The sequence below is a fragment of the Euprymna scolopes genome, chromosome 8 (genome assembly GCF_053919585.1).
Source record: "Euprymna scolopes isolate OS-2025 chromosome 8, ASM5391958v1, whole genome shotgun sequence".
NCBI lineage: Eukaryota > Metazoa > Mollusca > Cephalopoda > Sepiida > Sepiolidae > Euprymna > Euprymna scolopes.
Genome location: NC_136489.1, coordinates 57,604,880 through 57,669,874, shown reverse-complemented (window position 1 = coordinate 57,669,874; position 64,995 = coordinate 57,604,880). Strand labels below are relative to the sequence as shown.

At 32.8% G+C, this 64,995-nt stretch overlaps 1 protein-coding gene across 2 annotated transcripts; it reads right to left on the bottom strand.

Moving 5' to 3' along the window:
* Window positions 1-43,496: 43,496 nt before the first annotated feature.
* Window positions 43,497-62,771, bottom strand: LOC145283591 (uncharacterized). 2 transcript variants are annotated; one of them, XR_013868641.1, is made up of 3 exons: window positions 62,632-62,770; window positions 62,086-62,151; window positions 44,925-46,967 (listed from the first exon to the last, which is right to left on the bottom strand). XR_013868641.1 is itself a non-coding variant. In XM_080132518.1 (2 exons), the coding sequence occupies exon 2, from the start codon at window positions 46,500-46,502 to the stop codon at window positions 45,390-45,392; it is 1,113 nt and encodes a 370-aa protein (XP_079988644.1). In that variant the 5' UTR covers window positions 46,503-46,967; window positions 62,632-62,771; the 3' UTR covers window positions 43,497-45,389. The 2 variants fall into 2 exon arrangements, 1 of the variants encoding a protein (XP_079988644.1); XM_080132518.1 differs by lacking the exon at window positions 62,086-62,151 and having other exon boundaries at window positions 43,497-46,967; window positions 62,632-62,771.
* Between the last annotated feature and the right edge of the window lie 2,224 nt (window positions 62,772-64,995).

Below are 64,995 nucleotides of genomic sequence, written 5' to 3'. Positions count from 1 at the left end.
ATATTTTCTTGAAGTTATACATTTGGATTTTACCGTCACTGGATTATTTATATTCCACTAGACCAGTGGTTCTCAACCTTTTTCACTCCATTCCCCCCTTCATGAATTCTCAACATTCGTGTGGCTCCCCTTCATTTTTCTCCTAAATCCCACCCTGCCAAAAAAGGCGCAGAAAAAAAAGAATAAATAAAATGTTGATGAAGAGAACACCCTTGCTTTATTACAAAGTTTACAGTCATAATTATCTTATATTGATAGATTTCTGTGATATGCTTAACTTACATCACTAGACTACAAAAGACTAGCAGACAATAGCAAATTTGATTTGGATGGGAGAAAGTTCAATTAACCTCTGCATACTTTATCACACATCAGTGGGAAGGCTGATATTGTTTCTTTTCAGTCAGTTGACGAATCCGAGGTTGTGTCACTGACAATGCACATCTCATGTCGGGGTCCACATCCAATCGGTTGCGGCTCTTATTCTTGATTTGTAGAAGGGTGGAGAAACCAGACTCACATAAATAGGTAGTTGAAAAAGGCAAGAGTAGTCGAAGTGCAATCTCACTGACTTTTGGATATGACTGATGCATCGAACACCAGAATACATTCAGAGATTTTTCTTCATAGAGATCTTTGGCAGCAGAATCATGTTTGAGATCAAGGAACTCGTCCTGAACATCACTGGGAATGGTAGTAATATCAAGAGTGCCAGAGAATGGATTCCTTACCAACTTCCCTTCTTCCTCCTCGAATTCTGGGAAGTACATATTAAGTTCACTTTCCAAGGATCTCAGATGCTGGGTGATTTCAGTTTTAAGTAATGGGTCAAGCAGACTATCTTCTTCATTCTCGTCAAGGACAGCTGAAAGGTTTTCAAACATGGCAACATTCCCGGCACCGACTTTCCTTTGCCAATTCTGGAGCTTGGCAAGAAATCCACGAAGACAGTCCATCAGGTGAAACACATTTCTTTCCTTGCCCTGTAGTTTCAGATTCAACCTATTTAGCTGCTCAAATATATCTGCTAAATATGCAAGACGTGGCTCCCACAAAACCTCATTGAAGTGACTCAACAGATCATCTTTCCCTTGCATTTCCAGGAACAATTTTAGCTCCCCCCGAAGTTCAAACACTCGATTCACAACATTGCCCTTGGAAAGCCAGCGCACTTTGGAGTAAAAGAGGAGAGCTTCATGCTCCGAATCCATGTCTCTACAGAGGTTCTGGAAAAGGCGAGAGTTCAGAGCTCCAGCTTTTACAAAGTTGACGCATTTGACCACTGCCTCCAGGATCTTGCAAAGTTCATCAGGGAGGGTTTTCGACGCCAGTGCAAAACGATGGATCATACAATGAACCCCCTTGGCATTCGGAGCTACTTCCTTGACACGCTTCTGGAACCCTGATTTTGATCCCAGCATCGCTGGAGCCCCGTCTGTACAGACTCCACAACAATTTTCCCATGGGATCCTGTTAGCTTTGAAGAAAGAAGATAGCTTTTCCATCACATCTTCAGCTGTTGTGGTGGTCTCAAGCTGTGTACATAACAGATATTCTTCCTTGATATCACACAAGAAAATATACCTAACAAACACGAGTAGCTGTGCACACGAACTCACATCCGTTGACTCATCCAGTTGTATTGCAAACATACCAGCTGGAGACGATTTGATCTCCTGTATCACTTTTTCCTTTATGTCATCTGACATTTCATTAATTCTCCGCTTCACTGTGTCGTTTGACAAGGAAATTTGTTGAATTTTACGTTCATTTGCATCTCCAAGAACACGCTTGACCATCTTTAAAGTACATGGCTTAATTAAGGTTTCACCAATTGTGTGGGGCTTCTTTTGCTTCGCTATTTCAAGGGCAACCTCGTATGATGCCTCAATTACACTTGAGGTCTGTTGTTGGAAAGCACCAGTTGCATCCAGTTTCTGTTTTCCGAAACTACTTTCATGGCGCCTGAAGAAATCGGGGTCTTTTTCAGCATACTGTGGATGGATGGTCTGCAAATGATGCTTCAACTTACTAGGCCTCATAGAATCGTTCCCCAACACTTTGAAGCACAGTACACACTGAGGTTTCTCGATGCCATCAGCGAGAATTGATGTAAATCCGTAGCTAATGTACTCTTCACTGTACTTCCGCTTCTTAGTAACACTAGTAGCCATCGCAAATCTAGGGAAAATAAAGAAGACAGACCATCAGAACAAACATTAAGTGATAAGACAAAAGAATGATAATGAAGGACAGATAAATAGGACAAGTGATAAAATGACAAACACACAAATATCCACATACATAATACATCCATGGACTCACACATTAAGCACACACACAGTCATACACAAACATACACAGAAAGAGTAAAGATGATAAACATTCACACTCAACCTAGCAAGCTGAAATGTACTTTCTACAGCAAGAACACACCTCCTTTGACAAGCACTGCCCCAATTGAAATTATGAGAAGAATAGCGAATCACATCAATATTAGCACTAAAAAAAAAAAAAAAGCAGGAATACCTGAGTAGGGAATGAGCATGAATACAATGATACCAAAAAATAAGAAAATAATAAAGGAAGTGCACAAATATTTCACACACGAAAACAGCGACCGCATTTATAATTGTCGAACAAAATAAGTAAAACAGTATACAGTATGGTTCAGAATCAATTATACCCACATGTTTACGTGCTGATATCCAAGGCCACACTGAGATAATTCGATCACCTCTCTCCCACATACATACACACATACATACATACACACGTACACACACATTCGTAACAATATTATGTAGGTAACAAAATTTTATTGTCAACTTAATCAATTAAAAAAGAAAATTCCACCATGGCCCCCCTAAATTATTGCCATGGCCCCCTTGGGGGCCATGGCCCCCAGGTTGAGAGTCTATGCACTAGACTATCCATTCATGTGTAATCACCTTTTCTTTACCATATTCCCTCTGCTTCACTTTTTTTGTTTTCAAGTAAGATCTTTGACTTTTTGTTTCATCAAATACTTTTGCATGCAAAATCCGATCCCACATTTTGCTAATTCCTACCCTCTGATGAGAAGGCAAGTATTTCTTCAAAACTCCGCAGATTAAGGACTATCCACTTATCTAGTGTTTCCTTTTCAGATTAAATATGTTTTTAACTCATTTCAAAGTGTTTTTTAACGTTTTATTAACTGTTTGCTCGTATTATAAGCTCTATTTCCTATTTGGTTTTATCGAGCTTTTACATCTGGCTGAGATAACGTTATAAATATTGATTCTTTAATATTTATAATATACTTTAATTTTACCATCTTGGATCATTTTGGTAAATTTAATTGTAATTTTTATTTTATATATATATATATATATATATATATATATATATATATATATATATATATATATATATGCCATTTTTGCATTCTTTAGATGGTGCTATCATGGTGAGCGAATGCATACTATAATTAACCTTAAAGGAGGAGGTATGAGTGCGAGGATATATCATGCCCAATGATCAATTACTACACTGCTTGCCCTCTTCCAAAAAGGAGAAGTTAATGCCTGGGGGGATGATATACCGGCAGAACAGGTATTATATTGCCTCTCCTTAAAAAAAGAAAAGATAATCTTGAATGTTATTCTGAAAAAAGAATTTATACTGTCCCCAAAATAAGAATCTATCACAATCAATAAAAATATACTAGACTACCCCCATAGGAGGCGGTATAAAGCCTCGGAATATTCATCCACTCCCTCCTAAACAGCAATCTATGTTAATATCATGATGAATGAACAGACATACTCTACATTTCCCCATCAAAGGTGGGGGTGATGCCTAGTAGAATAGAATGTTATCATAAAAGAATAGATAGTACAATACTTCTGCCACAAAAAAAGGAGAGAAAATCCCTGGGAATATGGTCTCATGAGAACAGAAGAGATAAAACATAGATTTCAATAAATGATCTCAGAATATTATTTGAAAAAAAATTATGAAGATTAGAAAGAAGGTTTGATAAAGTAGTTGAAAGGATTCTCCCTAGCCCTTTACAAAGGAGAAGGTAATTTCTGGGAGGACGGTTTTATAACAACAAAACAAAAACTATATTAGCCACCTTCAATAAAAGATGATACAATGAAATAGAATGTAATGTGTACGAAAGTTCCCGCAGCCCCATTAAAAACCGGATGAGGTAATTTCTGAAAGTATTATAACAATGGAAGCAATACGATACTATGCACCCGTATTAAAAGATATTCCAATTATTTGATGGTTTTTTTTTTTTCATTCGTTTAAAGCTGCCTAGTCACAAAAATAATTTCTCTTTGCCTTTTGGTTAAGATCAAAATGTGATACCAATAAAATAATTGTATTCATTTTTAATAAATTTTTGAACGATTTGCAAAATTTTAGGTAGGATGGCTCCTGGAGTAAATGTGGTATTATGGTGATTGATCATACTAGTTAAGTGTAGGACAGACATTTTTAATCATCGTGACCAAGGATTACCAAAGATTTCCATTTCCCCACACGTTTGAATGGCCTTGTGCCTAATTTGTTCATCTAACGTTTTAAAAAGGGTGTTCCTTTTATGTTTCCTGTTTATTTATTCCACCCCAATAAATCAGAGTAGACTGCAAATTGCATTGTTATTATGACTGAATTGATGCATTCATCACCTGAAAGCTTAATCTCTCTGTTGCAGATACTGACAGTGTGAAACTTTACAAAAGCAACTTCTATCATAGATGCGCGTCAGAAGCAGAGATACATCATTGGATTTTTGGCAAAAAGTGCATCGAGAATGATAGTAACTATGTAGAAAAATAAATTCTGGAGCACAAAAGGTCGCTCATTTGAATGGTACCAGTCCAGACTTCGTAGCTCTTCAACTTTTTCGAGTTAAAAAAATAGGAGGCGTTACTTTTAAACTACCCTAGTACTAATGACATACGTTTTAACCAAAAGTTTTCATGTAAATTATCTCCCTTGGAAATGAAATTCTAAGAAACTTATCAAAAGGCTTGTACATCGTTTTATTATTAGTTTTATTGATAGTACTATCAACAAAACTAATGATAATACTAATAGTAATACTTTTTCCTAATGTTTAACACCAATACTCTTTTCTCTAGGTTAATGTGTATTGGTTTCGTCCTATTCTTCAAGAGTATTACACATTCCTAATTGTTAAATAGAATTAAGCTCTTGCTAATCTTACGAAGTAATATCGTTTCCCTATGTTAAAGATGTAATATCCTCTTCCAAATTTTAAAGATTAGTACGTTTATTTTTTATGCAAAAAAGGAATGCTTTATTTCTTATGTTATCGTAATACATTCTCTTTAAGGCTATCATATATAGAATAATCACGTTGAAACACCAGTTCCTGTCAGATCAAGTTAAGCAATGTTGAGCTTGGTCAGTACTAAAATGGGTGACCATTTCGGAATTCCAGGTGTTGTATGTGCTCTCTGCTTATCTTGGCATTGTTTCCAATCAATCTTGGACCTTTCCTTGTCACTGGCTCCAAGCAGTACCGAGTCAGGAGAGGTATGGTTGGTGATTGCGCAACCCTTGCCTCACAATTACATGTGTAGCTATCCTTGCAGGGGTATCCACTGTCACTTGAGACTGAACGGAGGAATTGGTATAGAATCCATTGCCTAAATTTCAGAAAAATTAGTTGTGTTGTTTTGTAATTATAATTTGTTTGACATATGATATATTATTTTTGTATCGATAAGATTGATGTAAGTATAAATACTACTTTTAATAGTTAAATGCATCATAATTATACACGAATAAAATAATAGTGACGACAATATTATTCATAGAAATACTTGTTAATATGAATAAACGTAATAGATTTATCAGGAAATGTCTGAATAATCCGTTCTGCTCATATGTGAAGACATGGACCAAGGGAGAGAACTCCGATCACATGAGAGCGGAGATGTATTTGATTTTTAATGGGCATAAAAAAAAAAAAAAGCGAATTTAATAGAAATATCTGCAGTAATCATTCTCACAGAGGATTCCCTTTTTATTAGATCACGGGAGTAATATGTGCACTCCATCAACTTCGAAAATAGAAAATCGATAAGCGTTATTAATGTTGTTGTAGTCAATTAGGATGAAATAACAAAAACGAGAATGCATACACAATCACTAACCTACTACATACACACATTGGATACATGCATGCACAGGTGCAGGTGCACTCTTATATACAACAATACATACGTACATACATATATACATATATACATGCATATACATGTGTGTGTGTGTGTGTGTGTGTGTGTGTGTGTGCGTACACATGTGCATTTTTTTTTTACATGGGGGGTCACCACTTATCAAGGCCCGGAGGCCACTCAGGGATAAGGATTATTGCGTGTACAGTAATCAATGAGATAGTATTGTAGTAATCATTAGTATTGGAGATTTGATAGAGTGTCTTACTTAAGGGAGAGATTGTCAGAAATTTGTTTATGTTGGACTTGAAGACATCCAAGTTGTAGTCAGATGGGAAACAGGCAAACGGAAGAGAGTTCCACAATCGTGCACTTTTGAGAAAGAATCTCTGCTCATGGAATCTACGTTTGGATTTAGGCACAGATAAAGAATGGGGAAAATTATTGACAGTAGTTGCAGCCAGACGGGTGTTTCTCGTGAAAGATTGGCGAGGGGGGACGAGAGATTGGAGCTCAGACGAGCACTTGCCATGGAAATAACGATAAAACAAAGACAGGCTCGCAACATCTCTTCTGTGGGAGAGAGGCTGCAGGGAAGAGAAAAGGGCACCCCCCCACTAAACCACAAAGTCTATTTTGTACTCTGTCAAGGCAGGATAGGCTGTTTTTAGCAGCTCCTGCCCAGATGTGGCAGCAGTACTCCATCCTTGGACGTACTTTGCTTTCATACAGATAGAGAATTGCATCAGTTGCATCTCCCCAGAATGTGCTGCTGCTATCGCACACAGAAATCACTTTTTCCATAACTACCAACGTAATAGATGCACTGAGACTAAAGCTGCTTTCAGGACTGCCAGCAACCACTGTAAAAGAGTAATAAAAAATGCAAGAGAGCTATATGCCCAGTCTGTTAAATCCAAGGTAGCTGATCAGCGGCTTGGTTCCCACCAGTTTTGGCAAATAACAAATAGGATCCTGAACAGAAGTGTGCGTTCTATCCCAACCATTATCAATGGACCAGAGGTTATCTCGTCAGTGTCAGACAAGGCCAAACTATTTGCAAAGAACTTTGCAGCTAATTCTACCCTATGCGACGAAGGCCATCAACTCCCCATATTTCCTCCTATAACACAGAACAAGCTAGGTAGCATACAAATATCCGTGCATGAGGTCGCCAAGCTAATCAAGAACCTAGATTCCAGTAAAGCAACTGGCCCTGATGGCATCCCAATTATAGTGTTAAAAAAGCTTCAACCAGAACTTGCTCCCATACTTACGAAACTATTTAAGCGCTGCCTTAAGGAGAAGTGCTTTCCGACCTCCTGGAAGACCTCATCAGTTTGCCCTGTATTTAAGAATTCAGGTGATAAGTCATCTCCCTCTCAATACAGACCAATAAGTCTTCTCTGTGTTATGAGTAAGTTACTGGAATCAATATTAAATAGAGAAAATAGTCAACCACCTCAGCAGGAATAACCTTCTTAGTGACACACAATATGATTTCCGCTCTGCAAGATCTACCGCAGATGTGCTGACGGTTATATCCCACAGGATTAGTGAATCTCTTGACAAAGGCTTCCTTTCTAGGGCAATTGCTCTTGACATATCAAAGGCCTTTGACAAAGTATGGCATAAGGGTCTACTTCACAAGATTTCCAGCTACAGTATAACTGGAAATGTTTTCTCAATCATTAAATCATTTCTCTCCGATAGGCTTATAAGAGTAGTGGTAGATGGACAAAAATCGGAGGCCTGCAATATAAATGCTGGAGTCCCTCAGGGGTCAATCCTCGGCCCAACTCTCTTCCTGATCTACATCAATGACCTCCCTAAACACATATTTAAATCATTCGTTGACATCTATGCTGATGACACGACCATCTACGGCAACACATCAAAGGCTGTAAATGACGAAGTTCTCTCGGATTCTCTCTCCTCTGATCTCGAGCGCGTGGTTCAGTGGGGGAAGATGTGGCTAGTTACCTTTAATGCATCCAAAACCAAACTCCTATCCTTACATCATCAACGCTCTGATCCCCAGCTGGCATCAATTGTGATGGATGGCTCTCGTCTGGGTGAGGCTCCGTGTTTTGACAAGCTTCTGGGTTTGACCTTTACTCCTGATCTGAAATGGAACACGTACATCAAGTCTGTTGCCAAGGTCGCAGGAAAGATGGTGGGATCCTTCTACTGCTCCAGAAGATATCTCACTACTGATGCAATTCTATATCTATATAAAAGCCAAGTACGGCCAAGGATGGAATACTGTTGCCATATCTGGGCAGGAGCTGCCAAAAACAGCCTATCATGCCTTGACAGAGTACAAAATAGACTTCGTGGCTTAGTGGGGGATGCCCTTTTCTCTACCCTGCAACCCCTCTCCCACAGAAGAGACGTTGCGAGCCTATCCTTGTTTTATCGTCATTTTCATGGCAGGTGCTCGTCTGAACTCCAATCCCTGGTCCCCCCTCGCCAATCTTTCACGAAAAACACCCGTCTAGCTGAATCCAATGTGAAAAATTTCCCCCACTCTATATCTGTGCCTAAATCAAAACGCGGATTTCATGAGCAAAGCTTCTTTCTTAGAACTGCACACCTGTGGAACTCTGTTCCGTCTGCCTGCTTCCCTCCGGACTACAACTTGGATGTCTTCAAGTCTAATGTTAACAAATTCCTAATGAACCGCCCCCCCTAATTAAACACTTCATAAAATCTCCTCACTAACGTGATTTACTTGCAATAACCCTTATCCCTGAGTGGCTTCCGGGCCTTGATAAGTGGTGATCACTGTGTAAAAAAAAAAAAAAAAAAAAAAAAAAAAAGATATCTTCTGGAGCGGTAGAAGGATCACACCATTTTCCCAGCGTCCTTGGCAACAGACCTAATGTACTTGTTCCATTTCAGATCAGGAGTAAAGGTCAAACCCAGAAGCTTGTCAAAACATGGAGCCTTCCCAAGATGAGAGCCATCCATTTCAATTGATGCCAGATGGGGATCAGAGCGTTGATGATGTAAAGATAGAAGCTTGGTTTTGGATGCATTAAAAGTAACTAGCCACCTCTTCTCCCACTGTGCCATGCACTCAAGATTAGAGGAGAGAGAATCAGAGAGAACTTTGTCATTTATGGCCTTTGATGTGTTGCCATAGATAGTCGTGTCATCAGCATAGATGTCAACGAATGATTTAAGTATGTGTTTTGGGAGATCATTGATGTAGATCAGGAAGAGAGTTGGGCCCAGGATGGACCCCTGAGGGACTCCAGCATTAATACTGTGGGCCTCTGATTTCTGCCCATCAACTACTACTCTTATGAACCTATCGGAAAGAAATGATTTAATGATTGAGTAAACATTTCCAGTGATACTGTAGCTGGAAATCTTGTGAAGTAGGCCCTTATGCCATACCTTAGCGAAGGCCTTCGATATGTCAAGAGCAATTGCCCTGGAAAGGAAGCCTTTGTCAAGAGATTCACTAATCCTATGAGATATAATCGTTAGCACATCTGCTGTAGATCTTGCAGAGCGGAAACCATATTGCATGTCACTAAGAAGGTTGTTTCTGTTGTGACTTCAGTTGAAGTTCTCAGAAGTCAAGGACTCTTTCCTAGGGGCTAACACTTGATCTCCGTAATAAGAAATATAGATAATAGAATATTCCCAATAAAGTTCTCCTTTACGTCTCAAACACTGAGGTAGTAAACAAACAGGCGACATAATTTTTCTCTACACAATTTAAAGATGTTATAGTATATATTTTACTTGTGGTCTCTTCGTCTCACTAGATTCCACGATAAGAATCCCTTATGTCTGGTGGAGTATTCAGCCAAGTGATGTTACTTAAGGTAACATTACTTGGAGAAGGTGCACTATTCCTTGTAAAAGCCAGTGTGAGTTAGCCATACTAAGGAGATCTTATTTGGGCCGCGAATACAAAATGTAATTATGAATATTTAATCAGAATTTACTTGTAATGAAAAGTAACCTCATGCCATTTTTTCCTGACAAACCTGTGTACAGAGATGCTTTAGACACTTGAGTATCTTGTCTAGAAAGCATTAAAGTTGTGTGTGTATGCGTATGTTTACATGTGTATATACACACACTTATGCATAAATTTATATATGCATGCACATACAAATATATAAATTTAAATATCTATGCACATGTGCGTATGTATTATATTTTTAATGTATTTGTGTATGTGTGTGTGTGTGTGCATTAGTGAATTAAATAACTTTCATAACTTTTTATAATGCTTTACTTTTCAAACTAATTTTATATATATATTTTAGTGATGGGATGATTCCAATATTTTTTCCCAATTCCAATACAATTACGCCCTGGTTCTGATTATTTTTAAATCTCTAAATATTTAACTATAAAGTTGTTATTTTCCCCGATTAACATAAAAAAAAAACATATGTTAATTGTACAGATATTTTAATAAATCTAAAACTACACTTGTATAGATGATTTATGAATTTTAGCTTTACTGGTAGTTTAAAATCAATAAATATTTATTTTATTATTACTACCAGCAGTGCAAGATTTTGCTTTAAGCAAAATTAAATATAAACAGATTATTAAAGGAATCGTTTTAAGCATCGGAAAATATGCACACATTTTTTTATTCTGATACTGATTCCAATACCCCAAAAAGTCCTGATTTTTCCGATTTCTGATTCTGATTAATCGTCTCAACACTAATATATATACATAAATTTATATATATACATACATAGATATAATTTTAAATATGCATGTAAATATATGAATATACGCATATTCATACATTTATATATATACAATATATATTTACATATATAATGCATATATATACATATATATGTGGATTCAGAGAGAGGTTACCAGGCACGACTAATGCATTTACACATAAAAGTCAGGTGCTAGAACGTTTGGTTCACTCACCTGTGAAGTATATATATTTGTTGTTGCTGTGTATATAATTAAGTAGTGAAAACATTCTTTCTTACAAAAGAAAATGAATAAAGTTAATCAGGAGACAATAGAAAGTTATGTTAAGTTTGGCTAAGAGATTCATTATCGTATTTTTAACAATTCTGGATGCTAAAAACCAATGCAAACGATATTGAGTTTGCTTAAACTTGTTTTTAATAGTAAAACATAATGCATACATGTACATATATGCATTATACGTTTTGTGTATTTGTGTATTTGTGTACACGCATCATTGAATCAAATAACTATCATAAATTCTATAAACTATTTACCAATTTACTATTTGGATTCTTGAAAGAACTCAGGAATGTTCTCAGATCTGCGATTGCTCAGTTACTTCCAAAGCCACCACAAATCATTTTCACTACAACGTGTATGGATCAAGTAATTATAATGATTAATTTTTTTAATGTCATTAAATGTTGGATAAGGTTTGAATTCTTTTTGTCTTTGTTGATATTTCTGAAAATAAAAATTTTTCTTCAAGATTTTACGCATCTCCACAAATGTTGGAAACAGCCAGAATTAATTTAACTGACATGTAGACTTCACTATTAGTGTTTGCAAAATGTTGATGATTATAAAAAAATATAAGCAGGAAGCTGCAGCGTTGTCCAGGATAAAATGAGTCCTTTTGTGCCCATCTTATATCATCTTATTACTTTATTTGTTCTTCTTTTTTTGCATTTTATAATGTTCAATTTTTGTGGATATGCTCACGGGTGTACTCAATATTTATAGGGTTGGAGTTAGTGTCAATGAAGTGTTATTAATTGGAATGAATTTCCATAAAAATATGGATGTATATTTAACATAAATATATATTTAACATACTCGAGGCACATCTGGCGTTTCTCAAAAAATCAATTAGGAAACTTGTGTACTCCTTCCTGGAGCTTAACAAATGAAAGTTTAAAAAATGTTTTAAGCGAAAATGTGTTAAGAATTTTTACTAAAATAAGATCACAATATAAGATAACAGCCGGAAAGACAATGGGACAATTATTGAATGTCTTGATAATGACTGACTTGGATCTTTTATAGAGTCTGGCACAAAGGGTGACTTTACAAAATTGCTAGCTATAAAATATTTGATAATGTCTTTTCAACTATAAAATCCCTTCTCACTAATAGGTCTATAAAAATAGTTGCTGAACATGTGAGTATCATTCATTGATTTTAAATGAATCAGATGATTATTGTTGGCATTCGTTTCCCCAATATCTTTCTAGTTAGAATTATTTCTAGGAAAACATTGGTTATTTATGGGAGGAATCACATGAAGGTTGCAAACAGCTCTAAGTGAAAGTGTTTCTGGGGTACATACTGGATTTGAACTTTTCACACCCAAGTTGTCAGTCTATGTTGTTGACCGTCACCTCCCAGTAGATGTTGATTTTTAGAAGTCCGGAGAATATAGTATCCACGCCATAATCTCTTCTCGATCCAATCTTCTTTCTGATCTTCATTAGTGTTCTTTCAAATCATATTCTGAAATCATTTATTGGAATTCATGCAGATGACACAACTAGGATATTGTTTTCGATTTTGATGACATTGTGCAATGGGGAAAATTGGATTGCTACTTTTATTGCCTTTAAAATTTTCTTTTTTCATCACTAACGCTCAGATTCTTGTTTTGCACCATTGAATTAGACGGTTGTCTATTTGAGGAAGCCACTTGCTTTGATATTCTCTTAGATTGGTTTTAGCCCAGATATAAAATTGAAAACCTGTATCAAATCTGTTGCTAAGGTTGCTATAAAAATTGTTGGCTCATTCCATTACTCCTGATGTAGTCCTCTACCTTTATGAGCCATATACGCCGTAAGATGAAATGCTGCTGCCACATCTGTGGAAATGCTGTTGACAGCATTTTTTTCCTTTTCATGGCAAAGTTTGAAATTGATTTCACAATCTAGTGAAGGTGGGATCTTTTGTTCTTTATAATTCATAGCATCAAACTGCCATCTGTGAAACACATTACCCACAATATTGCTTCACTGTAGACATGGTCGTTTTCAAATCCAATATTGCTTCACTGTAGACATGGTCGTTTTCAAATCACAATATTGCTTCACTGTAGACATGGTCGTTTTCAAATCCAGTTTTAACAAATATTTGTCATAAACCATTCGCAAGTAATCAATTTTTTTTTTCATACCATTCATCATTATATTCTTAATCATTCAACTGACAATCCACCCATTTCCCTTCTCCATATTATCGAGTGGCTTTTAACCTTATTAAGAAGTGAACCAATAGAATATAAAAACGAAAAAATGTTTATAGAACAAGTTATAAATTTCATTAAGAATACAAAAAATATATAAATTAAAAGAATATGTAAAATGAAATTCATTTAGGGTAGGAATTTTGGTTTGAATCAGGTGAAAATATCTGAAAATAATCGAATTTGATGACTAAAAAATATAGGAAAGAAATATTTCTGAAGTACAACGATGGTCTAGGACGAGGTAGATTCAGAGAGAGGGTACCAGGCACGACTAATGCATTTACATATAAAAGTCAAGTGCTGGAACATTTGGTTCACTCACCTATGAAGTATATATATTTGTTGTTGCTGTGTATATAATTAAGTAGTGAAAACATTCTTTCTTGCAAAAGAAAATGAATAAAGTTAATCAGGAGACAATAGAAAGTTATGTTAAGTTTGACTAAGAGATTCATTATCATATTTTTAACAATTCTGGATGCTGAAAACCAATGCAAGACGATATTGAGTTTGCTTAAACTTGTTTTTAATAGGAAAACAAAAAAACAAAAAATGTGACAAAGGCTCCAAAAGAAATATAACTTTTATTAAAAATACTGCAAATACTATTTTTACATGCAGAAAGTTTATAGCATATTAATATTTATTAACAACTTTTTAATTTGTATACAATTTTTAATGCTTTCTTATAAATAAATTAGGAAAACTTTTTTAATCTGATATATAAAACTCACTATGTCTGTATGGGTGTGTGTGTCTCTCTGTCACTATTTTTAAAAACTGTATCTCCTTCCAGGTGCAAGGTCACAGAGCGGTATGAGGCAGGTTAAATAACTGCATTTTTTGTAGTCCATTCTTTTATGGGTCTTTAGCCGTAAGAATAACTGCTAAGAGATCAAAATGGAAAAAATTTCGAACTTGGCAGGAGTAAGTCGACTTAAAGTGTTATTTGCAACTATCGTCACATTTCCTTGTTTTATGTTAAAGATCTTCACATTTTTATTAATATAGGTGCTTGTGTAGCTGGATCAGTTAAACCAACGTATTTCAGATGAAAACATTATTATGTACTTACGTGTCATGTCGAAATTCGTATACATTCCAAAATTTGCAACAAAAATGAGCCAGTAGAAAAATAATTACAAGTAAAAATAGAATTTATTAGGCTATAAAGTTTTATCATACTTTAATGTAGAAGAGTTGTGTGACCAATTTAGTATGGCAAACTGACTTATCTCCCTTGATCTAAATTAACTTGAATTAAGAGTCTGTCATTTTTAAACACAAAATCTCGTAACATAATTGTGGATGATATTTTGTTAAAAATACACTTAGCACATTTTCTGTTGAATCATTTTTATCGTAATCTTTGGAATTTATACGAGTTTTACTGACACGTAAATAAGTAATAATTCAACATCGTTTTATAAGTTTTCAGTGTCGCAAATTCTTTTTTAAAAGACAAATTTCTTAGCTAAATTAGTGATTTGCATTACATTGGTTACATTTTCTACAAAAGCGACGATGTGTGTTTTTGCTTCGATATATTAGTCTTGCATATTCTATGACAATTAACGACTAACCAGAGATTAATGATACATCAACAAAACAAAACACCCGAGAAATCCACACCAACGGTCAACACAGATTTCGTTCAAGTCTTTTACGTTATAAAGAGCAACGGGTGCAACAGAATAACAACAAACAATGAAGAACGATTGACACAGGACAATAGTTACCTTCAACGTGAGACATATATTTAAATCGTCACCTCTATGTGTAACACAGCACATATATACGGCACAATCACGCTGATACACCGCTAGATCACTGAAGTTAAGCAATGATGAGCCTGGCCAATACCAGATGGGTGGCCAGTTGGGAAGGCTAGGCGCTGTACCGCGCCAAGTCATAGAAATTTCCAGGTTGGTATCTGAGGGCGTGTTTAACTAACTGAGGGAGATGCAGCCCCCAGAATCAAGACGGAAAGCAATGGGAAACTACCGTCTTTACTTGTCTTCTCGATATTACCATGACTCAAGAATTTGCAGAGCCATGATCATGACCATGATCGTGGTCCTACTGTTAAAACAGCAGAGCCGCCGATGATGATGTGTAACGCAATGAAACTACTAAATTATTAGGTGGGTGCAAAAATAATGTAGTTTTTACATATGTATCTGATAAAAACGACATTATTTTTGCACCAACCTAATATAATATTATCATAACTTTTGTGCCATTTAAAAGAAGAAGCTGCAAATAAATTAATAATATTTTTATTTTTTTTTTCAGCGTACAAAAATAATGAAAATGAGAGACCAAAATCGTGCTTACATTATCGACGCTTTAAGTGTGTTGATTATTTGAAGACATAAACACAACTGTGTTTTAAAAATCCAGCAAAAATCGACTAATGGTCAGATTTTCATGAAATTGTTCGCTACGCATTCAATTTTAAATTGACTTATATTTTAAAAGCAGTTTTCGTTAAATATGTGAAGGAAAATATGTTTTTATGTGTTCTAATCCCTCCGCCATATTTTATGTTACGAAACGTAAACAAAATAAATATAGGTTCATAAAAATTGCCAGATTTTATGTTACGAAACGTAAACAAAATAAATATAGGTTCATAAAAATTGCCAGATTTTATGTTACGAAACGTAAACAAAATAAATATAGGTTCATAAAAATTGCCAGATTTTATGTTACGAAACGTAAACAAAATAAATATAGGTTCATAAAAATTGCCAGATTTTATGTTACGAAAAGTAAACAAAATAAATATAGGTTCATAAAAATTGCCAGATTTTATGTTACGAAACGTAAACAAAATAAATATAGGTTCATAAAAATTGCCATATTTTATGTTACGAAAAGTAGACAAAATAAATATAGGTTCATAAAAATTGCCAGATTTTATGTTACGAAAAGTAAACAAAATAAATATAGGTTCATAAAAATTGCCAGATTTTATGTTACGAAAAGTAAACAAAATAAATATAGGTTCATAAAAATTGCCAGATTTTATGTTACGAAACGTAAACAAAATAAATATAGGTTCATAAAAATTGCCAGATTTTATGTTACGAAACGTAAACAAAATAAATATAGGTTCATAAAAATTGCCAGATTTTATGTTACAAAACGTAAACAAAATAAATATAGGTTCATAAAAATTGTCAGATTTTATGTTACGAAAAGTAAACAAAATAAATATAGGTTCATAAAAATTGCCAGATTTTATGTTACGAAACGTAAACAAAATAAATATAGGTTCATAAAAATTGCCAGATTTTATGTTACGAAAAGTAAACAAAATAAATATAGGTTCATAAAAATTGCCAGATTTTATGTTACGAAAAGTAAACAAAATAAATATAGGTTCATAAAAATTGCCAGATTTTATGTTACGAAACGTAAACAAAATAAATATAGGTTCATAAAAATTGCCAGATTTTATGTTACGAAACGTAAACAAAATAAATATAGGTTCATAAAAATTGCCAGATTTTATGTTACAAAACGTAAACAAAATAAATATAGGTTCATAAAAATTGTCAGATTTTATGTTACGAAAAGTAAACAAAATAAATATAGGTTCATAAAAATTGCCAGATTTTATGTTACGAAACGTAAACAAAATAAATATAGGTTCATAAAAATTGCCAGATTTTATGTTACGAAAAGTAAACAAAATAAATATAGGTTCATAAAAATTGCCAGATTTTATGTTACGAAACGTAAACAAAATAAATATAGGTTCATAAAAATTGCCATATTTTATGTTACGAAAAGTAGACAAAATAAATATAGGTTCATAAAAATTGCCAGATTTTATGTTACGAAAAGTAAACAAAATAAATATAGGTTCATAAAAATTGCCAGATTTTATGTTACGAAAAGTAAACAAAATAAATATAGGTTCATAAAAATTGCCAGATTTTATGTTACGAAACGTAAACAAAATAAATATAGGTTCATAAAAATTGCCAGATTTTATGTTACGAAACGTAAACAAAATAAATATAGGTTCATAAAAATTGCCAGATTTTATGTTACGAAAAGTAAACAAAATAAATATAGGTTCATAAAAATTGCCAGATTTTATGAAGCTGAAAGGTTTAAATAATTAAAACTTATTTATATATTACTTATTTACTTACCTTGAAGTTGTAAATAAAAAATGGTCATAAAATCAATATTATTATGTTTTTAAAAAAAATCAACGTTTTTTTTTTAATAATATATAGTATAATTAGTTAACTTACAACAAAAAGGCAGTATTCTAAAAAAATAATTTATTTTGAAAAGATTTAAATAGAATAAGCTTCTAATATTCCTCAATATGAAGTTTTAAACATAGATTTCTTATGTTTTCCAATTATTAAAAATGTTTTTATATAATATAACAAAAAAATGATTATTGGCAATTATAAAATAGCAAATTTAACTACAACTTAAAATTATTTTAATTGTTAAAAGATGTTTATTTTAGGGGGGGTCATTTTATCGGAGAGCTCTGATTAATTAAATTAATATAAACAATAGCAAAAAAAAACGCTGCTTTCCTGCATCCGTAAAAAATATGCACAATTATAAAATAGACACAAAATGGTGACGTGGCTGATAATCCGTAAAATGCTGGTTATTTTACACAACATTTTGGATATCCCTATTGAACAGTGTTAAAAAAAAAGTGCAGCAGAACCAAGGGAGACGACTGGTACCTGGTCGTCGTATCAAGATTATTTCCCTTGCCCCAAATTCTCGATCCGACGAATACTACTTGTACTTTTTGTCAAACATCTAGCAACATTGAATCGATTACAGAAATCGTCGGATAAACGGTGGGAAAAAAATAAATAAATAAAATATTTTTTTTTTTTTAATAGCAGAAAGACAACAAGATTTGCAATATTATTAAAAACTATAATTTCAGGCATAAAACAAAAGATTTTGGTCATCTAAAAAATATTTTATTGATTTATTATTTATTTATTTTATTTGTTCATTTTTTTTCTTTTCGCTGCTGTTTAATTTTTTTATACTTTAATCTCACCCTTCTCCCTCAACACTGCATATTGCTAATGAGACGTAAATGATTACTGTGAAGTAAAAGGCATACATACAAGCGAATTCCAAGTGAGAAGTTAGTTGTGCTTGTGCAGCAAGATATTTTCTTTACATTACATTTAAATGTCTGTGAAACAGGGACCAGGAAGGGAGTTCCGAAATCTAGCTGTTTGGTGAAAATGGTTATTAGAATCGAAAGTCTTTCGGTATCTGATGTCCTCTGTAGTGAAAGGGTGGGATTTTGCTACTTGACATGGGGGTCGGAGATATTTAATTCAAGCAGGAGGCACTAGTGAAGCAAGTTCATCAGAGAGCACATGTATTTGTAAAATAAGCACAGGGATGCAACATTGCGAGGATGGGACAGGGGCTGGAGCTTGCTAGATAGTGTGGAACTTATTAGGTTGTTGTTGTTGTTGTTGTTGTTGCTGTTGCTGTTGCTGTTGTTGTTGTTGTTGCTGTTGCTGTTGCTGTTGCTGTTGTTGTTGTTGTTGTTGTTGTTTGTTTGTTTGTTTGTTTGTTTGTTTGTTTCTTTTGTTTTGTTTATTTTTTACTCTAATATACTTGTTCCTCGCCAGTGACTTAATTTTGATTATTATTCCAATATTGTTTGCATGGATTGTGTAGATGATTGCTTTTTGTTTCTACGGGCTGTATCATGTTTCTTTGCCAAAGATTTCCTAAAGAAAGAGGAACGTTGCTGTGAATAAAAATAAACCTTGATATTTCAACAAGGAAATGCTTTCATCCGTGATGCAAGGTTGATAATATATGTTGAGGAAAAGTTAATGGTGGTTGTGAAATGACTAACGAATCGCCCACAACCACAATCTTGTATAAAACTAGACAAATACCTGTCCCAGGAGGGATAAAATCAATTCCCCGAACACTTTTGCACCATTTGTATGTTTTACGAAGATTAAAACCAACACTTATTTCACTATGTCTAGAATACTTGTTTCAATTGCGATCAAAATTGATTACACGATTTTAATTCTAGAAAATGTCATTCTATAAAGAAAACTGAATCATCACTGGAATTACCAGCAAAAGACCATCGTTTCCTTAATCGACTTTGTCACTGCATCTGATCGTTGTCTGTGGATCCCTTTGGAAGGTCATGCATGCTGATAGCATGACCCCAACCAAAACGGCTTGAGCTAATCAAAACCTACTATCTCTCAACCCATGTTAAAATTCACATGTATTGCCACGAGTCATGCTTCTTTGACAGTTGTTTTGCCATCTGACAAGGATGCATTCTCTTCAATTACGCCATCGACTGGATCACATAGAATGTCCTCGTCAAATTTCATGATGTAACAGTAAATCATGGTCTACAACTATTTGCTCTCAACTATACTAATGACATTGCCATATTGGGTGAAAGTTTCGCAAGACAAAGTTACTGACGACAGGTCTTCTTCCAAATGAAAAACAACTGGTTGTCCTCAACATGGAAACCCTTAAAGTAGCCGATCGGTTCAAATATCTTAGTTCCATCATCACCACAACAAGCCAAGGGGAAGAGGAAATCCTCACTTGCATCAGTAATGCTTGCACTGCCTTTTATCAATTTTGATAGCGGCGTTGGTCTCAAAAAGAAATAAGTTACAATCTACCAGGCCTTTACTTTTATGGCAGGACTTGACCTATACAGGAAAGTGACCTATTCAAACTGAAGGGGTTCAACCATCACTGCTTACACCTCATTCTCTGTATCCACTGGCAACAGTTTATCCCCAACAGTATAATTCACACTCGCTGTAGGATCCACTCCCTCTAAAAATCTTTCCTTGCCAGACGCCTTCATTGGTTCAGCCATGCTCTTCGACAACATCCAGATGACTTCATCTGTGAAGTTATTGACCCAGCAGCACTACTGGGCTGGAAGAAACGTTGTGGTCGCCAAGTAAAAACCTAACATAGAACAGTGAAGCAGGATGATGGACTGATTCTGGGCCCTCACCTTTACAGGTTCTATCGCTGGAACCGCGAATGGCTTGCACTCATAACAGAAGCAAACTTGGATGGCCGTGTATAGTCAGCTAGTGTTTGGCTAGTGGTGAACTTGTTGAAAAGAGTTTACTCAACCGATCCAGGGTGAATGTCACAACCATGACCATAACATTAAGCTAAAGGTGTTTTAAAAAGAAATTGTAATTCAGGAAATATTGTTTAATTGATATCGCATGTCTAATGATCAAATCTGAAGTATTTGAATTTTTAAATGGGAGCTTGTGACCATATTAAGGTCCTTAAACTGAAATTTTATGAATATTAATTTATTGATATCCAATAATTCTTGTTAAAATTTCACAAAAATTGAGGTATCTGAATTTACGTGAATGGTTGCACCTCCTCTTTAACTCCTTTGCATAAAATTAAATTGAACTAAATATAGTCTACATTATAAACGCTTATATCTAACAGATATGCTTCAAAATTTACAATAATCAGTTAATTTGTTAAGGAAAGAATTCCATACACAGAAAACCATAAACATATATCCATATTTACATTGATATAAATACATTTTGGCTTTGCCTTTCATTTTATATAAAAATTTAAAAAAAAAAAAAAATCGAAAATAATAATCTGCAAGAAACTGTATTTTCTGCTTTAACAAAATATTTAACAAGTTTCTAAAGACGTTAGTTTAAAAAATAAAAACAAAACTGTTCAGTAAAATTGCCTCAATCTAGGAGCATTTCTTCTTCACTGGCCGAGGACAGAAAAGGTTAGGTGTTGTATCAGAACAGATACTACACTTTACACATAGCCAAACGACCCAGTTCGTGTGATGTGGGTGGGTGCTTTGATTTGGAGGAAGGCGCAAAAAATTAAAAAAAAAAAAAAAAAAAAAAAAAAAAAAACAAGAATAAGAGAAATAATAAGTAAAACCATTGCGATTTTGCCTTCAAAATCTAAGGGAGGTAATTCGTTTTTAATAATAATCAAAGTGAAACTTTTAGGGAGCTGTTTTCCCCGATTAAAAACCGGCCTTGTGTCTAACTCTGCCCTCGTGGGGAGACAAGTAAACAAAAATAAATAAATAATTTTTTAATTTGTTTATTCTTGCTCTTTTGTTTGTTTGGTTTTATTTATTTATTTATTTATTTATTTATTTATTTATTTATTTTGCGATTACGGAAAGAAAGTGTCATAAGTCAGAAACGGGAATAATGGTACTTGTGCATTTGTTATTTTGGACATTTTTGTTTCATTTTTTAAGAACTTCTTTCATAACAGAGGAAGATAACTCAAGAAGATCCTAGTTTTTTTGTTTTTCTGTTTGTTTCAAAAGATTTATCCGAAAATAGATGTGAATACATTATACAGAATATATTTGCTTAACTTTGAGCCAGAAAAAATAGATAGACTTTTATTAGTTTCAAAGACTGTTAGCTTCCTCAAAAAATAAGCTGCATTCGAATAATGAATATTCAAAACTATAAATTTTAAGGTACAAACTTTCATATAATGAAATTTTTTATTAAAAGGGAAAGGTAGTTTGCTTGAAGCATTGCTGATAAATATTTGAAACATTCTTTTGGCTTATATAAATTTTATTAATTTTGGGATATCTTAATCTTATTATAATTCAATAAATGTTCAAATAATAATTGTTTTATTTTGTATTACTGTAGTATTGTATGTAATTGCATTACTTTGGTGTATTTGTTTTGTTTTTAACTAAAAGTAAGAAATTTTGGCATTTTCATATAGGATTTTCTTGATTTGTCTCCCCATCTTTGAAAGGAGTTCTTAAAAAATTTAAAACAAAAAAATATTAAAAAAATAACAGATATGCGCAAATGCCGAATGTGACATTTCTCAGAATGAATGTGACTTGGGAAGTAGACAAAAAACAGGTACATGCTATTATAAAAAACCTAGACACCTCAAAAGCATGTGGACCAGATCTCATCCCGGCTGCGCTATTAAAAAAATGCTCTGCCGAGGTTGCTCCAGTTCTGTCCAAACTTTACAATAAATGCCTTAACGAATCTTGTTTTCCCGACTGCTGGAAAACCGCCTCTGTGGTACCAGTCTTCAAGAATTCTGGTGAAAGAACTGACCCACTAAATTATCGCCCCATTAGCCTCCTCCCGCTTTTCGCTAAAATATTTGAGTCCTTAGTTAATCAAGCCCTAGTCCAGCACCTAACAGCTGCTAAACTCCTGACTGACAAACAATATGGATTCAGGCAAGCCCGTTCAACAGCAGATATCTTAACTGTAGTTTCTGAACGTATATACCGTTCATTGGATAAAACAGGGGAGGGTAGAGCGGTGGCCCTTGATATATCTAAGGCTTTTGACAGGGTATGGCACGATGGTCTTCTAAGGAAAATTAGATCATATGGAATCACTGGAAGAATTCATAATGTAATTAAATCCTTCTTAAGTAATAGAAAAATCAAAGTTGTCCTCGACGGTCGTACATCCAAACAATATGACATAAATGCGGAAGTACCTCAGGGGTCTATCCTTGGACCTCTATTATTCCTGATATTCATAAATGACCTCCCTGATAAAATTGTTTCGGAGATGGGTATATTTGCCGATGACACCACTCTCTATAACAGATATGAAGGGAAAACAAATGAACACATATCCAAGGAAATGGCAGAAACACTAGAGGATGACCTCCAATCCGTAGTGGAATGGGGACAAAAATGGTTGGTCACATTCAATGCTGCTAAGACTAAGCTTGTTTCCTTCAATAACTACAAGAAACCTTCTCTGCCACCAATAGCAATGGCCAAGAACATATTGCCTGAAAGTACTTCTTTTAAACTCCTCAGCCTAACGTTTACAGGGAATATGAACTGGAATAGATACATTGAGAGCATTGTCAAGGCTGCTGCAAGGAAGGTTGGCTCCCTCTACCGTGCTAGAAAACTACTTACGCCTGACAGTATCCTATACCTCTATAAGGCAACCATTCGCCCATGTATGGAGTACTGTTGTCACATCTGGGCTGGTGCATCTGCTGCTTGTCTCGCACTCCTGGACAGGATTCAAAAGAGAGTCGCCAACCTGATAGGTCCTGAACTGTCATCTAGGCTTCAGCCTCTGTCCCATCGACGAGATGTTGCATCCCTCTGCCTGTTCTACAAATACTTTAATGGTGAATGCTCTGACGAACTGCAAACACTTGTACCTCCCCGACGTAACTACCCCCGACAAACCCGACAAGCTACTAAGTCTCATCCCTTTACAGTAGAGATCCCTAGGTGCAAGAAAACCTTTTACTCCAATAGTTTCTTCCCCAGAACTGCGGGTCTTTGGAACTCCCTTCCGGGATTCTGCTTTCCCAACTGCAATGATATGCAGAAGTTCAAGTGTAATGTTAACAAACATCTTTCTACTCATCTCCCTTCATAATGACCCTGCTAATTAAGTCCCTGATAGTAGCCCCCTGCTTCAAAGTGGCACTGTGTCTTGTTTGGGGTGAAAATTGAATAAAAAAAAGTAAATAAAAAACACACACACACACACACACACATTAAATAAATAAATAAATAAAATTAATGGTTTCTTGGCATTCGCATTTGTCTTCTCTTCAGTCAGAGGATAATAAATCATTGACTGTGGCATTTTTTATTGTTGTCTTATTCAGAGTTTTGCGAAAGCTGGATATCCTCCATGAAGCAAAAAACAAAAAAAAAACGATTTTCTGTCTAACTTTGACCTAGTGAAGAATCAAGGCAAAATATTTGCTATCACACACAGAGTGGAGTGGTTCACTAGGTGTGTCAGAATTTGGGGGGAAATTTTGATATCCTAACACAAAACTGCGAATAAAATATTTTTAAAAAATCGTAATTTCTCTTTTTAAAGTGGGTTGTTTAATTTTTTTATGGAATATACTTCCAAAATAAACTATTAAAGTTTTTTAAAAAATAAAAGAAATATGATTTTTTATTTAAAAATAAAAAATTGTTTACAAAGTTCATGCGCGCACTCGTGCAGCCATTTTTTCTATGTAATGAAATGATTTGAATTTTACGAGTTAAATTATTTTCAATTTTTTTACTTTATAAATCTATCAACATTAGGTACTCCTTGGGCGTTGAGTTCCGTGCTGGCCAGCATATTTATTTAATAGGCGCTCCCTTGCAAAGGCTAGCGCATGCACAGATAACATTTAATTTATATATTTACTGACTAAACCATTTTTAATTTACATGCGCTGATAACTTTTTGGTATTTTACATTTTTACAATAGGTCCACCTCCACAATTTTCTTTTATAATTTAAAATAATTTTATTTAGCTTTCAATTATAATTCAACACGAACACAAATTTGTCGGTCCATAAAAGGGGATTATTTTTATACAACATCAGCCGCAGGTTTCTTGCAGAGCTAGTCTTTCTCAATGCGAAAATATGGCTATAAACTGAGCACCCTACATGAAACCAGCACCGAAAAATTAAAATGTAATAAATACGTGGTTTTAAATATTTTAATGTTTTAAGTGTTTTTAATCTGTGTATTTTATTTTTTGATGTTTTAAGTGTTTTTAATCTGTGTATTTTATTTTATCATGTTTTAAGTGTTTTTAATCTGTGTATTTTATTTTTTGATGTTTTAAGTGTTTTTAATCTGTGTATTTTATTTTATCATGTTTTAAGTGTTTTTAATCAGTGTATTTTATTTTTTCATGTTTTGAGTGTTTTTAATCTGTGTATTTTATTTTTTGATGTTTTAAGTGTTTTTAATCTGTGTATTTTATTTTATCATGTTTTAAGTGTTTTTAATCTGTGTATTTTATTTTTTGATGTTTTAAGTGTTTTTAATCTGTGTATTTTATTTTTTGATGTTTTAAGTGTTTTTAATCTGTGTATTTTATTTTTTCATGTTTTGAGTGTTTTTAATCTGTGTATTTTATTTTTTGATGTTTTAAGTGTTTTTAATCTGTGTATTTTATTTTTTGATGTTTTAAGTGTTTTTAATCTGTGTATTTATCATCGCCATGTTTATTAAGACAAACACGAATATTTATTTATTTATGTTGTGGTCATTAATTTCAGTTTACTTCTAACCTCCCTAAAAATCCAAACATAATGATTATTAACCTCCCCTTTAATTTATATTAAAAACACAAAATTAAATTGGATACGTACAATTCTATATGTTATCACGGGTGGCCATTTTGTATGTGTAAGTGCGCGCATAGGGTCGACGCGTGTGTATGCTCACTTTATGTTCACGAGTAACGTAAACAAAGGCTGGGCTGTGAAATGGAAAATAGTCCCTGAGTTCAGGGGTTAAAACCAGCGCGCGCCTTCGCATATAAAAATGGCCAGCCGTGATAACAGAATTACATAGCTTAATATGTGGAAAACTACTTGTTTTTTTGTCTAATTTTAAATTTTCACCAATACTACACTGTGACAAGGCAGTTTGGTACGCGAGTCCACATTTAACAGTCTTTTCTTATGCTCACACATAACGTAAATGGAGGCTGGGCTGTGAAATGGAAAATAATCCCAGAGTTAAGGGGTTAATACCATACAAACAGTAAATTTGCGACGGAAACGGTTACCATATTCTTTTAAAGCACACCAAAAACTACAAAAACTTTTTTTTCAATACGAATGTGAGACGAGCCTTAAAATAAAATGATACCGATTTTTCTTTATTTTTTAATTTCCTCGTATCTTTATTGAAAGATGAAAACAGAAAAGGAAATCGAAAAACCTTTTAGCCAATAAACACTCCAAAAAAATGTCCCCTCTCTCAGGTGGCCGGAAAGTGGGTGCTCATTTTAAGTTAAATTTACATGGAAAAGTGATCACTTTATTGTTTAAGATTAAACAACATGATTTCTACAAATCAAACGCCGAACGACGGCCAATTAGCGCCAAAAACACACATGGACCTCCTAACACGTCAAACAAACAGCCAACTGACAATTCTACCTACATCGCCAGCGGCCATTCAACATTTCTGAACAAGCTCGTTATTACTTACACCTCGGATTCGGAAACGATCGTGATACGTTTTCATGCATGCATAAGCACGACTACATCACAGTCCTTCCACGATGCCGATAAGCCACACACATACTTACATGATGCCATTTAAGCCATCGATAACGCCGATCTCTAATCAATAAGTAGTGCACCTGACCCACTTCCCATAGCAGTAGAGCAACGAAACTTGACACAGTTATTAGTCTTTCTCTACATAGGAACCACCCAGAGTCATGCATTTTTTTCATCGTTTGATGCAGCTCTGGAGACCGTTTTTGTAGAATACCCCTGGTTGGTCCTCAAACCACGATGTGACTTCAGAAATCAAGGCTGCATCATCTGGGAAACGCTTTCCTTTCAAAAACAACTTCATGGCTAGGAAGAGGGTGCAAGGTCAGGACGGTAGGAAGGATGGGATATGCTTCTGATCTGGCGACATGCCAGTTGTGGACTGGAGCGTTGTCCTGATCTTGCCCCGCCTCTTGATTTTGATAGCTTCCCTTAATTTCCTCCAAAGTGAAGCATAATAGGCTCCTGTAATTGTGGTACTCTTTGCCAGGAAATCTGTCATCACTACTCCGTCCTGGTCATAGAAGACTGTGAGCATGACCTTGCCAGCGGAGGGCTGCACCCTTGCCTTCTTTGGAGGTGGTGAGTCCAAATGCTTCCACATTAACTGCATTAACTGGGCGTTGATCTCTGGATCATAGTGATGGACCCAGGTTTCATCCTGTGTAATCAGTCTTTTGAAAAACTTTGACTCATCTTCTTGGCACATCTCCAAATTCATCCTCGAGCACTCGACGCGTTCTCGCTTCTGGAATGGTGTGAGCAACCTGGGAATCCATCTGGCAGACACCTTATGCATATGCAAATGGTTATGAATGATAGTTTCCACAGACGCTGTACTAATCTTGACATCTTTGGCTATTTGGCGAATAGTAATGCGCTGATCTTCCAAAATGGCAGCCTCAACTTAACGGACAGATGCCTCATCAATGGCAGAAGGGTGGCGACCAGGTCTGGCAGCTGTTTCCACAGACTTCCGGCCATGTTTGAATTCATGATGCCAGCGTCTTACAAGATCATATGATGGGGCATTATCACCATAAGTTTCTTTCATTTCATCAAAAGTCTTCTGTGGTGTGCATCCTTTCAAATACAAAACCCGGATCACTGCTCGACATTCAACAGGCTCCATTTCACACCTGACTCAGTTCAAACACATATAAAACAGAAACCACAATTTTTTTCCGAGCTGTAATTTGCCACATAACCCGTAGAGATATAGATCATTGCACATGCAAAATTTCAGCTAGATCAGACAACTGGAAGTCGGTCAGGGGCATTACTTATTGCACGCCCCTCGTAACATCCTTGGCTAAAAATGATATTTTCCTTTTGTCAACTACTTTGTCAATTATGTTTCCTTCAGCAAGTCGGATCTCTAGATCCTTCCAGTTGAGAAACGCTTGAGCAATATTAATTGGACGTAAAATGATATTTCATTTCAGAGACATTTTAGCATTTTAGAACACTAATCAAAAATTATTTTCCTCACGGAAATAAATTCTGTAAGCTTTTTTTTTGGGGGGGGGTCTAAGCGATTACGCATAGTTTTACAACCTTGCCAGTCAGACTTCGGCTTAGTTAATATTTCTATAATGTTAGAGTAGCCTTGAAATGATTATTCATCATTTTAGGTTAAATTAATGTACGAAAGTTTAAATTTAAAAATAATTGTTTGTGCTTTTTTTTCCGGCAAGATTTTAGAGTGTCCATATGCAATCGCATAAAACAAAATGAAAGTCAAATTAAACAAAAGGGAAACACCATTTTTAGCCAAGGGTGTTAGTCTAAAAGTCTCACAATATTAGTAAAAAATATTTCTATTATAATTATCTGTATCTTGTTTTTTGTTTCTTTTTTTTTTTTTGCATTAAAACAAATGAATCTACTACATATCTATGACGTTGTCAGTAGAATAACCGGGTAAATATTGATGATTAGGGTAAAGATATGAACATTCTTTGGTAGAGAGAACGTATAGGATAGTTAAGAATACATTCACATCCGTTCTTCAGTTAAGAATTGTTTTCTATATATTAACTATGTTATTTAGAAACTTATGTTTAAAATAGAGAGGGGACTTTGTTAACTATACTGTTCTTATATCGTTTTATTTTGCATAACAATCGTTAATTATTTTCAATTGTTTATGAAATATTCAAATAGAATTTTGCCAACTAATGACAAATGCAAATCGGCTTTGTTTTAAAAGAGAAATGCATCTGTAGCAGAAACAAATAGAACTCTTTTCTTGTGCGTCAGTGCTTCCCCTGACTGTGCGATATGGCACATACTGACCAATCAGAGGCATAGCGCAGGGATCTTCCTTACCCCCTTAAGGAACTATAACTGCTTCCGTCCCGGACAAGAAAAAGAGAGCGGACCTGTTTCCTAACTTTCTCTCTCTCTCTTTCTCTCTCTCTCTCTCTCTCTCTCTCTCTCTCTCTCTCTGCCTACATCGGTATCGACGGTCCCCACTTGGGAATAACTACCGACCAAGGGCAGACGAGTTCTATCCCAGCTATATCCTAATGGCATCTGCCTTACTTCAATAAACCTTTTCCTTGCAAGTTTTACGAAGTCGTTTGTTTGTTTATTCAGTAACTTGTGTTGAAATATTTATTTTATTAGAGAGTGCCCGAAAAGCATTAACTCCACTCCCTAAACATATTTAGCTGTTTAATTATTTTCAATCAATTAAAAGGAAAATATTTGAGAAAAATATTTAGATCCCTCTGTATCTTTAAAATATGTTCCTCCCACACACACACTAAGTGCATTTTTTGTTTGCAAAAATATATGTAGATATGAGAAGTTTTTGAGTAATGTGTTTTAATGTCTCTCCATTACTTCTTTCTATGCAAAATATATCTTTCTTTTAATAACATTATTTGAACTCATGCCCTTTTTTCCTTGTGCCAATTTGTGAATTATTCCACAGAATTCTGCCTTTTGGATTACTTTGAACCATCTTCCAATAACGCGATTCCTTTGGATTTTACTTGTGGAAATGGAAATTTAATCAACATTTTTGGATTTTACCGTTATTGGATATTTTACCCTTCACCAGATCATCCATTCGCGTGAAATCACCTTTTTCTTCCCCTTATTCACTCTGCGTCACTATTTTTTTACCAAGTAAGATCTATGACTTACTGAAAGTGTCTGTGTGTCTGTGTACATTTCCCTACGCAATAAATCTGTCAATTTTTAGTCTACAGACTCGAAATTTGATATACAGATTACTGAGATTTGGGAAAATCGATGTGATCGGTTTTTGGCCAGAAATTTGGCGATTAGGAGGTCAACGATTTGACCTTTGAGAACTCTACCAAACTCCTCCGACAATTTTGGGTCTATGCACTTGAAATTTTAGATATAGGTTCCTTGGACATGGATCTAACTTAATAACTTGATTTGAGCCCAAAACAATAAATTTTAAGGGATCATAATAGAGGTCAAAGTTAAAAAAATTGACCTCTGTGGTCTCTTCCAAATTACTCAGACAATTTCTGGTCTAAATATTTGAATTTTTACATAAAGGGTATTCAGAGATAGGGCAAGCTTTTTCATCAGTGTGGGTCGAAAATTTTTAGTTACCAATATATAAATGTATGTATGTATGTTTGCATGTCTGTCTTAAACTTTACATAGAGGCGACGGATTTTACCAAGATCAGTATCGTTTTAAAGTTCGATCTTTCATAAGACAAATATCGAAAAATTGGCTAAAAACATTAATATCTTCCCCTTCAACTAGGCACTTTTCTACAGGGGTGGGGTCACTTTTTTTGCCGATATTTTTGAAAGTTAATCTCTCCTTTAGATTGTCTAGCCTTAATTTCAAAAAATGTCGTTTCCGGTTTGGCGGTGGTCGTAACACCATAAACATTAGGTTTTACCCCGTTATTTTCCTCCTTTGCGGTACGGGTTCGAGCCTGCCTTACTACTACTTTTTTGCTCAACATACACATTCAAACACCCGGGCAACGCCGGCCGCCCATGCTAGTATATATATATATATATATATATATATATATATATATATATATATATATATATATATATATAGTATTCCGAATTTTACTAGGTTTATATAATTCAGTAATCGTTCAGATACCAATAAATTTTAAGCTAAAAAGGGATGACTTAAACTGTAAGCTACAAAATTATCATATTTCCTAATATATATATATATATATATATATATATATATATATATATATATATATATATATATATATATATATATATATATATATATACCTAGGAGATCGGACAAAAGGACACCGGACAAAACTCACCAGCTAATCGAAGCAAAAACAAATAAAATCCAAAATGAAGCAAAAACATTAAAAATCACCTTTTATATTTTTATTTCAATTGAATTAAATTTAAGAAAATTAGACACCGTGGAACTAAGTTTGGCAAAGTATGAAAATTAAGCATCTACGGAATAAATGCCAATTAAAGATAGAGTTTAAGACCATTCTTAAAGACGATATAGTTTTAAACAGGATTCAAGTGCCTCTCACAGAAATATACATATTTTTAAATATTTACTCTTGTTTGAAAGCAAGTGCGTCGATTTTTCTAAGTTAGGTACTCGTTCTAAGGAGATTTTCCTTATATTATCTTTTACAATTATTATATTAATAAAAAAAAAGTTAAAAATTAAAATCCTACTATCAGAATTAATTCATAATAAATTTCGGTTTAATCATAAATATGTCAGTGATTATAAAATTTTGTTAATAGTTTTTGTTAATAGTTTGAAAAAAAAATCAATTACTCTGTGATTGTTTGAAACTTGACAGAACTTCGACAGTATTTAAACTATCGAATAGAAAGCCACTTAAATAGTATTTGAGGTGCAGTGCAGCAGCTGCAGCGCTTACTTCTCATTTAAAATTATATTCCCTGATATGACGATCATAAAATCTGCTTACAGTCGATATTTCTACAATTCCAAAATTACGTAATTTTCTGTTGCTTATTTTCCGTTGTATAATTTAATTATCAGTGATATTTGAAAGTATTTTTCTTGACAAAAATGTTTTGTTTAATTTTTCAACATTCTTTGGAACATGTAAATCAACTGCTTTCTTTGAAAGGTTACCTAGAGAATTTATGCATTTTTTAAAAAACTTAATGTACAAATAAAATAAATTTACATCATATTTTGATGTTATTATCATTTTAGTTTTAGTGATAATTTAAAAACAGCAAATATTTATCATTGGTACCAATAATGAAAAATTAAATTTAAAATTTCAAACAATCGGTTTTGGAATCGTAAATTAGGGACATATTTTTCCGATTCCGATACCTATAAAAGTTACGATTTTTTACAACTTTTTGCGAAATAAAATTTCAAATTTTTAGCTTTTATTTATTTTTATTTATTTTCTATTTTTATCCTCACAAAATGCCCCGACCCTCGTATGTGCTGTTCGTAAAATAGGAACACATTTTTCCGATTCCAATACCCCCAAAAGTTCCGATTTTTAAAAAACTTTTCGGTATAAAATTTAAGATATTTTGTTAGCTTTTATTTATTTTTATATATTTTTTTCTATTTTTACCATCTCAAATCGGAACTTTTGGGGGTATTGGAATCGGAAAAATGTGTTCCTATTTTACGAACAGCACATACGAGGGTCGGGGCATTTTGTGAGGATAAAAATAAAAAGAGACGTTGCGAGCCTATCCTTGTTTTATCGTTATTTCCATGGCAGGTGCTCGTCTGAACTCCAATCTCTGGTCCCCTCTCATCAATCTTTCACGAAAAACACCCGTCTAGCCGAATCCACTGTGAAAAATTTCCCCCACTCTTTATCTGTGCCTAAATCAAAACGTGGATTCCATGAACAAAGCTTCTTTCTTAGAACTGCACGCCTGTCGAACTCTGTTCCGTCTGCCTGCTTCCCACCGGACTACAACTTGGACGTCTTCAAGTCCAATGTTAACAAATTCCTAATGAACCGCCCCCTTATGTAAACACTTCATCAAATCTCCACACTAACGTAATGTACTTGCAATAACCCTTATCCCTGAGTGGCTTCCGGGCCTTGATAAGTGGTGATCATTGTGTAAAAAAAAAAAAAAAAAAAAAAACATCTCAAAATGCCGCCCCTGACATGGGCCGCTCGTAAAATAGGGACACAGTTTTCTGATTCCGATACCTCGAAAAGTTCGGATTTTTTTCAACCTTTTCGGTATAAAATTTAAAATATTTTGTTAGCTTTTATTTATTTTTTTCTATTTTTAACCTACCAAAATTCCGCCCCCTGACATGTGCCGCTCGTACAATAGGGACACATTTTTCCGATTCCAATACCACCAAAAGTTCCGATTTTTTAAAAACTTTTGGGTTTAAAATCTGAGATATTTTGTTAGCTTTTATTTATTTTTTCTATTTCCTCTCATAAAGTTGAATGTACGCGTGGCCTTCTCGTTCTGAAAACTGATAATCCACTGGTGCCAGAGATGACGTTGTAGTAAGATGTTCTAACAAAAGGAGTTTGCAGAAGTTTTAAAAATTATGATCGCATTTGAAAGACTGTGGATGCAAACCACCATGACACATTTTTCTTTTCTTAAAAATGAAAATATGAATTAAATCAAGTGTAGCACACCCTTCGTATTTATCTCTGATATCTCAGAAGCAATCGAACAAGTTTACAGGTTCAGTAATTTAGCAGAAAAATAAAGTTCTGTGCAGTTGCCTTTCTAGAGTAAAAGGGTTGTGAAAACAGTTTCAAGATGTGTGGTCGGACCTCCCGTGCTCAGGTCAAGCAATTAACCTCTAACTTCTTCGGAAACTGTGGCTCGTGATGTCAAGTCTACCGGGAGACCTCCACTTTGAATTCTCAACGCCTCTGTGTAGAATTCTTCTGAAAAGCAAAAACAAGCTTTGCATGCACTGAAAAGAAAGGCAGACAAAATCAGGGTGTCTATCTACTAAAAGTTAATTTCACAAAAGTTACAGATATTTTTGACATATGTACATCGTTTAGTCACCAAAACTTTAAAGGTTCACAAATCTCTTTCTTCTGTTCACTGGATTGCTAGTCAGGGTGGCGGAGAGGGAGGTCGTTAGGCGTTATGAACTGTTTCTTCTGAGATTCGGTGCAAAAATCTGTCTGTTTTCGAGCAGGTATTGGCTTTTTATAGTAAGGTCACATGTTGGGGTCTGGCGATCTTCTGAACCAATCAAAGGCAGCCACGCATCAGGGGAAACCCAAGATACATTTGCGTGTGTGCACATCCCCAATATTCCCAGAGTTTTGCAATCTGGGACCAAAATGAAATCATCCTCCCACGACCTGGGAGGTCAAAACCTATCATTCAGAAAGCCAGTCTGAACGAGTGTTTTCCAGGTTAACCAGTACACATCTGGTTCAACAATAAAATATTCTTTTTTTTTTTCAAGTGCAAGCATATCACTTTTGATACCCGCCGTTGTTCGGGATTGCATTTACATTCAACGGACAATCTTAGCCTACTTGCCCGGTCTTCCTCAGGTCTCAGGAGGGTCTTAACCTCACTAATGGAGAGCATATCGCTCCCTTAAGACGGTGACGTCACAGATAGTTGCAGATCTGATGGAAAAAAGCTTCTAACCTTGGCACAAATTGACTACGTTTGGTTAGTTCAGTAAATTCTCCTATTCAGATTCAAGACCTGTTATTAGCCAGTGATCAGACAAACTTAATAGTTATTGCCCCACGGTAATGCTATAGAAAGTTTGTGGAGGTTGTCTGACCACAGTTGCCTATTGCCCCATATGCTTTCTTAAATCGCTGTGCACATGCTGAAACTTAAAAACTTTTGTTAAATTTGTAAGTTCATGAAAACAAAGAAATTTTTTAAGGAGTTACACAGAAGTAGATAATTCATGGGAAAAATAAGAGCTGATTAGCAATGAAAAGTTTGTGTGGAGTGAAAGGCAATTATCATAAAATATTGGAATAATAACAAACTAAAGCGTCATTTATGAGCAATGAGTAAGTCAGGGCCTTACGTGGCCCCCGAAAAATAAGACAGGTAGCGTAAGATCAGGAGAATTATTGAGCAGACAACTTGTGAAGTTCATAGAACTGTTGAGTATTAGAAAACTGACATAATACTCTATTCACATCGAGGGGCAATGTTAAAATTTATCAATGTTGAATATAGATTTTAGTATTGTAAAAGGTGTTTTCCATTTGACAACTTCAGATTCATGCTTATTTTTGAGTGACACAAGCTGTGTTGAGTTATTTACCTCTGTTTAATTATAAACGAGTGATTACGTGTATTTCCCTCTTCGTTTCACAATGTAAATAAAAACCAGACGGGCTCTCGTGTCTGTATTAAACTAAAACATTACTACGTGTGAATTAATTTCTCTTCTGTCAACATCGATATGACTTTCAGTGTGAATTTTATTTAAAACAAACAAGGTATGTTTTTATTTGATTTTAATGATTAACTAATTATTAACCAACATAAGGACCGTCGTGTGTTTATAAAGTCAATAAGTGCACAGTTTGATGTCAGTGTGGGAACTGTAAACACAATTATTAGGAACTGAAGGTGCGTAAAATTTGCGCAAAGTTAGGTTAGCTCGCTCAAACAAGACAGATGATGATGGGAGGTTCTGTCATGATTTCTCCATCGCGTAACTCAGATTGTTCACAAACCAACCCGTGACCCCGACACTGACGGCCAGTGTGCAAGTCTCCTAGATTTTTTCTCACAACTTGTCCTGTGATCTGTTTATCTTCTGTTCTGTCTCGACTATGATCTTTCGACTATTCAGTTGTCTCACTTAAGATAAAAACAAAACGTAATAATCCTTTGTTAAATGACGCTGATGCAGAAAAACTAGATTACGTATATGTCAGTGTTTTTAACCTACTTATCCACAAAACATAATTTAGAAAGATATATTTGAAAACTTGACTTTCCATAACCATCATCATATCGTATGAATCAGATTATTCTATTGTTACCATTGATTTTCCCAATTTTTTTCCTGTCAGAATTTCTTTTTGAAAGACATTAAGTACTTACGGCCGGAACCATGTGATGGTTGCAAACATCCTATGTGAAAGTGATTTTGTGAAACTAACTGGATTCGAACTTGGAACACCCAGGACGTCACTTCGTGTCGTTAAGCAATTAACCACCGTCACCACCCACTTTCTACAATAATACTGTGATTTTGTTTAAATACTTTTAGATGTTTTTGCAGTTTACCCTAGGATATTTTGATAGTTGATTTAAGTTTTAATTTTTTAGTCTACTTGTATTTAGTCGCATATTTACACTTCGCTTTTTACCCTTATTCGCACAGTATATATATATTTTTCTCAGTTGTATATAGTTATTTTATTTTTCAATTGACTTTAATTATGCATAAAATTATAATTCATGCGGTAAATTTTCAAGGTTTAGCTTGAAGATAGGCTTTTTTAGCAAAGAATGATCTGCATATGGTTGTCTGTGCGTGTGTGGTTGGTCATATGCATATATATATATATATATATATATATATATATATATATATATATATATATATATATATATATATATATATATATATATATATATATATATATCCACCTCTATTATTATTGGGAAGGACTGGATTTGTTTGTAATTAATTCTTCTTCTTCTTCTTCTTCTTCTTCTTCTTCTTCTTAGGTGGTCTTAAAGTTTTTATTTCGTTTTTTTTTTTCATAGCTATTATATTATTCGTATACTAAAACACGTGCCATTAAAATTCAGCCAATCCGAGAAGCCAGGAAGATTTTGTGTGGAGTACAGCCACAATTTAAACAGTGTCTGAAAAAGTGCACTTATGGAAAGTGGACTAGAGACCGATCACCTCTGGTCGGGTCTGTGCGGGGAGGAGTGTCTGATGTTGAAAGACTCGAAACATTCCCATGATCCGCGCCGAAACATCACTGACGACACTCTCCAGCGTATGGAACGTATAATTGAACTTAATTTAACTATTTGTCTTACATTGATAAATGACAGCTAGGTGTATTTATTAATACGAGAAAGTCACCAATTATGGCTGTAACGAGATGCCATTTTTGGTTGGGCTAGGATGCTAATTATCGAAACAGAGATGAGGTAGCCATCATCATCAGCAGCATCATCAATGTTATCTGCTAAGTATCTGTTGCCGATCGTGTTTGATTAGATTCATTGTTGTTTTTGAGATGGTCTGGAGTGTATTCACACAGCACAATTGCCAGCAGTGTGTTGTTTCGCAGTTTTACTTCACTTAGATTAGTTATTCTAGCAAGTATTGGGATTTTAGTTTACCCTACTATTGTGGCCCTAGGATGTGGTCATAAAGAAAGACTCAAACAACGGGTTTAAACGGAAACGAATATATTGTACACGAAAGTGAATATAAATTGGTTGTTGATATTTTTCTACTGTTAAGTAAGGCAGCGTGTAATCTGGTATTGGTCACAATAATTACGCGCGAGTATAATACTAGGGGCTTTTATTGTAATTAAGAGAATTCATTACTACTAAATGGGCAAGTCTCGATAACATCCGCTTCCCAAGCCATTACTCCATTTTTTGATCGCTATTTAAAATATCAGTGAATTATCTTTTCCTTTTTTCCATTCTGGAGCTACTTGAGCTGGTTCAATGCCGAAAATGTCATACGTCATCTCAATGAGGTGCCTAGGTGAGACCATTTAAAAGATGCTTTCTTATTTAGTTAAGGTCTTTTTTATATGTGAATTTAGGACCTTGAATAATGCACACAATATGTCCGATTCTTGTCAATTAGGCCCAGTTTTTTTTTTTTTTTTTTTTTTTTGTAAGTTTTGTAGAAAACTTTTTCTCCTAGGACATAGTTTTTCTTATGCACAATAGAGGTCTTTCTTAATTTTGTTTGCTTTGCCAACAGTTTTATGAAGACGGGTCTCATTTTCCATTGGAACATATTCTCTGCTGGAGATACTGCTGATGGTGTATTAGGATTAGGTGTGATCCTAAAGATATGTAGAAATTGTTGCAGTGGGGTTGTTGTAGGTGTGCTGCATGCTTTTTGTAGTGTGCGTTTCAAAGTGTCAACGACGTGTTCCGCCTGCTCTTTTGATCATGGGCGGTGCAGAGAAGTCGTGACATATTTAACTTAAAATGTCTCACAAACTCCTTGAAGTCAGTGGACGTAAATTGAGTCTTATTGTCACTAAGCAATCCATAAATCTAAACCAGGCAAATAATTCATGCAAGAAATTAATAACTACCTATGTAGTGGGTCTCTTACCTCTGAGTACTTCTGGCCATGTTGTGTAACTTTTCATCACAATTAGCTAATATAAATCCTCCAGTGGCCCTCCGAAATCTATATGAATTCTAGACCAGGATTTGTCAGGCTTAAACATGAGTCGACCATATATTTTATGTGTTCCTCCATCTTAAGTCAGTATATGTAACTCCACATGAGGCTCCATATTCTGTTTATTCTTATGTGACCAATATGAAAGTTTTTCATATTCCTTTTTGTAATATTTAATATCTGTAATATTTTGGGAAGCCGTCATATCTTTATAACTGTGGCCCTTTCTGAGTCCGGTCTTCTAACGTTTTTGTCGATGATGGATCACAAGTATTTTATTTCTTCCATGAAGAAATTGTATTTTCCTTCTTTTATTTTAAAACCAGAATATTCTGTGGACATGTTCTCGATGTTGTTTTCTGGGCTCACTTATTATGATGTCATCCAGATAAGCAACGCAAAATCAAGGCACCCAACATAGTATCAATTACCTGAAAAATGGCGTGCGCTACCTTGACTCCAAAAGTTAACCTTTCGAATTTGAGTAATCCTTATTGATGTTAATACAAAGACATTTCAAGCTATTTTCCCCAACTGAAGTTTGAAGGTAATCGACACTCAGATCAACTTTAGAGACGATCTTTCTTTCCTCTGTTCAGCTTAGTGAAAACTTCTTCATGGCTAGCAAGTGAGTAATATGTCTTTTAGTACCGAGTTCAAACCAGTGGAAAAGTCGGCGCAAATGCAGGTTTCTTTTTACTTTATTGACATATTTACTGAATTCAACTTACGATAGGATGGCAGTTTTTACAAATATCGTTTTTTCCAATAAGGCAAACGGTACATTTCTTTTTTTTCTTGTACATTGGTTGCGTATTATCTTTGAGTTCGAATCTAACTGACATTGTATGCATTTTTCCAGGCCGGCTGAGAAAACTTCAGGGAAACTTTATTTTAATTCTAACTTGAGATTTTCCTTCTCTGTCATTAAAGTTCTCGCTTTTTGACAAAAAGTATTTATAGGCAAATCCCACAAATTGAAGAGCTGAATATCTCAAAAAGATTTCATATATTTCTTAATATGAACACCTTTAATTTTTTTGTTGTATCGTTAAATGTAACATTAATGATTAATTCGCCTTCAAAATTTATTTTTAGCTTGGCCACTGTTCTGGCTGTTTCGGTAGGTTTATTAATACAAATTAATGATTGATAAAATCCAGAATCTAAGTGAAGTTTTACGCTTTTATTTAATATTTTCACCAGCATGTTTTATCGTCTTTTTCGTTTATTCTAGTGTGTCGTACCTAACTTAATTTTGTCATTTACTCTATAAAAGAAGGCTTTATATTCAATTCTATAAAATCCTGTTCTTTAAATCCTTTTTAACACTAATCACTCATTGACAACTTTTGTTGTATCATGATAGGTTCATTTTCTAATTTACTTAAAACTCTGCATCAAATTTCAGAGTTTTTTTTCCGATACCAATCCTTGTACAAATATCAACCATTTTAAATCGTCAGCACTCAGTTGAGCTACTTTAAAATTGACACAATGTTTATTGACTATTGATGCAAGTGTTAAATAGTCCTCGTCATCAGCCATTTCTAATTATTATAAATAACAATGTTTTTATGCTGAACATTTCTGTTAAGAATTTTATGATTTCAGAAAAGAATCTAGTCACATGTTTTACGTAGTCAAATTTAATCCACGAATTTGTTGTGTTCTGTGGATCCCAGTTTTTGAAGCAACAATCTTATACAAGTTTTCATACCTTCGTCCAAGGCTTAAATGAAATTGTTAATAGCATTCCAAACTGTGTTTTTGTGAGAATGCTATGTTACTTTACATGAATTGTTTTTTAAAGTTTGTAGTAATAAGTCAGTATTCTCTTCTTGTTCCACTAGTAGATTTTGAAATCTTTTTTCAATTTTTTGTTGCTGTTCAATTTAGTATTTTCACAGTAGTGCTATAGTTGGTTTCAAGTCCTCCATGGTTTCTTGTTTCTCTCTTTTAAGGAAAGGGAAAAAATGAATATGGCTTTGAATGCGTACAAAATAATTTACAATATTCCATGTAGCCTTTTTATCTTAACAATCAACACAATGTCGATCTTGAGGTTGAATGAAAAAAAAAACTTTCTCAATTAAGATTCACCTCTTTTCGGCTAAGGAAAAAAGGTAAAATCGAGTTCTTTTTGTCACAATATATAATTTTCTCAACTGACTGATCTGGTTGGTGATGTAAGATAACAAACAAATAAAACGAGTTATGATATGTTCACAGAAAAGGCCAGGCAGCGAGTTAGAGTCGAGACTAATTCAGAAGAGATTTAATCTCTTAAAGTCCATGGAAGCATCTGTTAGGCCAACCAGCAGATGTAAGATTCTACAAAGAAATTCATGCAACTGCGAGGAACCCACAAATGGGAAATAAATGTTACATGAGTTTCTTTGGAGAATAGTGCCTTCTAATTTCATGAGAGCATGGCAAAGTATATTCAAGACGGTATGTGTCCTTTTGTCTAGTGTGCCATACAGAAAAGGTTTTATTAGTCCTTTATTAAAAAAACTGTCTCATTATGTTGTGCCCCGTTTATAACCTGTATATTTTAAGTGTAAATCCGCACACATTCAGTCAGCCACATTGAACATTTACATACATGAACAGAGAACATTAAATATATACAAATTGACATATATACACATCACAATCGACTTTACGACAAGAGCTGCTGGACGATCCAGGTTTATATACATTTCGCATATACAAAAGAATGCAAGACAATATGTCCCAGTAATAATATGGACATTGATACACATACATATATGTTTGTTCTCTATCAACTCCAAAATGGTCAGGCTTATTTTTATGAAATTTCACACAAATGTACTTCGTTTATCTGGCAATGTTCTTAGATAGGTTTTGTATTGAAATGTCTTCAATAAGAATAGATAATCGATTATCGAAAAAGTCCGATAAAAAGAACAGGCGATTATGATCAAAGTGAATACCTTATACAGCCTATTATAACAAGTGCATTTGAGAAGTTTTATTACTACACAAGCAGATAGGTCCGGCATATAAAATCAACAGTAGGTCCTTTGATATGACAAGAGCGCATTCAAAAGAATGTTTCTGTTCAAAGCACAACTGAACCCTGATACTTGACTTTTTCATTTTAAACTTAAATTAAAAAATTACAAGCACAAGCAGGAAGTCCAGACATAAAAATCAATAAGTCTCTTTTATATTATAGGGCCACATTCGAAATGTTTCTGCTTAGAGCACAACTGATCCATGATACTCGATTGTTGCATTTTAAAGTTTAATTCAACTATTATAAAAAATAAAATCAACAGTAGGTTCTCTACAGTGCAATGTAAACAATGTACTGACGATTAAGTCACTGAGAGGGAGGCGTGTGAAGCTTCCTTCCGGTACACTGTGATGGGTTCCCACTAGATCAGGCAATCAATTGATTTGATTGGAAAATGGGTGATTTTACCGATTTCAATGACAATAAAAATATAGGATTGTGAAATATTCGTGAATCATCATTCAATTTTGGGCAGCATTGGCCGAAATGCTCAAAAAGCAATAGAATTCAATATTGATCTCTTCGTAAAAATATTTTAAATATTGTGTATTCAACACTATCAAAATGTTACATAACTAAAATTACATTTGTCAAAGTAATATCAACATGTAAAATGGATGTTGAACCAATGATGACGATGATGATAGTGAACATGATGATAATGAAAATATCAAATGTTTTATTCAATTAAATTTCTAACATTTACATAAGACTTTTTATAAAATACACTGTCTTATTCAGACACTATGGAATAAGAATGGTCAAATTTGCAGGTTTTTACTATTAATTGCTAAATTTTCTGATCCTGTCATCATATTTGGTTCCAATTGTTGTACATGGTAACATGTGTTGGACAATTTTTCCAAACTGAGTTCAAATCTAAACTCTAGTTTATTCTTTATTTATTCTTCTTCTTTCAAATCTATTCTTATCACTTCCTCACACCATTTCCACACTTGCCCTTATCAACCGAGTCTGCTATATAAAATACTCTATATTTACTTACCCGAGCGTTCATATCTTGCATAGTCTCTTTCAATGTGACCAAATTAAGTTCCCTATTCTCCACGTTTTTATAGGATCCAGATTTAATAATTCTCTGAGACTATGAGATCTGTGTTTTCATGAATCACACTACACATTCATCCCATCATTCTCATGTCATTTCTCTCTGTGTAATACATTATTCAAACTGTTTGGATTGTTCTCATCTTGAGTGTTATTTTCCCAATATTTTCGTCAATATAACCTCTGACCTTCTTCAGGTGTATGAGGTGCCTTCAATAAATTTCCAGACTTTTTTGTATGAGCACTCTTCTCCAGCTGCAATGCACTTGTACTGTTCCAACAATTTCTGGAAGGTTCCATGGAAGTTTTGTGTGAGAATATCAACGATCCTTGTTGCAGCCTCTTTCATCTCCTCAATTATCTCATAACGACAGCCTCTAAGGTTTTCCTTGAGCTAAGGGAATAACCAAAAGTCACAGGGAGCAATGTCTGAACTATGGAATCTGAATTGATCAGCTCGATCATCTCCCTGCTGTCATGACGTTTCTTTCTGATCTTCTCTGAGTACCCCTGTAATAAACTTTGCACAAATTTTCCACATCTTCAGTTCCTCGCAAATAATTTGTGTACAGTTCCCACACTGACATCAAAGATGGTCCATATCGATGAAATTCTTTATTTGGTCAATCAACTCTGATGTTTTCACTTCCTTACTCCTCCCACATTTCTCATTATCCCTCACAGACTCCCAGCCTTCCTTTAATCTCTTATGCCACTTAAAAAATGATGCTCGATTCATGCAAGATGGTCCAAAAGCAGTCTGAAGCATTCTATACATTTCTGTGTCAATTTTTGCAAGTAGAAAACAAAATTTTATTGCATATCGTTCTTCTAAAGTATTCTCACGTCCAAATTGCATTTTTGAAATTCAACAGCTATGAGAATCAGGCTTTAGTAGGGTGTATTTCCTCCTGTAGCTGTTCATTTGAACCTGAAATCATAAAAATTGGTCAGTCATCTCATAAATATATAGCAATAACATATTAGATTTTCAAGAGTCTAGGACAATCTTAAATGCATGTACAAAAAAGTCTGGAAACTTATTGAAGGCACCTTATATCTTGTCGAACTCAGGTATTTTTCTGCCAAACTCGGGAATTTGTATGGAATTTTGAGCAGAACCCTTTATTTAATCAGCAAGGGTGGTATGCTCTTGTTCCATCAGCCATGACTGGGTTGAAGTCCTAAGTCATCCGCAATTGTATTTTGAGTGTTGCTTGCTCTGAGGATTGAAACTTCAACCTCCAGAAGAGTGTAACTTACAACTGAATTTTACTAAGTAGTTTATCCACTAAACCATAAACAAGCAATATTCATAAGTTTGACAAGATACATCTGAAGACGGTCAGAGACTACAGCAACTGAAATGTGGTAAAATAACATTCAAGATGAGAAAGAAATTAGTATTTGAAAACATGGAATAATTTCAACAAGATTACAAAGAATTACAAGAAGAACAGTACAATTTGAAAGTATATTTGTCTATGTATACATAAGAGAATTGAAATGCGTATTTCATTTTTATTTGCAACTTTTAATGTAAAACATTTTAATTTATTCAGACATCATAAAAAAATTACAAACGGACATTCACTTGCTTTTTCAGAGACTTCAATGGAAATAACTTTAGGGTTTTGTATCTTTAAGCGCAATTGTTTAAATCTCACGCTGCTTTGTTTTTTTTTCATTTTACTTCAATGTAAGTTCTCGGAAATCAAGAGGCACCCTCCTGGGGTTGACATTTGACCTCTGTATGAGATACATAGATATACGAGTGTTCACTTAAAGTTCTTTTACCTTTTAAATGATAAGTAAGTACAGAAATGAAAAACATTAATTATCTTCTAGTTAGGAGAAGATGCACCATTCATAGTACAAGCCAAGGTTGGGTAACCATACTGAAGGGATTTTATTAGGCTTCAAATACTAAGTTATTATGAGTATTTGATCAGGGTTTATTTGTTAGGGAATGGCAGATTGTCCTCACAAACCTCAGACACTTGAGGACAGTGTCTAGTAGGCATTCAAATGATTTTTTTTATATCAGCTGGTTTGAAGAAATAAATGGACCCATTTCCTGGGATTAGCATTTGATTTGTTATACATTAAATATATACATGACGGTTCTTTTAAGGGTAGATTTCTCTTTAAAAGCTGCTATTTGTACTTCGCTGCAGTTTGGGCTTCCAGGAATTGTTTAAATATTTGAAATTTTTTTTTCATTAGGCCAGTTGTCTTTACTCAATCCAGTATAATATTTTTTTGTTTTTAAGAACTACATTGTTTTGCATTTCAACCTATTTCAGTCATAATCATTTGAGACAGTTACATGTATATTTTTTGTCATAGAACACTGCAAATTTCCTGTTTGCTGTTATGGGTGGTGGTTCATATTCTAAATGTCTGCAGAGCTTTCAAGTTGCAACTATTCTTTGATTATCTCGTGGAGGTTCTACATACTGTGTAATGGTCATCTGTCAAATGGATCTTGGATCCAGACATTAGATGACTTTTCACAGCTGAATGATAGAACTGTTGTATACGAACCAATGTGAGGTTTTACATGTATGAATTAGAGATTGTGTGAATTCAACATGAATACCAGTTATCAATGCATGTGTGCCTTATTATGTATGTGTAAACAAAAAGCAATGTTCAACAGTAAACATTCACCTTAAGATAAAGGTACAGTTTTTATATAAGCAATAATCATTACATGATGACAGCTGTTTAAAACAGAGTACTAACCTAAGACTAGAAAGATATCCTTGGCCAACATAGAGACTGATTCCTTAGTATGTCAGTCGTTGACATCTGACTTGAAGACACTGAAATTGAGGACCTTTCCAATATTGAGGACATTGAATCAGCAGAACAACAAACAGGCATAACTTTTGTAACAATTTTATTTCTATTTCATGACACTGGTGATCAGGATGAAATGCCAAGTTCTGTAACTAAATCAAAAATCTCTCTGCCTCGATTGGTCATTAACTTATATTATCAGCTCTTTCTTTGTCCTGTTAACTTTGACCTCTTCTGAAACTACAATTGCATCATCCTTGACACCTGAAATGTTATCGTTGGTAAAATCTGGATATTTATCTATTTGTTTTCAAAACTTTATTCTAGCATTCCTTACATAACTGTGCAAACTGCATATTTATCTAGCTAACCTACTCGACTCTCATTAGTGTAGGGCCTCAATCTGTTAGCGGTTACCAGTCATTATTTTTTTTGGAGACCAGTTATTTTTCTTGAATCCATTTCTGAGAAGATCCTGGTGTTGCCCGACTAAAATCATCTGTTCCTCATTGAACAAAATATAAACCATTGTAGTGAAGCCTCCTTCTCTAGGTTACATTGCTTAAGTCCTTCTGCGAACTTTCCGTGTGTTTACGCAAGTGTAATTCTAAATGATGTTTTTGTAAAAATGAAGAGTCACATATTTCACAAACATGAGGCTTTTCACCAGTGTGTGTTCGGATATGGATTTCCAAATGATGTTTTTGTGAAAATGTGGAGTTACACACTTGACAAGCAAAAGGCTTTTCACCCGTATGTGTTCTCATGTGGACTTTTAAGTGGCATTTCTGTGCAAACGCTGTGCCACACACTTGACAATCATAAGGTTTTTTACCAGTGTGTGTTCGCATGTGAATATTTAAGTTGGATTTTTTGGATAACGTTGAACCACACACATGACACTTGTATGTTTTGGGAACAGCATCTGTCGACGTGAGAACTTTTAAAAATGTTGAGCCAGAAACTCTTTTTGGCTTTCTCAGATCAGGGTGCGTCTGCATATGCTTTCTTAAGAAATGCTTTGTTGAAAACGACGAACCACATGCGATACAAGTATAAGGTTTCTCAGTTGTGTGTCTCCGTCGGTGGATTGTTAAATCTTGGTTTCTTGAAAATTTCACATCACACACTTCACAAGCAAACGGCTTTTCACCCGTGTGTGTTCGAACGTGTTGGATCAGTGATGCTTTTCGTGAAAAAGCTGATCCACACGTTTCGCATTTATAACGTTTTTCACCCGTGTGTATTCGCAGGTGGTTGTTTAATTGTGATGGCTGTGAAAACGCGGAGTCGCAAACATAACAAGCATAAGGTTTTTCACCAGTGTGCGTTCGAACGTGCACATTTAACGCTGACGTCGTTGAAAATGTTGCACCACAAACAACACACGTGTATGGTTTTTCACGTGTGTGCGTTCGCATATGCACGTTTACATCAGATGCTGTGTAAAATGCTGATCCACACACAATGCATACAAAAGGTTTTTCACCGATATGGATGCGACGATGACGGTTTACGGCTGATTTAGTTGAAAATGATGAACCACAAACGTCACAATCGTACGGTTTTTCACCAGTATGTGTTCGCATGTGGATAGTGAAATGTGATGCATATAAAAATGAAAAGCCACACACGTCACACGCGTAAGGTTTTTCAGTCATTTTTATTTTTTTTTTTAAATACTAGTTTGAAATAAAATTATAAATTTTGATACTAAAATATATCTTCTATTTCCATCAAATGAACAAACATTGTATTCCATATCTAATTTCATACATTGTCCCAGTGAAAAAAATAAGATTGATTTACTAAAGAATTAAAAGTTATATTTGCAAAAAATACATATTTTTACAATTCAAAACGTTCATTATCATTTATTTTTAGTAAACTGTTTATTTAAAGAGACATAAGCATAACATTTCAACCATGTTTATCTTTTTTTTTTCAAAATACTAATTTAATAATAAAATACATTTTCGTACTAAATTTTTTCTGCCTTAAATATATGTTAGTACAATATTCGAAAATGATTTTATAATATCACACTAACATATATTTTCTATTTCCATCAAATGAACATTTAATTCTGTATCTAATTGCAAATTCTTGGTTTTCATACATTGTCCCTGTAAAAAAAAAGAAAAAGATTGATTTACTAAAGCATTAAAAATTATATTTGCAAAACAATACATATTTTTACAATTCAAAGCGTTCATTATCATTTATGGTAAACAGTTTATTTAAAGAGAAATTGAAAACATTTTTTGTTGAAATTATTTTCTGATCAACATAATCTTTTAAAAAGAACTAAACAAAATACAGAAAAGTCATCAATCGAGAAAGTAAGAATCAGAAAAAAATATAAAGTAGCATAAATTTGCAATCTTAAAATGTTCTAAAATTTAATTTTTAATCGAGATCATAGCTTTGGGCACTTTTAGTATGTATATTTAAGTTTGTTAATGGATTCATGAAAGAAGATAAACCAAAATATAGTAACATATAATAATAGATGTAAAAGTTTAAAAGTAAAACCATAAATCCGTCATTCTATAAATACCCCCCAAAATAGTATAACTCCTTTAAAAATTTAACAAAAATCACTATATTCTGTGAAGAGATATTTTAATAAATGTTGATGTTTAACAATAAACCTTCATAAGAATAGTAGCCTTAGAATTTTATAAGGTTTGTTTTATAAACTGATTAACTTAATTTTTAATTCACTAATTTGTTTTTGTTGATACAAAATCAAAATCTGATATTCAGATGAAGACTAGATAATGTGTTCATTTGCTGAAGGAAAGGCAAAAACAAAAGTTTATTTCTTGCTCCATAAATTTATGTAAAAAACAAATTTCATATAAAAATAAATGTTATATATATTTTTAATTTTTGAGATGAGGATTGGTAAGTTGCATTATTTGGACTACAATTCTTGTCATGGTTAATACAATTACATTTTGTCTCATGTAAACGTCGACTTTCTTCATATACACATTCTTAGATTTCAATCAAATTTTAAAAATTGAGCATAATTTCCAACTGAAGCCATTATTTAATCTTCAGGGATTGATTGTTTTTATTCTTTAGTAATAAGATACAATTGATAATCCTTATGTTATTATTTGTTATCACCTGTATGTAATAAGGATTAAATTAGCAACTTTAAAACAAATCACAATTGATAAAAATTGTAATGATTTCTTTTATGTCTTATGATGATAGGTTGATAGTTCAATCTCGATTAATTTGGACCATGAAGCAATGATTATCTGTGATGTCTCATGGCAATAAATTGATAGTTAAATCTCAATAATAAAACATTGTGGACCACTAATTTATTTGTTATGTCTTATGAAAATACATTAGATAGTTAAATTTCAATTAATGCAGATTGTGAAACAATGATTATCTATTATGTCTAATAATAACAAGTGTATAGTTAAATCTCAATAAAGGTTGTGAAGCAATGCTTGACTTGCCCTGTTTTATGACAAAAAGTTGTAAGTTAAATCTTAATACAGATTGTGAAGCAATGCTTAGTTTGCTATGTCTTATTACAAAAAGTTGTTATTTATTTGCTTCCCCACTGAGCAAATTAGGTACAAGGCCGTTTTTTAATGTGGGTAGGAAAAACCAGCTCCCCCAAGGGGGTACTCTGGCAGGGTCCAAAATTAGCAATTGTCTGATATGAAGGGTTTCCCCCACATTGACCAGAACTGATTAGGTTCTGAAGCAATGCTTGATTTATGTCTTATGACAAAATGTTAGTTTAATCTCAATTAATACAGTTTGTGAAGCAATGCTTTATTTGCTATGTCCTATGACAAAAAGTTGTTGATATATCTACATTAAAACAAGTTGTGAAGAAATGTCATATTTGCTGTATTATGGCAAAATGTTATTAGTTAAATCTCAATTAAAACAGGTTGTAAAGCAATGCTATATTGCTGTCTTATAACAAAAATTTGTTAGTTTAATCTTAATACAGGTTAGTAGTAATCAGAATAATTCAAATGATATAATAAATCTTGTTCATTTTAATTAATCAAATGTTTAATGAGTTATTTATAGACGCATGTCCAATTAATGTATGCAAGCGTTAATTAGTCAGTGATTACTAATTATACATGGCCATAACAAACCAATACTTGAGAAAAAAACAATATATATATATATATAATAGGGGGCTAAAATGCAAAAGTGTAATTTATATATATATATATATATATATATATATATATGTATATAAATTACACTTCTGCATTTTAGCCTCCTACAAACAATTGTTTTTCATTTCAGAAGAGTTGTATAATGGACAAGGGAAGAGAATCACATATAATTAAAAAAATACATTGAATGTAAAATGAATGAAAATAGTCATCATGCATTTTAACACGCTTGGCAAATTGTTTTCTTATTAAACTGCACTTGTGCCAGTAAATTATTTATGAAAGTAAATCCATTATGATGCATTTCGGTTTCTTTGTACAACTCAGTCATTTTAATATTTTTTTAATAGTTAAAATTACAAGATTAAAATGACTGAGTTCTTCTTAATAGTTGAAATTAGAGGGATGATTGGAGTGCATGCGTCTGAGGCTAAGCTAGAATAAAGTCTCCCAGAACTTACGCCTCCTAACTGCTTGCTTGCTACCTCCCTGTGATCCCCTTTGTTTCTTACTAAATTTATGCAAGTGACCGAGTGTACTGATGGTATAATCAGTCCTCCCCACTTCTGCCTTATAAGGTTTGCTTCTTGCGGTACTGGAAGAAACCAAACCAATAAGACCTCAATGGCAGAGCTTAGTAGCAATGGTAGAAGGCAACGCCTGTTAGGTCTTGGAAAAATGAGAACCTGGCAGTCTGATAGAATCAGCATCATGGAGGTTGCCTGTCTCATTTCTCTTGAGCCATGATGGAAGTGATGCTGGTCAAGTGTGTGCAGTACAACCACCTAAAACAATATCCTCAACAACTGGCATTCTATTCTTTCTTTCCACCTATCTTCATCCTTTCACCCTCATCATAACCATCCAAGTCCACAAGCAATGAGGCAGGCTTGGAAACTTGCATCCTACAACTGCACACAGGCAACAGGTCAAAGATGGTTGCTCTCTGGTGACATTGTCATGACTAATGTCAGTTCAGCAGCTGGACCTATGACTGAGTTTGCCTGTTGAGGATTACCGAACCCTACTCCACATGATGGGAAGGCCCCTAGAAAAGGTGGGGCAAACATGAGATACAGCAATACTTTTGGCCAGTTTAACATGGCTGGTGGACATCTCTCTACTGTAACCCCAACAATGCAAAAAGTTTAAACAATAAAAAATATCCTTAATCTCAGAACTTGGAACATTCAAACATGACAAAAGAAACCCAGAACATCTGTTACACTGAACAGCAAAGCCTGCACAGGGTCTATACAGTAACCAAGGAAATTTTTGGTCCAACACACTCATCAGTGGGATAGTAAGGGTATGAACTTCCTTGATGACCAGGTCAACACACCAAACAATCTCCTGCGAATAAGCTCACAGCATCTCGTCCATCAGTGGATGGCACAACCACCCTTTCTCCAAGACTTCAACAAAACCCTTAATTGCATGAGACCCAGCAAAGCAGCAGGACCCTACAACATCTGACTGGATCGCCTCACCCACAGTAGGCCAAAGATGATGAACCATCTTAAGCTCCTTATATTGAAGATTTAAGAGACAAAGACCCTCCCCAGCAACTTTTGTGATGCAACGGTCATGACAATATTCAAAAAGGGAGATCATGAGAACTGCAACAAAGGGAATATCATTGATAAGCATCAGCAGCAAGAGCTTTGCCCACATTCTCCTAGATCATCTCCATGTCCTCGCTGAAGATGTCCTGCTAGAGTCCCAGTGTGGTTTTCGACCTTCCCGCAGAACCATCAACATGATCTTCTGCTCACATCAAATTCAAGAGAATTGTCTCAAACAGTAACAGCCCACAATGTTTATCTTTTGGAATTTGAAAAAGACCTTTGAGAAAGTACCCTGACCTGCTTTGTGGGCAGTCCTTACTAAGTTTGCTTTCCATCCGACTTTGTCACCCTGGTATGCGCCCCTATATGAGAGAATGCTGAGAAGAGTATACCACCAGATCTCCCTTTCGGATCTATTCCCCATTACTGGTTGTTTGAAGCAGGGTGTGTTCTTATACCAATGTGCTTCTCTCACTACACAGCATCAATGCTAAATGAGATACCACCAGACATGCCCTGTTGACCTCCTTAACATTTGGATAGTTTTTAACCTCGCTCAACTTTGTGCCAGAACCAAAATTACCATGTGTTCAGTACAGGAATTGCAGTATGCTGACAACAATACCATGTCTGGTCAGACTGAAGAGGACCTCCAGACACTAGCCGATGCTTGCAACATGGCCTATGATTTGGAATGCAGGTCAACATAGAAAAGACAAAGTTATTAGTTCAACTACCACCTGGACTGTTGCCTCAAAACATTAACACTACTATCAATGACCAACCACTGGAACAAGTAGATCAGTTATCGGATCTGGGGAATGTTCTAACATCAACACTCGCATGCAGAAATGACGTGGAGAATAGAACCAGAGCAGCCCACTCCACCTTTGGCCGACTCAATATTTAACAACCATGAACTGCTACCAAATCATGGTGTTCTGGGTAGTAGTTCGCTTCATCCTTTCATATGCTTATGAAACATGGACCCTATTTAGAAGCAAGAATCTAGAATGCTTATGGCAACTGAAACTGGGGCAAATCCTCAACATTGCATGAGAGCTACATCACAAATACAAAAGTACTAGACAGAACCTCAGTGAGCAATGTCAAGACCAGCAGGCTGAGCAGAACATATCCACAGGATGGATCCTTTCAAGCTCCCCAAGAAAATCCTATATGGCAAGCTGGCCATCAGGATCAGACTACAAGGAGCACCTAAAATATACTACAAGGATCAATTAAATCACACCCTGACAATTAGCAACATCAGTTTTCCTCATGGGAAGAAACTGTTAGGGACCAAACGATGCAGAGGAGATCAATGTGATGACACTTCAAATTTTGAGGAAAATAGGAAGAAAAATGAAGAGGCAAGGTGATGAAGGAGTGTTATATAATTGGGAACACAGGAAATTATTTGTCATTTGTCTGTTGATCTATCTATACAACAGTGTATTATCGATATATCTATCAATCTAGTCATTTATCTTTTTATTTATCTATCAATCTATCTGATTGGGAAGAGAACAAAGAGATGTGAACTATGTTTTGATATTGTTAAAACATGTCAGTCACATCAAGCTGGGTGACTGATCAGTTGCACCAAAAGAGTGTCTGATAGCTGACCTAGAATCATGTGTACGTGATCATGTGTTCTAGTAAGCTGAGAAAATAGTCAGAGTTGGAATTTGAACGTCAACAGAAGATGGTCTGAAAGGGGTCTCCTCTCAAAGGAGGAAGCATCTCAAATGTGCGATGTGTAAGAACGAGCCACCCAAATCATTGATCACTCCACTGCTAGATGTAGTGCCTGGGAGCAAATAAACAAGTATAAAAAAACAACCCATCATGTTGAGTTAATTGTATGTGTCTTTTTGTCAAGAGAATCAACTCCCTCAAAAAGATCAAAGAAACCTCCCAAAAAGACAGCAGGAGAACCAGGTATGCCATGTTTATGTATCTGTGTTATATGTCAAGACAAATACTAAAGAGACATTACTAACAATTATGGCAGGGTTAAAAGGGTTAAAGAAAAGAGCTCATTATACCCTAAGAAAATGTTAAGAACACACACTTTGACTGCAACATGATCAGCTAGGGTTCAATTAGTGAAGAACCACCATAGACATTTAGTGACACGTACACATATTCAGATGAACCCTTTGTCACCTATATACATATGTATGGCCATTCAGTATATACAAACTCAAACCCGACTATATAACATACTCATGTTGGTACCGTCCAACAATACAACAAGAGAAAAGAGTGTTGGGAACAACCCACGTCCTTCCCCCACCCTTCCTTGTGAACATTGTCCATAGCTATCCCACCATCGACAGGGCCTCACAAATCATGTCAAACACCAACCACGGAGGTAGGACTCATGACAGAACCCGATACTCAGACATGAGTGGGAGCTGACGATGAATAGTTGAAATTAAAAAAAGAATTACTCTAATTTTTCAAATGAATTTGAAAGCATTTAAATTGTCAGCACAATTTAGCATCACCACATAACTTTAGAAAGCCTTTTTTAACATGGTGAGAGATGGAACTTTGTTATCTCTTTCATTGCCACAAATGGAACTCTCCTAAACTGAAAACAATTTATTTTTTGCTAGAGATATTAAAATGCACAATGTCTGTCTTTACTCGTTTCATAATTATTTTAATTTATCAAGGAAAGTGCTCGTTTTCAAAAAAAAAAAAAACACCTTTCAAACAAGGGCTGTTTTAATTTATACTGAAAGTTGAATTAATTTTTTTTTTAAATATCCATTGAAAATTTTATGTTACTTTAATGTATTTATTTTGATTTAACAAACTTGAACAAAATTTCAATAAATTATATGATTACCATTCTGCTTCCTGAAATGAAAGCAAATACTTTGCCATAGCAAGCTAAAATGCAAAAGTGCCAAACTATTTTATTTGCACAAAGTCACTAAGTAGCATATTGAGTTGATAGCAGGAAACAATTATGTGTAGGCATTTAAAATGTTTGTTTGCTTTTTAATATTGTTACATAAGGAGTCTTTTCGAGTTCAAATCTATTGAGAAATTCACATTTTTAGCGATAAATACACACTTTAAATATCTACACATTGAGTAATGAGGACACGTTTTTGGGTTTACGTTTTATATTGATACCAGCGGGGGTACCTGGCGTTTCCCAGGTGTTTAGAGGTGTGCGTGTTGGGCGGGGGGGGGATCAAAACAAAAGAATAAGCGAAGTAAGAACCCTGTTTAAATATTATATATATATATATATATATATATATATAAAAATAATGTTAAAACTTCTTTTAAAAAAATCGTTGCTCAGGTGTTTGTGTTGAGGAGGGGGGGGGGGCTTAAAAAAAAAACAGTTTTGGTAAGTAGTTAGGATCGAACCCGAAGCCTTGAGGCGAAGGTGGAAAAAAAAGTGTGCAAAAAACCTGACACGTTACCCGCTCGGCCAACAAAGAGCAACTGAAACACGATTGAATTTATTTAAGTATTAAAAACAGAATTGACATGTGCCAGCAATAAAAGTTAACTCTGCTACTTCTATTTGACCTCATTAATGAGGTCAAATAGAAGTAACGGAATTAACTTTTATTGCGGGGCAGCTTTTGGGTTTGTTTACCCAACTTTGGCTGGTTGTTTCCCCAAGAGGGGATTATCCAGATGGAATACAATTGTCTGATATAAGGAGATTGACCCCACATTGATCAAAGCTGATTGCTACTGGACGTTCCCCCGGTGCGATTGCTGGGAACAATTCTTAGCTTTGAATTAGTTTCGGTTTTATACAAAATAGCTGAAAGAACACAAGACGGGCTGAAATAGCAAGAATTTTGTAAAAATCGACGTAAATAAATCTAGATCCGACCCGTGTTCCCAAATCGTAGATATTATTATCTAGGGGGTATATAAACACTTCTAAGCGGTAGTAATGACCCCAGGACCGTCAGTGAAAAAAAGTATTTTCGAGACATACAAAAATGCGCAAGCCGCATTTGCCTTTTATACATATAGATAAAAAGTAAAATGGCAATCTGAAAATGAACCAGAAAAGAAACAAAGTTCTAGAAAACAGTAGCTCATTTCGTTTTCCATTTTGGATCACAGCGTTTTGCTTTTTACATAAACAAGACCTGCATTTTCATTTACAGATATTTAAATAAAAATGTGTATTTCTTAAAAGATTTTTAACTCTATATGACTCCTCATGTAATAAAATTTGACAAATTTGACACAGAATTATCTTCTAGCTAATAACTCAATACAGTAATTAGTGACTTTAATTATATTTGAATCAACTTTTTAAATTAACACATGTTAAAATGTTAATTATTCATCTAAATTTGGTATTTTCTAAAAGATCAAATTGGAATTTTAAAATGGTTATGTTTATCTAATTCTAATATCAATAGTACAACATGCTGGTGTTTTTTTTTTATTATTTTTCAAAGTTAAATGATATTTTAGCAATCATGAGGCCTTTTCAATGAATAGAAAATATAAGATTCCAAGTTTTTAATCAAACTTGTTTTTTGCTGTGCTGTGCTGATTATTCTAACAGAGATAACTTAAGAGATTCGTTCATTTTGTTTTTCATGTGATAATTTGAGTTGCTAAAACATTTGAAGAACTATCAGATTAGAAAAATGTGATTTTTTTTTTTTTACTTTTTTTCAAAAAAAAATTGGGGGGGGGGGGGGGGCTTGTGCAAAGAAAGGCAGAAGATAAAACAAGGGAGATTTTTTTTTGTTAGGTGAAAGTACAGAATAGTTACAAAACATCCTCCCCCTCCCCATGTTAAGAATTGTGTTCTACTTTTCTAAATAACGTTATTATTTCAGCACGGTACAATAAGTGCATAAGTACTGATTTAGTTAAACAACAAACAGCAAAAACAGTATTTTAATTAAATTAGTTAAAATGTGAATAATTTACAGTTCTGTTTTTGTAAATTTATATCAAAACTTTATATAAAAACAGCAATTTAATTAAATAACGATTAATAAGCAAAAATTGAAACGAATCTAAAATATACTTTCTAAAATAAGCAATCTGAGTTATGTCCCCTGTTTCTGCAATCTTATTTTTTAAAATTGATCTGTCGCCTTTCTTTGTAGAAGCAACTTTCGTTTTAAACTAGTTTATTAAATGTAACAAGGTTTGGCCCTCTTACAGTTTAGATAAACGAAAATTTGAGGAAAATACTCGGACATATTAAGAGGTACACCGTCAGTAAAAATACAATTTGACTGACTATTGAAATCGACATAATTATTATACAATAATTTTTTTTAATTAAAATTATTGTAAAAGAATTTAATTATTGTTTAATTATATCAATTATTTAATAATTATTATTATAAAAAAATATAATTTTATTTTAAATTTTTAAAAAGTTTTTTAAAAAGCCATATTTAGAATTTGATTGTCTATTGAAAATTAAACAATTTATTTTAAAGTTAGAAAAAGTCAGTATATCTAATTAAATCATTAATAAGCAAAAAATTGAAAATGAAACATGTGCAACGCCCTCACATATTATTATGTATATTTGTTTGTTTCTGTACTAAATAAAAATCATTTGATGAAAAATTTCTATACTAAATAAAAATCATTTGATAAATTTCTATACTAAATAAAAATCATTTGATAAATTTCTATACTAAATAAAAATCATTTGATAAAAGATTTCTATACTAAATAAAAATCATTTGATAAAAAATTTCTATACTAAATAAAAATCATTTGATAAAAAGTTTCTATACTAAATAAAAATCATTTGATGAAAAATTTCTATACTAAATAAAAATCATTTGATAAAAAATTTCTATAAATAAAAATCATTTGATAAATTTCTTACTAAATAAAAATCATTTGATAAAAAATTTCTATAAATAAAAATCATTTGATAAATTTCTTACTAAATAAAAATCATTTGATAAATTTCTTACTAAATAAAAATCATTTGATAAATTTCTTACTAAATAAAAATCATTTGATAAATTTCTTACTAAATAAAAATCATTTGATAAAAAATTTCTATACTAAATAAAAATCATTTGATAAAAAATTTCTATACTAAATAAAAATCATTTGATAAAAGTTTCTATACTAAATAAAAATCATTTGATAAAAGATTTCTATACTAAATAAAAATCATTTGATAAACAATTTCTATACTAAATCAAAATCATTTGATGAAAAATTTCTATAAATAAAAATCATTTGATAAATTTCTATACTAAATAAAAATCATTTGATAAAAAATTTCTATACTAAATAAAAATCATTTGATACAAAATTTCTATACTAAATAAAAATCATTTAATACAAAATTTCTATACTAAATAAAAATCATTTGATAAAAAGTTTCTATACTAAATAAAAATCATTTAATAAAAAATTTCTGTACTAAATAAAAATCATTTAATAAAAAATTTCTGTACTAAATAAAAATCATTTAATAAAAAAATTCTGTACTAAATAAAAATCATTTATTAAATAATTTCTGTACTAAATAAAAATCATTTATTAAAAAATCTCTGTACTAAATAAAAATCATTTAATAAAGAATTTCTGTACTAAATAAAAATCATTTACTAAATTACTGTACTAAATAAAAATCATTTAATACAAAATTTCTGTACTAAAAAAAAATCATTTAATAAAAAATTTCTGTACTAAATAAAAATCATTTAATACCAAATTTCTGTACTAAATAAAAATCATTTAATACAAAATTTCTATACTAAATAAAAATCATTTAATAACAAATTTCTGTACTAAATAAAAATCATTTAACACAAAATTTCTGTACTAAATAAAAATTATTTAATAACAAATTTCTGTACTAAATAAAAATCATTTATTAAAAAATCTCTGTACTAAATAAAAATCATTTAATAAAGAATTTCTGTACTAAATAAAAATCATTTACTAAATTACTGTACTAAATAAAAATCATTTAATACAAAATTTCTGTACTAAATAAAAATCATTTAATAAAAAATTTCTGTATTTAATAAAAATCATTTAATAAAAAATTTCTGTACTAAATAAAAATCATTTAATACAAAATTTCTGTACTAAATAAAAATCATTTAATAAAAAATTTCTGTACTAAATTAAAATCATTTAATAAAAAATTTCTGTACTAAATAAAAATCATTTAATACAAAATTTCTGTACTAAATAAAAATCATTTAATAAAAAATTTCTGTACTAAATAAAAATCATTTAATAAAAAATTTCTGTACTAAATAAAAATCATTTAATACAAAATTTCTGTACTAAATAAAAATCATTTAATACAAAATTTCTGTACTAAATAAAAATCATTTATTAAAAAATTCTGTACTAAATAAACATCATTTAATACAAAATTTCTGTACTAAATAAAAATCATTTAATAAAAAATTTCTGTACTAAATAAAAATCATTTAACAGAGAATTTCTGTACTAAATAAAAATCATTTAATAACAAATTTCTGTACTAAATAAAAATCATTTAATAACAAATTTCTGTACTAAATAAAAATCATTTAATACAACATTTCTGTACTAAATAAAAATCATTTAACAGAGAATTTCTGTACTAAATAAAAATCATTTAATAAAAAATTTCTGTACTAAATAAAAATCATTTAACACAAAATTTCTGTACTAAATAAAAATCATTTAATAAACAATTTCTGTACTAAATAAAAATCATTTAATAAAAAATTTCCGTACTAAATAAAAATCATTTAATAAAAAATTTCTGTACTAAATAAAAATCATTTAATACAAAATTTCTGTACTAAATAAAAATCATTTAATAAAAAATTTCTGTACTAAATAAAAATCATTTAATAACAAATTTCCGTACTAAATAAAAATCATTTAATACAAAATTTCTGTACTAATAAAAAAATAATTTAATAACCAATTTCTGTACTAAATAAAAATAATTTAATAAAAAATTTCTGTACTAAATAAAAATCATTTAATAAAAGATTTCTGTACTAAATAAAAATCATTTAATACAAAATTTCTGTACTAAATAAAAATCATTTAATACAAAATTTCTGTACTAAAAAAAAATCATTTAATAAAAAATTTCTGTACTAAATAAAAATCATTTAATACCAAATTTCTGTACTAAATAAAAATCATTTAATACAAAATTTCTATACTAAATAAAAATCATTTAATAACAAATTTCTGTACTAAATAAAAATCATTTAACAGAAAATTTCTGTACTAAATAAAAATCATTTAATAAAAAATTTCTGTACTAAATAAAAATCATTTAATACAAAATTTCTGTACTAAATAAAAATCATTTAATACAAAATTTCTGTACTAAATAAAAATCATTTAATACAAAATTTCTGTACTAAAAAAAAATCATTTAATAAAAAATTTCTGTACTAAATAAAAATCATTTAATACCAAATTTCTGTACTAAATAAAAATCATTTAATACAAAATTTCTATACTAAATAAAAATCATTTAATAACAAATTTCTGTACTAAATAAAAATCATTTAACACAAAATTTCTGTACTAAATGAAAATCATTTAATAACAAATTTCTGTACTAAATAAAAATCATTTATTAAAAAATCTCTGTACTAAATAAAAATCATTTAATAAAGAATTTCTGTACTAAATAAAAATCATTTACTAAATTTCTGTACTAAATAAAAATCATTTAATACAAAATTTCTGTACTAAATAAAAATCATTTAATACAAAATTTCTGTACTAAAAAAAATCATTTAATAAAAAATTTCTTTACTAAATAAAAATCATTTAATACCAAATTTCTGTACTAAATAAAAATCATTTAATAAAAAATTTCTATACTAAATAAAAATCATTTAATAACAAATTTCTGTACTAAATAAAAATCATTTAACACAAAATTTCTGTACTAAATGAAAATCATTTAATAACAAATTTCTGTACTAAATTAAAAACATTTATTAAAAAATCTCTGTACTAAATAAAAATCATTTAATAAAGAATTTCTGTACTAAATAAAAATCATTTACTAAATTTCTGTACTAAATAAAAATCATTTAATACAAAATTTCTGTACTAAATAAAAATCATTGAATAAAAAATTTCTGTACTAAATAAAAATCATTTAATACAAAATTTCTGTACTAAATAAGAATCATTTAATACAAAATTTCTGTACTAAATAAAAATCATTTAATAAAAAATTTCTGTACTAAATAAAAATCATTTAATAAAAAATTTCTGTACTAAATAAAAATCATTTGATAAAAAATTTCTGTACTAAATAAAAATCATTTAATAACAAATTTCTGTACTAAATAAAATTCATTTAATACAAAATTTCTGTACTAAATAAAAATCATTTAATAAAAAATTTCTGTACTAAATAAAAATCATTTAATAAAAAATTTCTGTACTAAATAAAAATCATTTAATAAAAAATTTCTGTACTAATAAAAAATCATTTAACACAAAATTTCTGTACTCAATAAAAATCATTTAATAAAAAATTTCTGTACTAAATAAAAATCATTTATTAAATAATTTCTGTACTAAATAAAAATCATTTAATACAAAATTTCTGTACTAAATAAAATTCGTTTAATACAAAATTTCTGTACTAAATAAAAATCATTTAACACAAAATTTCTGTACTCAATAAAAATCATTTAATAAAAAATTTCTGTACTAAATAAAAATCATTTAATACAAAATTTCTGTACTAAATAAAAATCATTTAATACAAAATTTCTGTACTAAATAAAAATCATTTAATACAAAATTTCTGTACTAAATAAAAATCATTTAATACAAAATTTCTGTACTAAATAAAAATTATTTAATACAAAATTTCAGTATTTAATAAAAATATTCTGTTTTCTAATATTGTTTGAATTTTATTACATCAATTTCAATATTGTTTGACTTTAATTTTACAATTCTTTCACAAAAATTATGTCAATTTCCATAGCCAATCAAATTACATTCTTACAGACGGTGTAACCCTTAATATGTCCCAGTACTTTCATCATATTTTTGTTTATCTAAACTGCAAGAGGGCCCAAACTTTTATCATATTAAAACTTACAAAAAAGAGCATTAATTATTTTTTACAATTCCTCTACAACTCCAACGAAACTTACAAAACAAAATTTACAATGTCGTCGCATTTTATGTAATATACCCACACATATATATATATATATATATATATATATATATATATATATATATATATATATATATATATTAACGTTAGTAGTTGAAAAAAATGTTTTAAAAAATAGGGGGGACTCATAATAACAGTAAAATTTGAAATATTGAAACCATTGGTATCTATTTAATGTTCATGTCACAATGATGAAAATAACTAAAAATTACATAAAACGATAAGGTAGAAAATTAAATATTAATAGAAACGGTTTTCGAAGACAATTAGCGAAAATTAAATTTCACTAAATTATTTTCAGTTTTCAGGCAAAGAGAAGTAAAGTCCGTTTGTTAAGAATTAACTTCTCCATTCTATTTTTTTTTATTATTATTTATTTATTTTCTTCTTTAGTTTTTTTTTTTTTTGCAAACCTCAAGTTTTCGAAAACTATTTTCGGCATTGTATACATAGAGGTACAAAAAAACTCGTCAAAACTCAAATACATAACAAATAAATGCTATCAAAGTCAAGATAAGTTACTTTTCTACCTAACTTGATAAGTTTTTAGTGGTTTTTTATTATTAATATTTTATGTAAAATATTTAGTCAGTTCGCAAAATGAGTAATGTTGAACTTGAACGCTGCCGGAGAACAAGAAAAGATATTACCGTGACATTTATTGGATGAGTTTGTACAACCATTTTCTTATATTTCTTATTTTGAAGTGATTATCGAGTCTTCAATGACATCGCAGCCATCTTTTTTTATTTTTGGCAGCGTTTAACATTACTGGTTTTTCGAACCGAATAAACATTTTACATTAAATAAAAATACTAAAACTTATCCAGTTAGGTAGAAAATTAACTTTTACACTGTATTTTAATACAAACAACACAAATAAATAGATATTATTGGTTTTGCTTGAAATTTAATATTTCGAATTTCGCTATTATAACGAAGAACCTCGCCTAAAAAATAACTAAATGAATAAATAATAGTCGCATTTTGCCTTACAAGTCCTCGAATAGTTTAGCGTTTCAAATTATCATATGAAAAGAAAAAAATTAACAAATTTCTTAGTTATCTCCCTTACAACAATCGGTGCTTGTACAAAGGCGACAGATTTTCGATTTTTGCTTACTGTTCATTATTACTTTTTATTTGAAAAATAATATCTTTGATATAAATTTACTAGAAATTATTCAAATTTTAATTATTTCGATTAAACTATTGTTTTTGCTGTTTGTTGTTCAACTAAATGAGTACTTTATGCACTTACCGTGTTGAAATAATAACATTATTATTTAAAAAGCGGCAGTTTTGTACTTACGCCCGTTCGATAACTCTAAAAGGGGACATCTTCCCCTTTTACACCGTTATTAATTTCCAAACTGCGCTGCAATAAATAACGTTATTATGTAGAAAGCCAATCTTAACATAGGGAGGGGGTGGTGTTTTGTAACTATTCTGTACTTTTACTTCACAATTTGATAAAATAATCTATCGGAAAACTTGAAAATACTATTTAAAAAATAGCGCTTTTCAAAAAATGCATAAGCAGCTTATTTAATTTTTTTTTTTTTTCAAAATAACAAAATGCTATATAATTTGAATTTCTGGTATTCATTTATTTAAAATTTAAGTTTAAATACCGAAGTTTCGCTATTATCTACATAATTCGTCTGAAATAAAATCGCAAAAAAGATTAAATTAATTTTTAATTACAGTTTTTAAATAGTTATGTTTAATTACTATTAAATTTTTCCTGAAGAAATCGGTTTTCATTCGATCAGAGAATAAACGTGGTAATAATAAATACAAAAATAAAAGCTATATTTTCAAAATAGTGAAATAATTCAAGTAATATTATACTTACATTCTTTGGCTTCGTCTTGGTGCTTTGTTTTTTGTGTGTTTTGCTTTAAAGAGTAGAGTTAAGTCAGATTACAGTAGTCGGCGCATCATGAGTCATCAACCGGAGACTTTCCACGGTGCTTCCCTTCCTCTCTCGCTATAAACCTATCCCTCTTACTCTATCCCCCTCGTAAGTTTTTTCGTCTTATTTTTTATTATTAGGTTATCTTTAAGCTACGTCCTCAGATGTCGACAAAGGTTTTCCCCGGAGCTGTCATATGCAAAATGAAACGAATTTTTTTTTTTTTTTCATTTTTTTTTTTTTTTCAAATTATATTTTTTTAAATAAACAAACGAACAGAAAAATTATTAACCTCAGTTTTTCGTTCATTTTTAGAAAATTGCACAGTATGTATCGTCAGCAGTGAAAAAAAAATGGCGTCCACTGAAAACCATCAGTGTGGGTAAAACCGGTCATGTCGAAAAATTCAGTAAGTAAAATTAGGACGCCGGAAGTGGACTCGGTTTATCTAACTATGGAACAGAAGTCAGTAAACAGGAAACGAAATACATAATTTATTTCAAAAAATTATTTAAGTTTAACACTTCTTGTGTTATCATAAAACAATAAAAAATAATAAACTTTCATTTTTTGCATTTTTATAAATAGTTTTTTTTATTTTGTTTTAGCTCTTGTACCTATTTACAATGCCTCCCCACGGGGCAGAGTTAGACACCAGGGTTGTTTTTTAACGTGGAGAAAAGGTACAAAAATAAAAATTGTCTCAGTGGCGAAGGATTTCTCCTCCACTGACAGAGAACGAGAAATGGAAGTGCCACATCTGAAGAACAGATACTACACTTTGATCTTGGCCTTGTTTTAGCTCTTGTGTTATCACGAAAAACAACAAATGAAAATTTTTATTATTTATATAATTCAATAACTTGAGTTTTATCTCTTCCGCCCGTCACACCAATAATTTCCTGGGTAAGGTTGACACTGTTGTCCAAACTTCCAACTTCCAAACTTCTGTATACGTAACGCACCTTCTCTCAACTCCCAACGAACTTCTGCTAATTCAACTTATTTCTTCGAAATCCAACTTCAAAATGAACCTCCCTCTAAAAAATCAACCCTCTTTTGTCTCCAACCAGGAGCATCTCATTTGCATATTGGGTGGTCACATTGCAGGCATATAAAGAGATAAGGCAGCCATTTTTGTTTCTTTCTTCTTCATTCATTTCATTCCACGACCGACCCATTAAATTATGCACACATGCTAGTTAGGTAAGTTGCATGTTTCCCTACACTTCCCCTTGATCTCATGATCACACACAGGGCAGGGGGGGGGGCAGTCGTCTTTGTCAGGTACTTCTTCGGAGAATCAGGGGAAGCACTTCCTCATTGCTATCTTCCTCATTACCACCGTTATTGCCACCAGTCTGTTCCATTATCCCCTCTTGTGGTTCCCCATGCAGTGTTTCACAATCAGGGCAAGGGGGCAGTATCCGTCTTTGTCGGGTACTCCTTCGAAGAATCGGAGGCATCACTTCCTCGGTTTCATCTTCCTCAGTATGTTCCATCATCCCCTCTCGTGGTGCTATAGGCGGTGTTTCACAATCACGGCAGGTGGGCAGTATTTGTCTTTCTCGGGTACTTTGATGAGGAACTGGTGGTATTACTTACTCATGTTCATCGTTCTCATCACTATTGCCACTAGTATGTTCCATCATTCCCTCATCTGGTTCTGTAGGTAGTGTTTCTATGCTCACCTGTAGGAGCAGTAGGCGATCAGGATCATCCCTGAACTGTATGTGATCTTCCTCATCATCCTCAGAATCAGAAGAGGTATAACAGGGGTGGATATCTTTTACATGACGTGGTACACCATCAATCAACATGGTCTGAGGACTTATGATTTTGTCTATTTTTCCTCTGCAAAATTTTACAGTGCACTCAGCATTTGGGTGTTTTACCCAAACACGGTCTCCCACTTGATATGGTGTATTGACAATGCTAACCACTGATGGTGTGACATCAATTCCTTTGATACGCTGTTCATAGTGGTAAATCCCATTAGCTGGTGAAGTTTCTGGTGTTGCATCATCCTTTGGTGTCACATTATACCAGTACACAGCTTCTGGAATAGAACACTGTGTCCTGGCCGCAATTCTTTTAATGGTGCTGTGACACCGCTCTGCTATACTGTTACCTTCTGGAAAATATGCACATCGGTAACACATTCTAATCCCCCATTCCTGCGTAAATTTCTGAAATTTTTGACATTGAAACGTAGTGGCGATATCAGTCAGAATTTCCAGTGGGGCACCACGTTCAAAAAAGACAGCTCTCAACTGTTGTATAATGCTAGATGCATCCTGTCAT

Bases quoted from the DNA above. Each gene is read 5' to 3' on its own strand.
- LOC145283591 (XM_080132518.1), bottom strand. From the start codon at position 46,502: ATGACTGAAAAACCTTACGCGTGTGACGTGTGTGGCTTTTCATTTTTA.